Consider the following 72,089-nt stretch of genomic DNA (forward strand, 5'->3'; position numbering starts at 1 on the left):
CGGAATTTGACTTAAGGCTTGAGACAGAAAGCCTAGCAATACACAATCCTGCAAAGGCCGCACACACTCCCTCTGGATTTAGCTTCTGTCTTAAAAATTGGGAAATTCCACGTACATCTTTAAATTTCCCTCTAACAATTCACACATCAAAACAAAATCTCAGCTTCTAAATATGGGGGACAGATGAAAGATCACAGTTGGGACAAGTGTCCCCCAAAGACCCAAGCACCAAAGCCTTGTGCTCGTGTTATTGGGAGACAGTGGGACACGGAAGACGTAAAAGCTAGTGAAAGATTAGCCTGTTGTGAGTGTGCTCTTGCAGGGTGTGTCTGGACCCGTGTGCCTTCTCTCTCTTATACTTCATGGCCGCCAATAGCGGAGCAGCTAGCCCCTCTACCGGGTGCTCCACCATGACTTCCTGTTTGGCTTTCACTAGGATCAGACTTGCATGCCACTTCTCAGATGCGTCCAGAACAATGTTTTTCTGGGAATACTAGTAAGTCTTACCATTTCTGTGAGCAAAAACACCAGAGATAGCAATAGAAAGGAGAAAAGCTTGGTGATAGCTCAGAGTTTCAGAGCACCCCACCCCTCGTGGCAGGAAGGGTATGGTGGAGAATGGTGGACAGGAAGAAGAGAGACAGCTATAAGAAGAGACCTAAGTAAGGTCTCCTCGAATGACCCCTGGCCCAGGAACCTACTTCCCATAAGTAGACCCTCCTACTGACTTTCATCTTCATTAGTACCATCATATTACAAACCATCAAAGAATGAAATCCATCCATGAGATCAGAAACCTTGGAATCCAATCACTTTCCAAAAATTAACCATCTGGTGATCAAGCCTCCACTTCAAATGTAAACTATAGCACCCGTTTTCTAGATATTCCTTAGTCCAGTCGGGTTGACCCTAAAATAAAGCATCATAATTGTCAGCAACAAGAGCAAGTGCTGCAATGATGTTCAAACAGAAGTCAGTGCCACAGGACTGCATCCTACCTCCTACTTCTCTGACAAAGACCAAATGACAAGCCAAGGGACACCAGGAACTAGAGTGGGGAAAAGCCGACATGATGTGAGCATAGATCAGTTTGAGTGGTGGCAAAGCTGATCTGGGTCCTGATATTTGTAGTGGTCACATGACTACTACAAATTTGTCCAAAACTGACAAAATGCAAACCAAAATATGAATGTGCTCTAAATAAATTGCATTTCAGTAAACTTGGTCCTGCTTCCCCTGCCACACACAGCCACCCAAACAACAGCACTGCCATCATCTTTTTACAGATCCTAGATTGGCTGATCAGGATAACCATCAAAGAATGGGCCCTCAAACAAGGAAATTTGTCCTAAAATCTTGGGATCTCCTAAAGAAAGCTGATGTGGGGGTTTCCTTCTGTATGCTGTGAATACCACTGGTGAATAAATAAATTGCTTTGAGCCTACAGCAGAGTAGGACCAGGTCCAGTCCTTACACAGATAAAAGAGTTATCTAGGTGACAGTTTCAGAAACTCAGAACCCGTGATAGGGCAGGTCATGATATTTGCCACGTGAAGTAGAAAGGCCAGATAAGGTGATCCACCCCAGTGACCTAAAGGCATCTCCCTAAATCCCATCTCCCAGGACTGCACCACCTCCATGGTGCCACTTTGAGGAACAAGTCCCTACCATGGCATTCTTTGGGAATGCTATCCATATTCAAACCACAATGCTTTCCACATCTTCATTCCCCTTTCTGTGCACACAGGCAGCTGGAATAATTCCTGAGGCTGTCTCAGTCCCCGTATACTTGCATGCTTCAACTTGTCTTGCACAATGGCACTCCATGGCCCAGGAAAACTTCAGGATGTCATTGTCACAGAAGAAAAGGAAGTAGAGGCAACCTAAGCTATTGCTGCATTGCCTGAGTCAAAAGCCAGGAAAACTGGTTAAGTAAAAAAGAGAAGGAACTCACCTTATTATTTAGCTTCTCTAGGATCACGAACTATAGGCTCAATGTCCTTTTATATGACTAGAATCCACTAATGAGTGAGTACATACCATATTCATATTTTTGGGTCTGGATTATCTCACTCAGTATAGTGTTTTCTATTTCCATCCATTTGCATGCAAAATTCAAGATGTCATTGTTTTTTACCGCTGAGTAGAACTCTAATGTGTATATGTGCCACACTTTCTTTATCCATTCTTCCATTGAGGGGCACCTAGGTTGTTTCCGGGTTCTGGCTATTACAAATAGTGCTGCTATGAACATAGTTGAACATGGTTGTAGTATGATTGGGCATCTCTTGGGTATATTCTCAAGAGTGGAGTTGCTGGATCCTGAGGTAAGTTGACTCCCAGTTTCCTGAGAAACCGCCACACTGATTTCCAAAGTGATTGCACAAGTTTGCATTCCCACCAGCAATGGACCTAAAGAAAAACATATATAGATCCTCCTGGAAATTGGAAGCAGACAAGATCACCAGACAAAAGTTGGGAGCATGGGGGTGGGGTGGGCCCGAGGGAAGGGGAGAGGGGAAGAGAGAAGGGAGAAGGGGAGGATTGAGGAGAGCTTGGGGGAGCGGCACAGTTGAGATGGAGGAAGGGCAGATATGGGAGCAGGGAAGAAGATATCTTAATTAAGGGAGCAATTTTAGGGTTGGCAAGAGACTTGGTTCTAGAGGGGTTCCCAAGTGTCCAAAGGGATGTGCCCAGCTAGGTCGTTGGGCCATAGAGGAGAGGATGCCTGAACTGGCCTTGTCCCATAGGCACACTGATGAATATCTTGAATATCACCATAGAACCTTCATCTGGCGGTAGATGGAGAGAGAGACAGAGACCCACATTGGAGCACTGGACTGAGCCCCCAAGGTCCAGATGAAGAGCAGAAGGAGGGAGAAGATGAGCAAGGAAGACAGGACCACAAGGGGTTCGTCCACCCACTGAGACAGTGTGCCTGTTCTAATGGGAGCTCACCAAGGCCAGCTGGAGTGGGACTGAATGAGCATGTGATCAAACCGGACTCTCTGAATATGGCTGACAATGGGGGCTGACTGAGAAGCTAATGATAATGGCACTGGGGTTTGTCTCTACTGCATGTACTGTTTTTTTGGGATCCTAGTCTGTATGGATGCAAACCTTCCTAGGCCTGGATGGAGCAGGGAGGGCCTTGGACTTCCCACAGGGCAGGGTACCCTGCCCTCTCTTAGGACTGGAGGGGGAGGGGAAGGGGGAGTGGGAGAAAAATGGGAGGAGGGGAGAAGGTGGAAATTTTGAATGGTATTATTTATAAAGCAATAAAAAATTAAGAATGAAAAAAAAAGAGAAGGAAGAGTGAACAGGGTGTAGCAGTGCACCCTGTAACCTAGCACTCAAGAGGTAGAGGCAGCAGAATCAGGAGTTCAAGGCCAGCTTCTACTATGTAGAGAGTTTAAGGTCAGCCTAGACTACGTAAGAATTGATGGGAAGGGAGGTGAGGAAGGAGAGGGTGATGGTGCTGGCAACAGGAATAGGGTAGGGGAGATGGCTCAGTCAGCAAAGTGCCTGCAGCACTGCATAGGGTCCTGAGTTTGAATCCCCCATTCATCTAAAAGTCGCATACAAATGCGTTTCTGGAACTCTAGTGTTGGGGGAATGGAGATAGGGAGGACCCAGAACTTGCTGACTAGCTAGCTAATCTAGCCCTGATTAGTAGGTGAACCTGGAGTTCAATGAGTAATCCTGCCACCCAAACAAGATAGAGAGTGTCAGAGGCAGCTGCTAGATCAACCTGTGGCATCTGTGCTCACATACACATGCTCACATACACATGCTCACATACACATGCTCACATACACATGCTCACATACACATGCTCACACACACATGCTCACATACACATGCTCACATACACATGCTCACACACACATGCTCACACACACATGCTCACACACACATGCTCACATACACATGCTCACATACACATGCTCACACACACATGCTCACACACACATGCTCACACACACATGCTCACACACACATGCTCACACACACATGCTCACATACACATGCTCACATACACATGCTCACATACACACACATCCAGGAAGGTTGTGGTAGTATAGGAAATCTAACTGAATGTCATTAGATACATGGAGTCTTCCAGAAAATTCCATTCTTTGAAGCAGATACAGGTCTGTTTTGTGTCTCTGTGTACTGCGCCTAATGCTAAAAGCCATTCGAATGTGTCAGTTCCGGGCTGGTAGATTGCGGTGAGCTATCCACAATGGTGGTTGGTAGGGTGTCTGTAACCTGGTTTATTCTCAACTGGCAGGCACTGCCAAAGACACCAAGAAAAAGACACGACCCGGGCTCACACAAGCTTAAGTGTACCTTCTTTTTGTCTCTGTCTCCCGACTCAACTCCTGTCCCCACAGGGAGAGCCACCCATTCCACACGCCCTTCCAGGGAGCCATCATGCCAACCATGGCAACGCCTGGCCAAGAGCCCTTCTGAGTCCCATAAGCTCCTCCATTAAGAACAGGAGACCCCAAGGAGACAGAAAATGCTGCAATCCTCCCCTCCAAGTACAGGAAGGCTTCCGGCCCACATGCCCTGGTGGTTGACCAATCTTGGCTCCTAACAAGAAGTAAGCATGGATGCTCACCTGCCTGGGCTGGACCAACACCAGAGTGACGAGCAAGTCCTACCTTGAAGAAAAGCCTCCTCGCACAGGTACCAACATACCTCCCTCGGACCCCACAGCCTCTTCCTGGAAAAACGCTGGGCGTTTTCACTAAGCACATGGACCCGAGAGGCCGGGAAACACACGTTATTTTATTTTATCCTACATTTCTAGTGTTTAAGAAGCCAGGAGTGCTAGGAAAAAGAAGAAGCACTACTGCAGGCAGCTTAAACTTTAAAGACTGTATTATCCAAGCAGCGCCGTTCATGGGGAAGAAAACAGGGGCAAAACCACAGCAGATGAAACTCACGCGGGTGAGGTGCTTTCACAGACTTGCCGACGTGGGCATTGTTCAGTCTAAATTGCCCGTGTTTTCGCATTCATCGCAGACAATGAGTTCCTGTGACATCCTGACATACATTATAGAGGGGGGGAAATTCAGCCCGCTTTATTTGTTCCATTTTCTGCTTTTAGACGTAATGGAAACGTTAGCGTGCTTAACACCGGTGGCCTCTCCCAGAGCCTCGCTTCACTTTTCGTAGTTATCCTGAGTCCAGGGGAGGGGAGACTGTGCTTTCCAGACAAGAGGCAGTGCACAGCGGCAAAGCCGGCCTGTGGCGGGTCCTCTGCGGGCTCACTCCCTCCTCCGCCGTGCTTTTCAAGACTTCCACAGCATATAGCCTCATTATGGTTACAACGATCTCAACTGTCCTTCAGAAAAGAATGCGAGGCTGTTGATGACGGGAACCAGTTCAAGGAAAACCTCCCAGGAGTCCAGGACATAAAGATCACCTTGTTGAACCCCTTTTATGTGCATTCGGTTACACGTGGTTTTAGAACCCACTCACTCGCCTCCCTGGATGGTTTCTCGTGCATTAACTGATACCACGGTAAGTGTTTAATTTAGAGTTCATACCTAAGGTGAGAGCCACATAAATAAACTATTTCAACCTCGCGGAAAGAGAAAGAGGAGGTAAAAACACGTCTGCTTTTAAAGCAGTGTGCAGGTCTAGAATGGGCAACACGATGTCTGTTTATTCTGCCTCTCTTGCTTGCTCTTCCCAAGAGAGATGTGGGGGTTTTACTGAGTTTTTAATGGGAATTTTCCATGGTGTGTGTCAGGCACTTCTGTCTCACCTTGACTGCTGAGCTGAGGGGAACTGTTTAGAGAAAGTCCAGGTGTATTTGGCTCACAGTTTTGGACAATTCCATCCATGACTGACTGGTTACATTGTTTCAGAATCTGCCGATGAGACAGAATCATGGCCTAGTGTAAGTAGTGAAGCAAAGCTGTCTGCCCTGTGGTAACTAGTAACCAGGAAGGAGGGAAGGAGAAAGGAAGGGAAAGAAGAAGGGAGGGAGGGAGGGAGGGAGGGAGGAGGGAGGGAGGGAGGGAGGGAGGGAGGGAGGGAGGGAGGGAGGGAGGGAGGGAGGGAGGGAGAGAAGAGGCATCTCTATCAATAGCCTCCCCTTGACAAGGCCTTTCTTCTTAAAGATCCTCCAGCTCCCCAAAGCACCACTGTCTGCAAACCAAACTTCAACACATAAGCTGTTGGGGACGTGAGATACAAACCATAATGCCTGCTAACAGGTATTTCTCTGTTTGGTTACCCATTTGCCAATTTTGACCATTTTTCATAGAACAAATCCAACTATTACCCCACAAAGGAAGAGAGCCATGGGAACCTTGAGACGTGGACTTGGCTTCTGATACAGCTTAGAGGAAATGCATCAATGCCTTCTCACCCACCAAGAAGATTTAGCAGCCCTCCTGATCCCCTGTGGAGCCCAGAGATCCACGGGTGTAGACATGTTGGAGGTCCACAGAACCACAGGCTACCATGTGCAAGGCCATGTAGCTGAGTTCCTGAAAACCTAAAGTTGGTCCCCAGAACGGTACAGGTACTTCCGTGAACTCAGAATCACCCCCAAAGGGACCAGAAAAATAAACGGGAATGGTCCGTCCTGACAAGGAGAGGGAATCCTGACAAGTTACAACTTGGACTAAGTCCGGCACACTGCTAAATGAAACAAGCCAATCCCAGAGGATGGATGTCACCTGACCCCACTTAAGTCTGCTGCCTGAAGGCATCAACCCCACATGACAAGAAGCTTAGTGGGGAGTGCCAGGAGCTAAGTGGGTGGGGGACTAGGAAGTTGGTGTTGCATGGGGACAGAATGCCAGTGGGAAAACGGAGGCTTTAGGGATGAATGGTGATGGCTGTGTGACATGAATGTGCCTGATGTTACTCAAGTGCACACTTGAGTAAAGGCAAGGGTTAAGGCATCAAATTTCAGACTGTATATATCCTGCCATATACACCTACTGTGGTGTGGCAGAACACTGATGAGAGCGTGCAGGTCAAAGTGCAGGGCAGACGTATCACGCCTGCCTGGCATGTGTAAGATCTGGGATCCCATTCCCAGTATTGTAACCAAAAGAAAGATAGCTAGATTTGGACACACACATACACACACACACACACACACACACACACACACACACACACACACACATAGATATACTCACATAGACATGTATGTACACATGCCTAAATAAATTTTTATATTAAAAATAAATAAAATTTGTATACTCAGATGGCACAAAAATGTTGAGTGACTCCCTGCCTTCTGAAAAGAACAGAATATACAACATTCCCTGCAAACAGTGGTGAGATAGACCTTCCAGGGGAGCTGTTTGGAACTGTGTCTTTAAAAGCCTTGGAAAAATGCCGGGTGGTGGTGGCTCACGCCTTTAATCCCAGCACTCGGGAGGCAGAGGCAGGCAGATCTCTGGGAGTTCGAGCCTGGTCTACAAGAGCTAGTTCCGGGATGGGCACCAAAGCTACAGAGAAACCCTGTCTCGAAAAACCAAAAAATAAAAAATAAAAGCCTTGGAAAGTCTTTAAAAGTCTTGGAAATGTGCCTAGACAAACTTTAACCCACTAGCCCAGTGGTTCCCCACCTTCCTAATGCTGCAGTCCTTCAATAAATACAGTTACTCATGTTGTGGTGACTGCCAATCATAAAATTATTTCATTGCTATTTCATAACTGTAATTTTGCTACTGTTATGGATCATAATATAAGTATCTGGTATACTGTGTGACCCCTAAAAGGGTCAGGACCCACGGGTTGAGAAACACTGCTCTAGTCTCATTGAAATCACATACAGGATTTTAAAATGAGTAAACTATCACTTGTTTTATATCTCTACCACCAAGCACAGCACCTGGAACACAGTAAATGCTCAATAATGTTTATAGAATTTTATTTACACATTATATATGTGTGTGTGTGTGTAACAGTTGTGACGGAAATTAAAAATGGCTTAGTACGCCACCTTCACTGTTGTAGCGGAATATTTTTCAGACTAAGTCTCACTCTACAGCTGTAGGTTGGCCTCAATCTCATAATCCTCCCGCCTCAGCTTTTAAGTCAGAGTGTATAGGCAGCACCATCACACAAATAGCTGTGTGGCAGATACTAATGCTCCAAAGAAAAGCAGGTACCCTATGATCATAATTTCCAGGCAGTTTCCTGGACTCCCACTCCTGGGCCCCTCTCTAGGATAATCTTTCCAGCTCAGTTTTTAGATTGGAAACAGGAGTTCAGAGGGGTTTCTGTGACTCGTGAAGAACAATCGAATTCTAAGAATATTTATTTATTCAGGGTTCTTAAGAGAGTCTTGAGTAGCCTAGACAGCATCAAACTCCCTGTGTAGCCAAGAATGACCTTGAACTCCTGACCCTCCTGACTCCACCTCCCAAGTGCTAGAATCGCAGGAGGGTACCACACCCAGCCCCTCTCAGATGTCTTGTTCATTCATCCCAAATGTGGGGTTAGCTTCATTTTTACTGTAACAAAATACTGGGGATAACCAAGAGAGAAAGCTTGTTTGGGCTCATGATTGCCAGGGTTTTATGTCATGGTTGGTTAGTCCATTGCCATGGCAAGGAAACACATCACTATAGAGGCTCGTGGTAGAGGGCTGGGGTGGTTTGAAAGAAAACGGGCCCCTTAGGGAGTGTCACTATGAAGAAATGAGACTTTGTTGGAGTAGGTACGGCCTTCTAGGAGGAAGTGTTCCACTGGGGATGGGTTTTGAGGTCTCATATGCTCAAGCTATGCCCTGTGTCACAGACTCCTTGTGCTGCATGCAGATCAAGACAGAACTTGGAGCTGGAGAGGTGGCTCAGAGGTTAAGAGCACTGGCTGCTCTTCCAGAGGTCCTGAGTTCAATTCCCAGCAATCACATGGTGACTCACAGCCATCTATAATGAGTTCTGATACCCTCTTCTGACATGCAGGCAGAACACTATATATATATATATATATATATATATATATATATATATATATATATTTTTTTTTTTAAAAAGACATAGAACTCTGAGTTCCTTCTCCAGTTCCAGCACCATGTCTGACTGCATGCTATCCTGTCCAACCATGACTAAACCTCTGAAACTGTAAGCCAGCCCCAATTAAATGTTTTCCTCTATAAGAGTTTCTGTGGTCCTGATGTCTCTTCACAGAAATAGAAACCCACACTAAGTCAAGGGCCATTCATCTATTTCACTGCCAAGTGCAAAAGACAAGGGAGAAGGCTAGCCTCCCACGGTCCCCTTCAAGACACACTTGCAAGGACCTAAGACCTCCCATTAATCCCTACCCTTTTCAGGTTCCACTGCTTTCCATAGCACAGTGCTGAGAACCAAGCCTTTCCCACAGGGACATTGGGCATTCAAAATCTAAAGTGCAGCAGCTCAGTCTCCCACCAGCCTGGCACTGGTTTCCACCACCTCTCCCTGCATCAGCCGCAATCCTCAAGATGCAAATAGTGCATCCAAGGGCCCACGGGGTTCCTCTGGTGCATATTGCTTTCCTAAGGACATAATAGGTGCTTGCCTCCCCTGAGTGCTGAGGTGGCTGTGTCTCCATTCCTCCTGGTTCTCTCCCTCTTTCTGCAGCATGAGCTACTTGGCCTTGCCATCCTCTGCACTTAATTTGAGAATATTTGTTCAATTTGAGTGTGTTTTTGACCTGCCAGGTATCTGTGAAACAAAATAACTCCTACTGATAGCTTCTTATCAAGAGTAATTTAAAAACATCCATCATCGAGCGCCGAATGTCAGAAGAAAGGTTGAGAGAAATTCCTGTTTCCCTAAATATGTTTTCTTTTTCACTCCTGTCAGCACCATCGTCAATCCTGAAATTATAGTGTGTGCTATGGAAGACCTCAGAAATTGAGGCTTCAGAAATTGTAACAATGAGAACATACAAATCAGGCTGGGGCTCCCAGAAGCCCAGGACAAAATCAGCCTGGTAGACCGCCGGATCCCACCTTGTGTGGGCAGCACTGCAGGCTTTGAGGGGTTCATTAGCATTGGAGCACAAAATGAGCACCCTGGGGGGGCAAGTACCCCCTCCCTGCCATCCTGGCTTGAAGTTTAGCTGTAAATTAGTGACTCTGGGGCTCTGTTGACATGCGAGCTTTTCTACCTCCCTCCTGACAATGATTAAGCAGGATGAGGGAGAAAAGGACAAATAGGCATTAATAACACCTGCTATTTAAACAACCCAGTGATTTTCATTAGGGGGAAGTTGAAGGCTGAGTATTTTTAGTTCTTTCTATCACCAAGCTAACAACTGGAGTCGCTAGTACACCTGTCAACAGAAGGCCAACGAGAAATGGAGATTGAAGGAAGTGGCGTGAGCATAAAGCATCCAGCCCTAAAGGGAGACCTGCATGGTGCTGATGGACACTCTGTGCCAGCTGGAAGAAGAGTGAAGCATTTCTCTGTTGCAGAAAAAGCTCTCCTGTTCTTCATCCCCCACTCCATCTGTCGCATAATCTAGGATTATTTTAAGATGAGAAGAAAAGGATCACGCGTTAGTCTACCTGTAGTTCCTACAACATGATATCTGGGGCAGGATAAAGTGTAAGGAAAAGAGGTTTAGCTCACAATTTTGGGAACTGAAAGTTCAAATGGCATTTACCAGTTCTGGTGATGGGCACTGTGACTGTGTCACACTAAAGAAAATGGCATCAGAATTGTGGGAGCACATGCAGAAAGGGGGGCGGGTCACATAGCAGACAGATGAAGGAGGGCACCGAGAGCTCCGTGTTCCTCTTTCATAGCAACCCTCTCTTGAGAACTAACCTGGGTGGCAAAAAAAAAAAAAAAAAAAAAAAAAAAAAAAAAAAAAAAAAAAAAATCAAAAATCACATCACTCCCTCAATAGCCTAATTACCTTGCTCTTGGCTTTCCACCAGCTCAATGCTGACATCCTGGGATCAAGCCTCCACCATCTTCCAATGACAGCAGAACCAACTAATTCTGAAATCTGGGAAGTAGATGACAGGCATGGGCTGGCAACTCTGAGCTGTCCATACTCCTTGTTGCAAGTTCCATTTGGAGAGTGAGAAGTGCCCACGAGCTCTCCCCTGCCATGTAATGGTACACATTTCCAGCTCATAGGGGGACAATGGAGTGTGAGTTGCCATGTGCTTGTGCACCCCAGTACGAAGGTTCTAAGACAAAGTCCCATCAAAGAAGAGGAAGAAGGAGAAAGTGAGGATGAAGAAAAGGAAGAGGAGGAAGAGGAAAGAAGCAGGAGGAGGGGGCAAGAAGTAAAGGGCAGAACTCTAAGTCCATTTCCTTTACCCAGTCTCACAACCACCATTCTGCCTTCTGTTCCTATGAATCTGACTCCTCTGGGACCCTCAGGTAAGTGGCCTGCTTGTTCCACATGGCTTAATGTCCTCACGGTTTATCTGCCTTAGAGAACAGCAGATTTCCTTCTTGGTTTATAAGACAGAATAATGCTACATTGCATTTATGACATCTCTCTCTTTTTTGAAGCCCAGTCTTGCTACGTATTCCCACTGGTCTCAAACTGACTGTTCTTCTAACTCAGTCGCCCAGGTGAAATATCACAGACAAGCGCTCTCTGTACCTGGCCATATGCCGTATTTCCTCTAAGTCCATTACTTTGTACAGTAGTAAGAACACTGTGATTGACAGCTATGAGCATTCTACACAAACCACCAGCGATCTCAAGGAAATCAACGAGCATTTCAAGGCCGTATATGAGATCACTAAGACCAATACCGTTTTCTGTCTTCTCCCATCGGGTTAAATGGACGCTGACAAGGAAGATGGGTTAAAGAACATGGCTATAATGTCTAGAGGCCTCCCAGGGGAAGGTGAGTCTGCTCCCCCATCCCTTAAAACAGTCTGTTTATTGTTTCCGTTTGTGTGTGTGTGTGTGTGTGTGTGTGTGTGCTTCTCTTACTCGTGTGGGGTGGGGGTGCAGGCGTATCTGCGTATGTGTACGTGTACATGTGGGGGGCCTAAGGGGTTTGATGGCTCTTCTGCCATATTTGCTGAGACTCAGTGTCTCTATCAAATCCAGAGTGAGAAATACATCTAGCCTAAGCAGTCAGCTTGCTCTGGGGATCCCCTGTCCTGCCTTCTGTGGCTGTAACGGCAGATGAGCCACCACATCTTCCTTGCATTTGCATGGGTTCTGGGGATCCAAACCAAGCCCCCATGATGTTCTGTAAGCACTTTAACCACAGAGTTACTGCTGAAGCCTCAGGCTGGTTTTCATATGGACTGTTGCATGTTCCAGGGCCTAGGTCACAGGAGACATTTGCACTCATGCCCACTCTGGAAGCACTCAATATGTGGGCAGAATTTGCCATGGAGAGAAATGCCTGTGGGGAGGGACTTTCCGCAGGTTGAAATCTAGGTGGAGGAAGATACCCCAACTAAAGAAAGTGCCAAGAATAGTCATGAGGATGAGGTCATCTTGGGCCTCACAGCCCAGCTGACTCAGAGCTGAAGGTAGTGTTAGTGCAGAAGCTATGTTAGTGCTCAGAAGAAAACAGTCAAGAAGGTGCCCAGACAACCAAGAAATGACAAATCCCTGTGGTCTTTAGTCACCATGCTTTTGAGTGGCTTATTCCTCAGCTTCAGTTTAATTAACAGTGTCAACACTGAGTCAACTCCGTACAGCTGTTAACATTTTTAAGATTTATTTTGTCTTTAATTGTGTGAATCTGTGTTTAGGTACGGGCATATGAATATGAGTGTAGTTAAAGTTACAGACAGTTGTAAGCTCCCCAACACAGACGCTGGGACCTGAGCGTGGGTCCTCTCCAAGAGCAGTCCATCCTCTTAACCACGGATCCAGCTCTCTGTGTTACATTGCATATCAAATTGGTTTGGTTCAGAAAATAAAAATATATGGTGTGGTAATTTCTCTGTCAGGGAATAAAGATACAAAAAACAAAACAAAACAAAACAAAAAACAACTGACCTTACCAGGAAATGTGGTGAGCATCTTGTCTTTAATTTTTCTTTCTTCTACACATGATTTTACTTTGGCTGTAATATATCATCCACACAAGAAAGCTCTTTTCCCAAAACGAATGCTAGCATTTTGCCATAGATAGTTGTTCCTTTTATACACAATACATTTTTATCCTTTTGTTGAGGCACACAAAACACAGAGGGGAAGTACCTGTTTTCCAGAAACTAACATACTTGCTTGGTTTGATTTGCTCAGCCAGTCAGTACTTACTTACTGGGCATGTGCTAGTTTAAAGAGAAAACTAAGAGACAGGTGCAGCCGGGTGGAGAAAGCACCTGCATTACATACACTGAGGCCTGCGTACAACTTCTACCATCACAAAACTAATTAGTCAAGGAGGAAAAAGTGCCACTTAGCCTCCCATTTAGAATCAGATCAAACTAGACCCATGAAGGGAGAGGCCTCCATGGTCCCATCCCTTCCTCAGGAGCTGTTAGCAGTTAAAGCTTGTCAAAGCAGGTAGAAAGGTTTCCTTTCTCGGTGTGACCACTGGTAAGTTGCTCTCCCTCCAGTGAATGGCCCCCAGTGATGTGAGCAACCCTAGTAGAGCTCACTGAGTCATCAAAGCAAAAAAGATAAGAAAGGAGAAGGAGGCAGGCCAGTGGGAGCTGGAGAAACAGGAGAAGGTGGTGGAGGGGGATGAATGTGATCAAAACACATTTTATATAGATATATATGAAAATGTCATAAAGAAACCATTATTATATGTAATTAAAATATGCTAGCAGGAACCAGTGAGAAGGTTCAACAGGTAAAGGTATTTAATATCAAAGCTGACGGATGGCCTGATTTTCTTACCCCTGACCCACATGGTAGAAGGAGAGGGCTGTGGCTCCTGCAAGTTGTCTTCTGACCTCTACACACACAGACCATGACAGTTCAGTTACAGCCCATAACACACACACACACACACACACACACACACACACACCAGGATAAATAAATGAATGTAAAATATATTAGCAAAAGAAATGTCTAAAAAATTAATAAGTAATGAAATTTGCATATATAACATTTGTGAATGAGGACACCTATATCCCAGACACTTGTGGGGAGGGGAGGTGGCTTGGATTCCTCTGCATTAAAACATTTCCTGGCTACTCCAGAGGCTTTGTTTTCCAAAGCATTAGTCTCCCTTACTCTTCCTGGTTCTTACTCATCACTGTTTCTCCGGCACCTTTCTTTTTCCAGATTCTTCTTCACATTGTAACCAGCATGCTTTGCCTCGTGCCCCTTTCTTCCCTGAAGTGCACATTTCATTTTCCCTCACAAAGATGGGCCCTGCTGATCTCAGGAAGAACACGCCATCCTCCTTTCTCTTTCTTCTTTGTGTGGTAAGTGTAGCCCTTCTTTACATCTGTAACTGACGGACCAGGTGATGGATAGAGTGTCCAGACTGCCTCTGTTATGAGCAACTTTCACCTGTCATAAGCATTTACACACTCTGGACTTTGGATTAATGCTCAATCCATTAAAAATTGAGAAAAATTAAAGAAATGGAATAAATAATTCTATCTAAAGGAGAATCCAAGTGTTGTTATATGCCCTTGTTCTTGTTTGTTAATGCTTTTGTTTGTAAAATAAAATAAGTGCTGACTCTTCAAAAAAAACAGACCCGTCAATCCATCGTACTTACCAGAAATTACGTAACTGACCCTGAAAACTCTCAGTGTCCTTACGCTATCAAAAGGGGTCAATGTCATGAGATGGGAGACAGTTGAAGTGGCAGCTGTGATAGGGTGGAGGGTGGGCAAAGCCAAGTCCCTGGAATGGAACACGCTTTGGGCAGAATTCCTCTCTCGGTATAGAGACCCCTTTAAGGGAGAAGACAGCCAACAGCACAGGCAGTCAAGTAACAGTCAAGTGGCCTGCAGCCAAGTGGCCTCAATAACAAGGCTCTCTCCTACTGATGCATCTGTATAAAGCTATTTCCGTTTACAACTCTTCCTTAATGCAAAGCCAGCATCTATTCTGTTCAACTTTTCCATGATTTGGTGCTAGGCAAGGTGACATCTGCCTCTAATCTCTGCATCCGTGGAGCAGAAGCAGAAGGATTGCTGTAAGTTAAAGATTGGCCAGGCCTTCATAGTTCAAGGCTAGCCATACCTGCATAGAAAGTTCCAGGCTAGGCAGTGCTACATAATAATATCACTTAAAAAAAAAAAACTGAAATTAAAAAGTCGATTCCACTATGTATTACATGTGTTGCTGTATTATATTACTATGATGCGTTATTTCAACCTTCAAATCTAAACAAGGCATAGATAGCATATGTCACCTTCCTCATGGAAGCCATTCTAACACTTTCTGATGAAAAATCTTGTGATGAGGGAAGTTCTGGGCACCTGACATGCACTGGGTGCAGAGATGGCTCCACTGTGAAGAACCGTGCTGCCTTCCAGAGGGTGGAGTTCAGTCGGGCAACTCACATCCCACCATAACCCCAGCTCCAGGGGATCCAACAGCGACTTCTGGAACCTGCATGGTGCTGAATGGGCACCTGCACCCATGTGGCTTACATACATACACATAAATATCTTTCATCTTATGAAATAGATCTTGGACCCAAGTGGCTACTGGCCCTTTGATATATAGCCATTGCAAATATTTAGTTTTTATTCATTATAGCCTTCTTATTATTCACTTATTTATTGAGATACAGTCTCACTCTGTTACCTGGGTTCAAACTAGCACACTTTAGAGATTCTCCTGCCAGAACGTCCAAGCACTGGGGTATCGCCATGTGCGAGTGCACCACCTCTGGGGCTAGTGACTCTGCACCTGTCAGCACCAAACACTTTTCTTCACCAGGCTCACTACCCTCCATTTCTTTAATCATTGTGTATACGTGATGGTTGTCGAAACTGAGGACGTCATGTGCTGAATAAACAGAGAAATCAAAGCATCCAGAGCTTTCAGAATGTCATTTGTCTTGCATCTAGTCCAGGAGGGTCCGTGTCCATAACTGATAGGCAGATGCACTTTCTCAGCAGGATGGAGCATAGGGGGACTTTCAGCTCTTCTGTTCTAGACACCAGAAACAAGTTTCCATGAATGGAAGGGAGAAAGACATTCTATGCCCCCCTCCTTCTCCCTGTCCCTTCCTCCCCACTCCCTGTCCTTTCCTCTCTTTCTCTCCCTTTCTCCCTCACTTTCCTCACCCCTCCCTCCTTCCTTTCCTCCCCACCTCTTTCTCCTTTTCCTCCTTCTCTCCCACTCCTTTCCACCCTCTCTCTCTACCTTACCCTCCCTCTTTCTTCCTCTCCCCACCTCTCTCTATGCCTCTGTCTCTGTGTGTGTGTGTCTTTCTGTCTCTCCCTCCCTGTCTCTCTGTGTGTGGCTCTCTGTCTCTCTCTCTGTGTCTCTGTCTCTCTCCCTCCTGTGGTAGAGGCCCATGCTGGCTACCACTGACTGTTCTGTCTCTCTCTGTCTCTCTCTGTCTCTGTCTCTCTCTCTCCCCCCTGTGATAGAGGCCCATGCTGACTACCACTGACTGTTCTCTCTCTCTCTCTCTCTCTCTCTCTCTCTCTCTCTCTCTCTCTCTCTCTCTCTCTCTCTCCCTCTCCCTCCCTCCTGTGGTAGAGGCCCATGCTGACCACTACTGACCGTACTGTCTCTCTTCCCTGCACACAATCCCTCTCTTGTGAACATGCTGTATTTTTGTGACTACCCAAATGCAGGCCCTGCAGGTTAGCTTTCAAAAGAAAACTCTTTCCTCTGAATGGATGCCCATGTTTCAGAAAGCTCAGCTTGGTAATGCAACCAGGCCTTGAACCAGATCCCTAGCCAGCACCTTGTTGCTTCAGCTCATCTGAGAGCCCACATGGTGTGAAAATGATAATAGTTCTATGACAATACTTGGAAAACTACCAACGGTGAAGGGATTGGGCTCTTCAACTTTCCACTATGCCCTGTAAGATAGAATAAAAATATATTATCATAAAAGCATAATGAAAATGACAATATTTTCTATTTGTCTTTTATGTGTATGAGTGTGGGGGGAATTTAGGAAGCCTTGAGTAATGTGTAAGGAGTAGAAGTCTGTAGAGAGCCGTGTGGAGTCACACCTGATGGCTATCCTGAAAGCGAGTGCTCTCTGTGATAATCAACTCCTAATTTCAACTAGGCCTGACTTACCACGCAATGATTGTCAGCTGCTTGCATATGCGTGGACCTATGGGCAGTGCCCACCTGGAAATCTGGGATTGGTAGCCCATGCCTACTTAAGGGCTGGGAGAGGTTTGCCCAGAGAGAGGAAAAGAGAAAGGAAAGGAGAGAGAGGAGAGAGAAGAGAGAGAGGAAAAGAGAGAGAGGGAGAGAGAGGGAGTGAGTGAGTGAGAGAGAGAGAGAGAGAGATTTTACAATTGTCAAAGGTCCTGAATAAACTGATTGCAAGAAGAGCTCCGGTGTTGCGCGTCCTCCTTGCTGGCCGAGGGGGACCGTGACAGAAGTCCTGAGTGGATGTGTACTATTTGATACAGGTGGGACCATGTCAATAACCCAACATCTCAGGCCCATGGGAATGGCAAAACCTTGCCCTGGGGTAAGGCTCCAAGGTTGGCAAAGCCTTCCTCTGGTCTGAGTGCAAATACTGACAGTGTGTGCAAGTGTAAGTTTTTACGAATGATTGACCTGTGTGTTCAAAACCTAGCAACCGCGGCTTCCTCCCTACACATCCTTGCAGCCGTGTTTCCTACAGGCTTCCTACTCTGGCTAGCTAACTGCTCTGCCCTGTAGGAGGCGAGCAGATGCTCTCTCTGGGTATTTATATAATAAACAGATTGAGGTAACAGGGCGTTGTGTAATGGGTGGTCCACGGAAAGAGCTTTGCTTAGCTCACATGCATGATCCCTAGTTTCAAACCCCACTACTGCAAAAATAAATAAATAATAATTAAGTACAAATCAATACATTAACTATGGGAATGGCTTTGGAGCCAGGTAGTGAGGGAACAAATCAGAAGCCAGAGAGAAAGAGCTCACACAACTGAACAGTAGAAATCTTGATCTTGACTTGAGCACTATGCCAGTGAGAGCTGGGACAAAGGAAGGAAGGAGGTGCTTCCAGCAGTTGGAAGGTGCTCCCAGCAGTTTCGAGGTGCTCCCAGCAGTTTGAGAGATGCTCCCCAGCAGTTTTGGGAGGTCCTTTCAGCAGTTTGAGAGGTGCTCCTAGCAATTTGGGGAGGTGCTCCCAGCAGTTTGGAAGATGCTCCCAGCAGTTTTGGAGGTGCTCCAGCAGTTTGAGAGGTGCTTCCAGCAGTTTGGGGAGAGGTTCCCAGCAGTTTGGGAGGTGCTCCCAGCAGTTTGGGGGAGGTTCTCTAGAAGCTAGAACAGGGCATTCTTAGATGGTGACAGAAAGCTCAATGAAGTTGTCAGCTGGTGCAGTTGTGTAGAAAGTATAATATGTGCTTAGGATGAATATGGACACCATTGGGAGACTTCCCAACATAACGGAAGGTACCACTTGGTCTCTCTTGTTTGTACACATGTATGGATTATGTGGATATTTGCATATTAATGTGAGTATATGATGGATGTGTATTGTGTATGTGCCATTCATGTGTGCATTTGAGTGACCATGTACGTGGATGCTGCATGCATGAATGTGTTCATAATGTGAGAATATTATTTCAAGGAAGATATCAATATAATGACCCTTTACCCCCTAGGTTCTCTACTGTGTGTCCCTGAAGCTCAAGAACTATGACAGTAAACCAGGAAGCAAATATTTAACTCAGAAAATTGAATACTGGTGAAATAGTGTTGCATTTAACAACATTAAATATGTCTAATATTATCTTCACCTCCATCAGTTGTCCCAATGCCTTCTTCAAAGTAATATTTTCTCGAATCAGGATTGTGTTTTTGTCCATGTTAATTTAATCTGGACAACTACGGTATCAGAACTCCTTGTGTGGGGCTGCACCACTGCATGCCCCTTTGGACTTCCCTTGTGCCTTGTTCTATGCTTTGCCGCACCACCAGCGCACTGCCCTAAATCTCCTATCCTAAAGGGAACATCCTCTCTGATTCCAGTTCCAAGGAGCAGCCAGACTAGAAAGTCTGCTCTATTCCAGCTGAGCTCATGTCTCCCTTAGTGGATTCCAAGAAGATCCCAGAGCCTCAAGCTCAGATTCTAGAGAAAAACAAAACAAAACAAAACAAAAAACACAACAACAACAAAAAATTCTGGGGATAAACTCTTAGTAAGCTATTTCCTGCTCAATAAGGATAAAAAAGATCCTGTTTAAAGGATTAAAGAGCAAATTAAAACAAGATAAACCAAACAGAAACAAATGAACCTAATTGGATTTCAAATGAATAGCAAAATAAAACTGGAGAGAAGAAAATGCTCAAATAAAAAAATAAAAATTAAAGCCAGGCATGGGGGCATGGGGGCACATACCTGCAACCCAGCACTCAGAGGTTCAAGCAAGATGATCACGAATTTGAGGCCAGGACCTGGGAAACAGCTCACAAACTTGACAAACTGAGTTTAATCCCTGGACCAACATGGTGGTAAAAGAAACCCAACTCCTGACAGCTGTCCTCTGACCTCCACTGTGGTACACATGCACCCACATATACACGTGTCCCTGTGCGACATACAAAATGAATCAATTAATTAGTAAGGAAGTAATTTTATAAACCTTTTTTTTTTAAAAAAAAAAAAGGAATTTGAGGCAGTCTGGGATACACTATCAGACCCTACTTTTAAAACCAAGCATGCAAATGAATTAAACCAAGGAGCCAGATGGCAGTCTTCTATTCTCAGACTGAAACCAACAGGAAGGTTGAGGGTGTAACTCGGTGATTGTGTATACTGAGCCTGCATAAATAAGGCCTCGGGATTTATCCCTGACACCTACTTAAAATAGATAAATAAGACAAAAATGACTACATAAATGTTAAACTCTAACTAGACCATTTATCATGACTGTGTGCACTGCCATCCGGAGACTTTCCCACATTCCTGGGCCCAAGAGCAGGACAGAGATGGGTGCTAGGAACAGCCAGCTCAGCAGAAAGGGGAGGGGCAGTCCAGGATGGACTTCTGACTGTAACCATAGGCGGGTGGATGGAGGGAAGGCGGCAGAGTTTTCAGCTCGGAAAGATCTATAAGCTGCAGGCTTCCAGAGCCCAGGCCTGTCTAGTGCCTCTGCACAGAGAAAGCCAGAGACTCTCATACATACTGTCCTCTCCAGGGGAACTATGCAAGGCTTGGAACACACAAAGGAGTGCTCAAAAAATAGTGGGAGTGGGGCTGGAGAGATGGCTCAGTGATTAAGAGAGGAGCATATTGCTCTTTCAGAGGACCCAAGCTGGATCCCCAGCACCCACAACCTCCTGTAACTCCAATTCCAAGGAATCCAGTGCCTTGCACACACACACACACACACACACACGTGCATGCACGTGCATGCACACACATACATGCTTAAGGATAAATCTTTTATTTTAATCGAGGATCAGGGACAGGCATGAGTAGAAGTGACAATGACAGTATTAAGTTATGAAACTTTGTACAAATTAGGACTTGTGAGTTCATACACATACTACATCACTTTATGTCTTAAAAAGATGATGTCAGTAATGAAGTAACTCAAAGCTACTGGGAGGGCACAAGTGCCTGGAACAGGGACGTAAGGGAGAGGACTTCGCCCTAAGCTGTGAGGACCGGCAGCAGCTTTTATTCCCTAATATGTCCCCTGTGGACCAGGACAAAGGATCACAGTGCCTGGTGTGCTGTCAGGCAGGAGGCCTGGCCTAGAGACCAGGGCTCACACCACAGGCTGGCCCGCCTCATTTTCAGCACACAGGGTACCAGGGTCCATTGCCCGTGGACAAGAGAAAAGCAGACCCTCTGCTTAGCATGCCCACCAGTTTTCTACTGCTGGCTGATCGCTTACCACTGAGTAAATGAACAAGACAGATAATCCAGGTGTAGGTGGGACCCTCTGCTTAGGGTCAACCCAGGATGGCATTCCGCTCGGGTTCATGGTCTTCTGGGCTCGTTAGCTGTTGGCAGTATTTATTCTGTGTGGTTGTGGGACTGAGACCTCCAAACAAAGCCTTCCATGAAGTCCTCAACTCCTACAGGATGTTCTTGGTTCCTGGCCACATGGCCTTAGGCAGTTCCCCATGTGGTTCCACTGTCCCCTTCTGACCATCTTCAGAGTATTTCCAAATGTTTCACCTCTGCTACTGGGATCGGGATCATGTAACGTTATCACTCAGATACTCTCCCGATAATAGCTTCTAGGTCAGACACTGGGGAACTGAATCATAGGAATAACATCTCCAGTTCACAGTCCTCCCCACGGTCAAATGACAGCCAGGCACCTGTGTGCACTGGGAGGCCAGGACACTGGGGTGGCTGTGCGACTCTGCCCACTACCATGGGGGCGACAGGAGGAATTCGGTCCTCTAGATAAGCCCAGTACAGACAACCAGAGTGGCCTGTGCCCTAAAACTTGGGGCTCTTGCTTAAAATGTTTAAGAAAAAAAAAATGAAAACAACAACAGGATTTTCAGTCGTTTGTCTCAAGAATGTAATTAAAAACTATACACTAAGACATGCACAAAATAGTGATTAGGACCTGCAATGTCGATTATAAAATTCAAAACCAACTAAATAAGCCGGGCGATGGTGGCGCACGCCTTTAATCCCAGCACTCAGGAGGCAGAGGCAGGTGGATCTCTGTGAGTTCGAGACCAGCCTGGTCTACAGAGCTAGTTCCAGGACAGGAACCAAAAGCCACAGAGAAACCCTGTCTCGAAAAAAACCAAAAAAAAAAAAAAAAAAAAAAAAAAAAACAACTAAATGTCTGAATGTCTGTCAGTAGGGGCTGGGGAAGTAAATTACCAAGCACCACTTGCTGCAGCGCTAGATCTGTATTTGCTGACATGGAAAGACATCCTAGAGAACCAGTCAAACGGAAAGATGGCTTACAGTTACAGTCCAATGCTACAGAGCAGCCCCCGTTTATGGATTGATATTTATTTATACCTATGCATGCAAAACTACTAAAGCTGGTTGAGATGTCTCTACGCTATGGTCACAGATATGCCTTCTCCATGGTGTTTTAACTACTTTCAACAAGCATTTGACAGTCTTCTAATTAGCAGCAAAATGCTATGTTCCTTGCTTTAAGAAAGAACAGGGAACACCAAAGCACGGTCCCTTCTTACCATGTTTGAGGCTCTGGGCTCAATCCCAGCACTCCAAAAGGAAAGAGTCAGGCACCTTAGAGGAAGACATTTTCTCTTTCAGTCATTAAAATGGCAATGCAATCTTTTCTCCCTCCCTCTCCAACTTTACACAGCAAGAAAAATTTGTAAAAGAAAAAATTTTCACACTACCTTGTCTAATAATACTGAATTGAATGTCTTTTCAGAAAAGAAAATTTGAGTTGCTCATTCACGAGTGACAAGTCCTGAAATACATAAAATGCACAGAGCTTTGGGACACGTGGAATAAGGTGACCAGAGCGAGAGAACATAATATGCATTTCTAGAATAATCTGGCAATAATAGCAGGCTAAACCAGCATCCTTCATGTACTACAAATGTATTACTTGCATATCAGTTTCTGATTCATTTACTTTCAAAATTTGCTTATTCCTTCTGTTAAAACATTGCTGAAGCCATCAGCCAGTTCATCTTTAAAAAAATGCAGACCGGCTCCCGTGTCAGACCGATTCCCCCGTGTGTCATTATGGTTATGTTATTCTACACCCAACAGCTAATACTCTGAAATAATAACAGATTTCAGCCTTGCTGGAGTATTAGCTTCCAACATGTGGCTGTCTTTTCATGGTAAGAATTAATACAACCACCAGGAGCCTCTCGTTTGTTTGCCTCCCAAGTTCTCACGCACAAGCTTATGCGCCTGTCAATCAGCTGTATTTCATCCAAATAATTCCACATTGTGGTTGTATTTTAGAAATGCTAACTTGAAAAAAGAAAAGAAAAAAAAATGCATGCTCTTCATGGCTGCCGTCAGCAACAGGGAATGAAAATTCAGGCAAGCAGCAGAAATCCTTTGGGAAGCTCCTCATGGGAAACCCAGGCACGGCAGCTGAGGCCTACCCTGGTACTCGTTCACCGAAGGAAGCTCTTCTTCCTGAAAAATCTGTCCTCGCTTCCTCCTGGAAGGAAGGTTACTTCCGACTCCACCAACATGATGAAGTACTTTCTTGCAGGTGCAACAGCCCACAGGCCATCCCTGACAATGGCATGTACCATTCCGCCAGGTTGTAAAGCAGCAACAGCCGCCAACACTGTTTTGTCCCACCCAGCCCCCTGCTCTGCTCGCTGGGCTGGTATCCCAGTTTACATTTGGTTTCATGCACAATGCCTTCTGAGAGGTTGGAGAACGGTGGGACTTCCTACCTGGCGGTGTGTGGGTGTGTGTGTGTGTGTGGTGTTGTGCAGGTCAGAAAATGGCATCAAGTGTCTTAGTCTATTGCCGTCACTGAACCCGGAACTCGCCTGTTTGGCTAGGCTGGCTGGCCAGCAAGCTAACTCTGCCTCCCAGCACTAGGACTAGAGGCACAGACCACCACGCCCAACTTTTTCCATGGATGCTGGAGATCTGAATCCAGGTCCTCAGTTTTACTTATTTAACTTGTCCATAACCCCAGCCCTACTGCCTGGTACTGCTGAGGCACTTGTCCCCTTTCCATACATCCCATTGCCATAACATGGCAAGTTTTGGGTGTGTGTCCATGCCTGAAACAAGCTCTGTGTTCACCTGAAATATCTGAGTTAAGACCTGACAATGGATTTGTCTGTGCATAGATAAAAGAGCCGATTCAGAGATGATGTTCACCCCCAGAACATATGGCCTTGAGGCTTAAGTTCTCCTTGGAAAGGGCCACGCCTTCATCAAGAGGACAGTGAAGTTCCAATCAGTTTGAGAAACCACTTGAAGCCAAATGTAAGCTGGGACCCCACCTGAGCGCTGAGCAGAGCAGAGCCCAGAACACACGCACACCTGGGTGACACAGATGGTGTCTGAGGCTGTTGCTACTTGACAGTGTGACTGAATGATACACACCGTTGTCAGGGATGGCCTGTGGACTACTGTACCCACAAGAAAGTACTTCATCGTCTTGGTGGACTCGAGAGTTGCAACAAAAATTTTAAAGCAAACTTCACAGCACACGCAGCTCCCAGTGTCACTATGGCAGATGAATATGTGATGGGAAGACGGAGGAGCAAAGTGTGTTTCTTTTTTTTTTTTTTTCTTTTCTTTCTTCGGGGGTAGGCTGCAAAGGTGGAAGGCAGACATGGAAGGAGTGAGAAATGAGTGGGACTGGGGTGTGTGGTGGCCGTTCTCAAAGAATCAATAAAAAATTGTGTTAGAAAAGGAAAGTCTGAGTTCTGACGTCAGAGGGCAGCACTGAAGAGAGGATCCATGAACTCAGAGCCAACAGATGAAGTGAAGCTCAGGTCACAGGCTGTCACTCCTCTCTTCTGTGCTTTGTGTCCCACCCACTTAGTCCTCAGTATCAGCTTACAGATTCCCTGTTTTCAGAAAAGCTCCTCTCCCTCGGGTCCTTGGCTGTTTCTTATATCATGGGGACTCGTTCTCAAATCCTACATGATCCAGCCTTGCTCTTGCCTCATCTATGTGTAAATTCCCTCCTGTATCTCATGATCAAAGGATCCCTGCAGGCAGAATTTTCTATCCCACTAGCCAACTCCCAAATAAACATGCAGAGACTTTTTTTTTTTTTTTTTTTTGGTTTTTCGAGGCAGGGTTTCTCTGTAGCTTTGGAGCCTGTCCTGGCACTAGCTCTTGTAGACCAGGTTGGCCTCAAACTCTCAGAGATCCGCCTGCCTCTGCCTCAAAAAAAAAAGGGAGCGAGAAAAAGTAAGAGAAAGGAAGGTAGGAAGGGAGGGGAGAGTGAAGGAAGGGTTTCATACACTTTGCATCCTATAATTCTATCATATGTAGATAATACATTATGTATTCAATGTACATGAACATGTGCACACTATGTGTGTTAAATTATAGATCCAATGTTATCCAGGTGGGATGTTACACAAAGAAGAAAGTCATCTTTCTTTGAAACACTTCTTTTCCAACTGTTTGGGGGAAATGCCTAGATCAGCAGTTCTTAACCTGTGGGTCACAACCCCTTTGGAGGTTGAACCACCCTTCACAGGGGTCACACATCAGCTCTCCACATATCAGATATTGACATTATGACTCATAACAGTAGCAAAATTACAGTTATAAAGTAGCAACATAAGCAGTTTTGTGGTTGGGGGTCACCACAACATGAGGAACTGTATTAAAGGGTCACAGTAATAGGCAGGTTGAGACTCACTGACTTAGATGAACAAGTCTGAAAATCTCTAAACAAAAAAATTCATGTACTTCAAAGCCCATCTGGAAAGAGACATCCTAAGTATGGTTAACTGTAGCAGGACTCTGACTAGTTGGAATTAAACTAATCAGAAGTCCAGCCAATCATGGCACACCATCTCTAAGAGGGCAGCGAAGGTCCTACCATAAAGCTGCACTTCTCCTATTCCGCAGGAAAAACCCAGGCCTCTCCCTGACGTCAGGACACTGCAGTCACCATGTTTCTCTTGTCCATGGAACCTACAGTCACTGCAGAAATTACAAGATGCAGCAGCCGGCTCCATCTCTCCTACCTTCCTCTCCTTTTTCCTCTTCTTTACGTTCTCCTCTTCTGCCTCGGTCCTTCTTGTGTTATGGACAGGGCTCACTATACAGCCCAGGCAGGTCTTGAACTTGGACTCAATAGTCTCCCACCTCCTAGGATTACAGATGGGCACCATCACCCAGCTCCTACAGTACTTCTTTAAAATGTTCTATTTTTTTTTAATATGTCACTGGACAGATACATTCTAATACTTTTAATAAACTGAAACAAAATTACTATATTCAAAACTAGTATATTAACTCTAAATTAAATTTCAAACATTGTCCCCTCCCAATTTCATTTGTTTAGCACTTAGAGAAGTATTAATAAATTATATGTTATATGTTACATATATAATTTTATTACTTTTTATTACTTATTACATTTGCTTATTTTCACATGTGTGTGCTTGTGGTGCAGATGTGGAGGTCAGAGGCCAACTTTTGGGAGTCAGATCTCTCCTTCTACCTTGTGGCCTTGGAGAAGTGAACTCAGGTGGTCTGGCTCCATGGCAAGAATCTTTACTTGATCTGTCTCAAGGTCTAGAAATTCATATTTTTACCCTTAAAAAAATCAACTAGGGACTGTAAAACCTGACAGCCCAAGTTCAACAGCTAGAACCCGCATAAGAAGATAAATGAGTCCAGACAGCTGTTCTTTGACTCCCACGCATGCATCATGACATGCATGCACACATGAACACACACATGTAATAAAACTTAAAAGTTAAAATAAAGATGTCAACAAACTGGAATAAAGAACATTCAATTCAAAATTCTACTATGGCATTTATTTGTGATTTTTAAAATAGTTTTTGCTTATGTGTATGTGTCTGTGTAAGTATTTACCAAGTTCATGAGTACCCATGAAGGACAGTTAGTGTTACAGCATTTGTGAGCTACCCAATGTGGGTGCTGGGAACTCAGGTCCTCTGAAAGAACAGCAAGCTCTCTTAACAACTGAACCATTTTTTGGTCCTCTGTTTGTGGCCCTGATTGACAAAAAGAAAATATTTCCAAGATGCTAAACATTTAAAACGAATTCATACTCACGAGCTTCAGAAGATGCATGGACAGTATTTAATTTTTACTTATTTATGTTTTGGTTTTGAGATGCCTTAAATTCCCCAGGCTTGCTGTTAACTTAGCGTCCTCCCACCTCAATCTCCTAAGTAACTGGGATTCATAGTTACTGACAATTAATAGATTTTAAAAGACTCTATTCAAATTAGGCACAGATGCCTCTAACCAATCCTGAGACTTGGGATGTAGAAGCAAGAAGATCAGAAGTTCAAGGCTAGCCTTTCTTGAGGCCAGTCTGCAAAAGGAAGGGGCATAGGAGAAAGTGAGGAGGGAGGAAGGAAGAAAGAAAGGAGGGAAGGGAGGGAGGGAGGGAGGGAGGAAAGGAGAAAGGGAAGGAGGGAGGGAGGGAAGGAGGAAGGAAAGAAGGGAGGAAGGAAGGAAGGAGGGAGGGAGGGAGGAAGGAAGGGAGGAAGAAAACAAGGAAGAAGGGAAAGAGGGAAGGAAGGAAGGAAGAAAGGAAAAAGAAGATGAAGATAAAAAAAAGGTGACTGGGCAGGAAAAAAGGAAATAAAGAAAGAAAAATAGATGAGGAAAGAAAAGAAAGGGCTAGCAGAATAGCTCAGTTGGTAGCACACTTGCCTAGCATGCACAAGGTCCTGGGTTCAAACCAAGCACAGTGGCTCATGCCTATAGTCCTAGCACTTAGGAACTGGAAGCAGAAAGATTAGTATCCTTCAAGCAGCCCCCAAAGGAGTTTCCTTCCCTTCTAACCTCAGCTAAAGGAGGGGCTAAGTCCTATTCCCTTCCTGCTTGTACTTTTTAATACAAGCCCTCAAAAATCATTGTTACCCTATCCTATCCCTCCCCTCCTCACCCCTGGAAAAACACCCACCACGGAAAAGTAAAGGTGGATACATTTCAAGTATGATGGGCATTTTCAAAAGCTTAATATAGAAAGAGTCATCTTGCACCATCCTTGTTAGTAAAAGAAACTGTCTTGTTCAGTTCAGGACCAGACTACGCACAAGTCTATCAGTAGTAATGCTGCATTCACAAAACCAGTGGCTCTCTTGTCGTCTCCAGCACACCGACGTGCCGCTTCCTGGATTCTAAATACAAGAGTTCTAGATGATAGTGTCTCTCATGTCGTTATACATAGGCATCATCTGTTCTTGCCTCAAGGGCCTGTGGGAAGTCAGTGACTGTCACGAGACCTCTTTCATGTGAAAGCCACGGCCCTGCACCTACATGGCCTCTTGAGTCCCCAGACTTGGGCCAAGAGGAGAGGTGTGTTCAGCATCTGGCCGCAAACAACTCCAGGGCCCTGGCAATGAAGTGGTATTTCCCCCAGGATGGAAGCACGTGCTATGGAGAATAAACAAACCTCTGAATGCTATCTGTAACAGCTCCATCTGCTGGTTCCCAGATAATGTTACAGATCTGACAGGTGGCCATCGATCATATTGATCCAATAATAAACACTGCATTATAATGAAAGTTCTGTCGTTTTTCTTCTCAACTCAGCCAGAACTGTGCCTGGGCCAGACACAAGCCAGCATACACAAACAGTGGCTGGGGATGCCAAAATAGAAAAGAAAGGCTGATCTGGGGGGACAATCTAGATAAATATAGAACTCTCCAGAATAAACAGCACCATAAAGCAACAGTAAGGCTCCTCTGTCCCTCTTTGTGACATGTGACAATAAACCTTCCTATTCTGCCTCTCAGGTTTTCCTCCCAGGAGATGAGCGAAGTGACACTTGTTACTCAGGTCCTAGTTGTGTTAAGAGGATTACTGTAATGAGTCCTTGCTCGGTGTGCTGTGAGCGCCTGAAAGCCACGAGCCTATGAAGATGAGGACAGAAGCATTATAATTACATCTCAATATTCACTGGGAGTTATTAGTAAGCCTAAAATCTTCCATTAATTCAGTGAGAATTATATATCTATCAGAGACATGCAGTTATGTATTGAAATATCAAAGGGAGGGGTGCCAAAGAGAAGGCACACTGAAAGCAGTGTGGCAGAGCTCTAACAAACCAAGCGCACAGCCGCTTTCTCAGCGGGCGCACAGTTCCAGGGGACTTTGCTGTTTTCTCCAAACTGTTGGTATACGTATGCCCATTTTCCTAATGGAATTTGTGTGAATCGGCTGCCTGTCACTTTAAGTGATACCCAAGAAAAACTGATGTGACAGAGAGAAAAGTTTTAGAAGTATCCCAGTGTGCTCACACAGACCACTTGCTTGACAAGGTGCTGGGCGGCCACGTCAGAAATTCATGGAGGGCAACTGCTCACCTCATGACTGGGAAGGGAAAAGGAGGAAGAAGGGGCTGGGTTCCTACAATCCCCTTCCACACGCCAATGGCCTGAAGACCTTTCCATAGGCCCCACTTCTTTCCTTCTTCTCACTCTCTTTTATTTCATATGATCTTCGTGCTATTGTTATCTTGTTTAGCACATAAAAATGAGTTTTGTTATAATATTTCCATATATATCATTACACTTTGCTCTTATTTATTCCAAACTTCCTTTCCCATCCCACTCCTCCCCCCTCATAGATCCTCCTCCCCCTCCTAAGCAATCTCCCCTCCTGCTTTCATGACACATATTCTATGCCCATACCCACTCTTGTCCCCCACCTCTCCCTGTAGATTTCTTACCCAATTTTAACTTTCAGATGGGGGAAGGGAGGTAGAAGACAACATCAAGAGTTTTCACATATGAGAAAAATATGCAATTTCTTGTCTTTCTGAACTTAGCCTGTTTGCTTGACATATGATTTCTAGTTTCATTCATTTCCCTGCAACTGCCAAAACTTCATTCTTGTCTATGAATGAATGAAAATCCAGTGGGTACACCACGGTGTCTTTATCCATCCATCTTTTGTTGGGCATTTAGGTTGCTTCCATGGTTTAGCTAGTAAACTATAATCAAACTATGTAAGTATCTCTGCAGTATACTGATGTCAAATACTTTGAGTACGTACCAGGAGTAATAGTTCCGCTACTAGTGTTTTGAAGAACTGCCATACTGATTCCCATAGTGCAAGCCTCAGTTTCTAAAGGATCACTTCTCAATGGTGCCCTACAGTGGCACCTTCAACATCTGAACATTTGGGGGGTACTGACAGCTATCCAAACCAAGTTGGGCATAGTGGCACACGTCTGTAATCCCAGCACTTGGGAGACTGAAAAGGAAGATAGTGAATTCAATACCAGACTAGACTACAAAATTAGATCTTGCCTCAAAAAGACACAAACAACTAAAAAATCCACCCTAACAATAGCAAGATTACTATTCAAATTCTTTCATCTGCCTAAAAGTTCTAGCTTTCTAAATGTGTATGAAATACTGCACAGCAAAACCCAAAGTCTTTACACTCAGTGGCCAGTGCTGACATTGGACAAAAGATGACCTTACCAGGACATGACTCTGGATCTTTGGGCCCTCTGTTATTCTCCTCAACAATGTCATCCCATCCAAAGTATTTTGGGTTGAACTGTGGCCCCCTAGAAAGAGATGTGCTGGAGTCCCTATCCCTGGTCTTTTGAATGTGACCTTATTTGGATATGTGTTTACAGAGGGAAGCAAGTAGAGAGGTGGTCACTGGAATGTTACCAAATCAAGTATGATTGTTATCTTCATTCTTAAAAGCATCAGAGCTGGACTGAAGTTCCATGCTAGAGCACTTGGCTAGCGTGCGGAAGGCCATGGGTTCGATCACCAGCACCACAATTCCAGGGTCTAGGGATGGAGGCATCACAGGTATGCCCAACGGGAAGAGACAGGGAGAATGCAGTCATTGCTAACTAAGGATGGTGCCCCGAAGCAGATCCTTCCCTTCAACATTTATAAGGAGCCAACCTAGTAGCATGTAGGGTTTGGGCTTCTGGCCATCAGACTATAGATCATTGCTTAAGACATTCCATTTGTGGTTCTTGCTACCCAGTGATAGCAAACTCATACATACACCAAGTAAACACAAAGCTTAAGTAAAAGTTATTTCTGAAGCTAATATCTAGGCTACTTTATCAAGAAACAAGACCAGAGTCACCACAGCTCCTCTATGCCAGGCAAAATGGCCAGACTGTTTCTTCTTATGCAACATCTTTGCCTATAAACACTTCATTTAAGACACTAGCAATGTGACTTGGTGGTAGAGCAAGCAGGCAGTCACAGTATCAACACCCAGGACCACAATAAAGAAAAAACAGTCCAAACAATTTAAAGTCCTAAACTCAACAAGATTTACAAATTTTTCTGATGATATCTAAATTGACAAGAGACGGAGACGGTGGAAGAAACCTTTTCTTCATTGCCAAGTCTTTTATCAAATTCGCTTCCATGATGCTTCCCATTGAAATTGAAAACTGTCAAAGAATCACTGAGATTTATGATGAGGTTTCTTTCCCCAACAGCAACATCAGCACCAGCCACAATTTGACAACCATGATCTAGATGACAATTTTGTGATTGGGCCCAAATGTAATTTTTTTCTTCCTCTGATGCTGTAATTGCTCAGACCTTATCATTTCCTTTATTGTGATATCAGCCATGATACTCTCCCCCCCCCCAAAAAAAGATCACTCAAAGAGCTAAACTCACTAGGGCCAGATAAATATAACTTCACCAAGAAAACCCTAGGGGACTCAAAAACTGACTTGTAATTCAGCCAATGGATTTGCCCATCACCTACGGGAAGCTATCGGGATGAAGTACAATGAAGTCTAATTTCCTGCCTTCATCCTCACACTCCTAACACATAAAAGGATCAGGGACTGTAAATAGGCAATTATTACAGGAAATGCCAATCGCACTTGCTCTCTGTGCCTTTCTGTGTGTTATTTCCAATGAGGCAAGTGTGGTCAAATGCCTTCTAAAAAAAAATAGGCTGCTTGATCTCTCTGATTTGTAAACGCCAAGCAATAAGCCTTCCTTTGGTAAGGTCTCCCCTGGTAGAGAATAATCCCTACCCTGCTGCCAAAAGAAGGACAAAGGACAGAGGAACAGGCAGGACATTGCCTTGGACTCATGGAGTAAGGTAAGCAGTGAGCCTGGTAAGAACTCACTGTTGTATTAGACAACACCACCCAACTACCCTGAGCTTAGAACACCCAACTTTGGGATGCAGCCCCACTCCTGCCCTGTGACCTCTTGTCTGTAAGAGAACCATTTCATGCAGATCGAAACCTCTAACCAGAAACCAAAGAATAAGACTGGCCTTTAATATGCAATGTTAAATATGCAATACTTCTGGGGTCACGGGTGTAGCTCAGTGGTAGAGTTCATGTGCGTGAACTTGGCATGTACATGGTCTTGGTTGCAATACTTCTATAATCCAAGAGCACCAAAAATAATGTGACTTTTCATTTTAGAGTTCACATCTACTATATGTGGGTTTTTTCTTTTTTTAACTAGAAAACAATACAAGGTCTCATGGAACAATCCTTTCTTCAGTTCTGAATGCTGGCAGTTGAGAAGTGTCCCTCGTTGCCATTAACAGAATGAATTGAAAGAGAAGGAAAACTACAGGAGAAAACAAAAATAAAAGAAACAAGAGATGGTCAGGCATGGTGGCTCTCAGGAACTAGGGGTAGCCAGATCTCTGTGAGTTTGAGGCCAGCTGGAGCTACAAAGCAATTTCCAGGACAGGCTCCAAAGATACAGAGAAACTCTGTCAAAAAGAAGAAGAAGAAGAAGAAGAAGAAGAAGAAGAAGAAGAAGAAGAAGAAGAAGAAGAAGAAGAAGAAGAAGAAGAAGAAGAAGAAGAAGAAGAAGAAGAAGAAGAGGAAGGAAGAAGAAAGAGAGAAAGAAAGAAAGAAAGAAAGAAAGAAAGAAAGAAAGAAAGAAAGAAAGAAAGAAAGAAAGAAAGAAAGATGAGCTTGTCATGATGGCACATCCCAGCATAAAGGAAGTTGATCAGTAATAGTTCCAGGTCAACCTTGACTACATAGAAAAATTTCTTAAAGATGAATAGCAGTTGAATACTGTTCTTTCAAGATCTGTCAAGAACTTTGCTGGGATTTTGATAGGCAATTCATTGAATCGGTAGACTGCTTTTGATAAGATTGCCATTTTTACTATGTTCATTCAAGAGCATGGGAGATCATTCCACTTTCTGGTGTCTTCTTCAGTTTCTTTCTGCAAATATTTTTAAGTTTTTGTCGTACAAGTCTTCCACTTGTTTGGTTGGAGTTACTCCGAGATATTTTATGCCATCTGTGGCTATTGTGAAGGATGATGTTTCTCTGATTTCTTTCTTGGCCCATTTATCATCTGTGTAAAGGAGGGCTACTGATTTTTTTTTTTTTTAGTTAATCTTGTATCCTGCTACATTACTAAAAGTGTTTATGAGTTGTAGAAGTTCCTTGGTAGAATTTTTTGGGGTCACTTATGTAAACTATCATATCATCAGCTGTAGTGAGGAGCGGAGGGCTGCATTTCCGGCGCCCTGCCGCCCGCATGGCTAGCTTATGCCCCGAAATAATTACACTAAAACTGTATTCTTTTAAACACTGTCTGGCCCATTAGTTCCAGCCTCTTATTGGCTAGCTCTTACATATTGATCTAACCTATTTTTAATATTTTGTGTAGCACCACGAGCTGGCTTACCAGGAAAGATCTTAACCTGCGTATGATCATGGGAGAATCATGGCGACTGACTGACTCGTCTTCTTTCTCCCAGCATTCTGTTCTGTCTACTCCACCTACATAATTTTCTGTCCTATCAAAGGCCAAGCAGTTTCTTTATTAGTTAACCAATGAAAGCAACAGATAGATACAAGACCCACCTCCATCAATCAGCAAATAGTGAGAGTTTGACTTCTTCTTTTCCAATTTGTATCCCCTTGATCTCATTTTGTTTTCTTATTGCTGTACCTAGGACCTCAAAAAACTATATTGAATAGATATGGAGAAAGTGGACAACCTTGTCTTGTTTTTGATTTCAGTGGGATTGCTGGAAGTTTCTCTCCACTTAGTTTGATGCTGACTGTTGTCTTGTTGTATATTGCCTTTATTGTATTTATGTATGTTCTTTGTATCCCTGCTCTCTCCAAGACCTTTATCATGAAGGGATGTTGTATTTTGTTTAAAGCTTTTTAAGAATCTAATGAAACAACCTAAATGCCTCTCAACAAAAGAATGGATAAGAAAAATGTGGTACAAGCCGGGCGGTGGTGGTGCACGCCTTTAATCCCAGCCCTCAGGAGGCAGAGGCAGACAGATCTCTGGGAGTTCGAGGCCAGCCTGGTCTACAAGAACTAGTTCCGGGACAGGCACCAAAGCTACAGAGAAACCCTGTCTTGAAAAACCAAAAGAAAAAAAGGAAAAAAAGAAAGAAAAATGTGGTACATTTACACAATGGAGTACTACACAGCAGAAAAAAAATGACATCTTGAAATTTACAGGCAAATGGGTGGAGCTAGAAAACATCATATTGAGTGAGGTAACCCAGACCCAGAAAGACAATTATCAAATTACTCACTCATAGGTAGTTTTTAAACATAAAGCAAAGAAAACCAGCCTACAAATCACAATCCCAGAGAAGTTAGACAACAATGAGGACCTTAAGAGAGACATGCATGGGTCTAATCTACATGGGAAATAGAAAAAGACAAGATCTCCTGAGTAAATTGGGAGCATGGGGATCTTGGGGGGTGGTTGAAGGGGAGGGAAGAGACAGGGAGGGAGCAGAGAAAAACATAGAGCTCAATAAAATCAATTTTAAAAAAAGAAAAAAAGGAAAGGAAAAAAGAGGTATGGAGGAAAAGGCAAGTGAGCGGTAGAGGGTGAGGGGGAGTAAAGAACCAGGGAAATAGGAATGAAGGCAGAAAAGCAGACAATGGAAAAAAGGAACAATCCAACTTAGATTATGAAAACTACAGCAAGAAAGCAGGTGGTGAATGTAGGAAGCACCAACACTGAAGCAAAGAACACTGAACCAACACCAGGGACATACTCAGGCATCCACATCACTAAGCAATCGCTAATTCACCTGAGTTGACCCAGCAGCCAGTCACAGGCAGAACTGATTTGCCTCCTGACGAGACACTAAGGTGTACTTACTTCACACATGGGGCACGCTTGTGCTCCTGCCCTGGGATCTGACACTCGTAGCTGTCCAGAGGTAGATAGCCAGGAAACTCGAACAGGAAAAGTGGTCTGACAAGGCCAGAATGTAGAGCGCTCTACCAAATGCTCTGGATTCTCCAAGAGGAAGGCTGGGAGAAGAATGAGTGGCAAAGGTATAGTGTGATGCATTCAAAAAGAGTAAAGACATTAGCAAAGCTTTCCGGGCTGGGATGTAGTTCAGTGGCAGAGTGACTGCCTCATATCACCAAGTTCTATGTTCAATATACAACACAATTTAAAACAAAACCTCAAATCCAAGGACTAAAGCTGTAGCCTGCAGTAGATGATGTGCTTAGCGTGTGTGAGGCCCTGGGTTCAATGCCCAGTACCAACAAAATCTCCAATATGGTACATGATCCTGGGATAAGTCCTACATCTAAAAAAGCTAAACTGTTATAAAAATACATTGTGTTTTCCTTAAAACTTAATAACTGTAAAAAATGAATTTCACACACTATTAGGGCATTGATACTGTTGACGTTCTGAAATGTGGTAATACTCTCGTGGTTCTCCTGAAGATCTATTCTTGGGAAGTATCTGCTGATACAACCAGTGGTGGGTGGGGGTTATCAGACGCCTGCAACTTTAATGCTTAATAGTTTAGCAAAGATAAGGTTGATTTAGGCTAGTATGTGTATATGGCAAAACATTAACAAAAGCACACTCCAGAGGGTAGGTAGACAGTTGTGCATCAACTTCCAGTGTGCTTGAAAGCATTTTGAATACATGAGCTAGGGAGGCTGAGACAGGAGGATTATAAAATTGGTGCTACCCTGGGCCACACTGTAAAACGTTGTCTCAAAAATAGTCAGAACAAAGGTGGGAAGATGAAAAACTATGCTCAGGCTCACTTGTGTGCTCCCCATTTCTTTTCCACTCTTCCCATCTTCCAGCCCAGATAAAGAGGAGAAATTGGTCTTCTAAGCAGCTTTGGTTGAAATAAAGCTCATGCATCATCCAATCCATCTGTGTTGTGTGTACAATTTCAGTGGTCTGTGGTATATTTGCAGCATGGCATACATATTACCAAAATCCGTTTTAGGGATTACTTTTGTCTCCACCACAATTCTCCATACCCTTCCATCTCTGCTCTGATTCCTGCTGACCACTAACTCAGCCCTGTGTCTAAATGCACTCGATTTTGACTTTTTGAAGACTTGGCACATGCTGCCAACTCTTTCATCAAACAACCTGGGCTGGGCTGCTTTTTCTCCCTCTGGTTCTCTGTAGGAAATAAGGGGGAGCGGGGACCCTGCTTGGCCGCTAGGGCCTAGGAGTCTCCGAAGAAGGACTTCTGCTTTCTGACTCTACTAAGAGATATGCCCTCAAAGAAAGGGCTTCTGGGCTTCTTGTTGGAAGTGCACAACCTATGCTTTTGCTAGCTAAGGGTCCTTCCAGGGGTGTCTTCAACTTATGCTCCCGTTGTGCATTCTTAATATTTGCAGGTGCGTCCCATCCTGACTCCTGGTGTAAGCAGCTGCATACTGACCTTTGTCTGTTTGTCTGTCTTAGATCTCACCTCCATGAAAGCCTCACTGGACAGTCTTCATGATGCTCGCACGAGGGATGCTTTTTTGAAGAGACTGACAGGGTATTGACCCAAACGCCTGAGAAATTCTCAGCGAACAGTGGTGTAACTTTTTGGCTGGATGGTTTTGTTCTGTGTCTTGCTACGTCGCCCAGGGTGGACTTGAAGCAGCGAACCTTCTGGAGCTGCAAGCATGCTCCACCACACTTAGTTGCACAGTTGTCTATTTATTTTTGAAATCCAAAGGTATTTTGGCACAGCTCAAAACACACAATATTCTGGCTGGGGTCAAAATGTACTGGAGTACTTTATTCAGGTGACTGTTTACTTGCAAATTCTGAGAACCGCTCCCAGAGTTCCCAGAGAAAAACCATGTGAGGCCTCAGTGCTAATGATGCTTTGGGGAGATTTGTGGGAAAAGAATTTTCCAGAAATTCTGTAGAGTTCTAGTCCTTGGTTCAGACGGGAATCATTACAGAATAATTAATTTCCAGAATAATGACAGCACTAAAAAGTTTGTGAGTTAGTGCATGCCTTTAATCCCAGCCCTCAGGAGGCAGAGACAGGCAGATCTCTGAGTTCCAGGTCAGTCTGGTCTACAAAGTGAGTTCCAGGACAGCCAGAGCTGCACAGAGAAATGCTGTCTCAAAAAAAAAAAAAGAAAGAAAGAAAGAAAGAAAGAAAGAAAGAAAGAAAGAAAGAAAGAAAGAAAGAAAAGAAAAGCCAACAACAAAAAAGTCTGGCACTTAGAATTCGGTGACTCCTGTGTAGGCCCAAGGTGCTTGGCCAAGCCAGATTTTGCAATGGGTTTCTGAAGAAGCACAGAGAACCCTTGGGAGGATGCAGCTAAGCAGATGGATTTCATCTGCAGCTTGCCCTGCAAAGAGCTGCATCCTCTTTGTAGCAAATTTGTAGTAACAATTACTTGGGAGAAGCTTTTGTACATTTGCTGTTTCTAGCTGGGTTTTCCAGCCACTGGGATGAGATGGAGCCTGACTGGTGAGCTCTGCGTGTCTCTCAGTCTGACATTGCTGAGTCCAACAAATACTAACCTTCTAAGTTCCCGTGTACATCCCCGAACAGCCTCATAGCTGTCTGAAACCACTGAATCCTTTGAAACCCACAAGAGTCCTATCATAGTGCACATTCATCCCCACAAGGCAACTAATGTAAAGGCCTGCCATCAACTCCCCTTGTCTAGCACTGGATATGCTCAGTCAAAGAAGCAATTCACCTCAAACTCCAGCGTCTAGATGCATGAAGGTGATGTAAAACCAAAGATTCAGTATTTCAGTTTTTAAACATAAGTAGTGACTAAAATCCAAGAAAACATTATATCTCAGTATCAGAGTACTGGCCTAGCTTGCATAAGACCTGGGTTTGAGCCTCAAAAATGACTTTTTTTGTTAATAAGGCACAGCAGTGATTTTCTAACATCAGCCATCCCTGAAGTCCTGAGGGTAGATTTAGATTTTTCTACAGTCACTAGAGATTTCTGGATACTCGTGCTAAGGCCCAAGGGTGCTAACCCAGAGAGGTATTGCCCAGGTTCTGATCCAGGTGGGTTTTCCAACTACTTTGTGACCTGTTGAATGGGTTCTACACACAAACACACTCACACACACACACACACACTCATACTCATTCTCTCCTTCCCTCCCACCCCCCTCAATAGCATCATTTTCCACCCTTAACAGCCTCCTAAGGACAGTTATCCAGGGAACACAATGCTGGGGTAACTTGTAATAGTGAAGTTGGATGCTTATGTTTTTCCCTGCGGTAGGGTAACATTTCTCATCTCTTATTTTCTGCGGCCAGAAGGAAGATGCCATTCAGGGAACCCCAGGTGTTTTGAAGATGAAAAGGAAGGTAGGAGGCCTGGCTCGGTGCTTATTAACCACAGAGAGAGCCGGGTTCACTTCCAGAAAGAATCAAATAATGGCCAGGAGAGACGATGACTCTTAATGAATTCACGTGAGGGAAGTGTGCGGTGACCAGTTTGGGGACATGCAGTCTGCAGACTGCCTTCTGAAGGAGGGAAGCAAGACAATTGTTTTCTATTAAGGTCCAATATATCCTTGCCTTTCCCGAAGCACACGGGGCTGGCTGGGTTTCACATCCAGCTGCCAGCTCGGCTTGTCTAGGAGGGCCTTGACCGCCTTTACTTTAAATACAGCCTGGACTTGAAACACTGAAGTACATGAGAAAGGAATAATCTCAGTGCTCCCTCCAGGTGAGCTTCCTGGCTTCCTGCCCTGACTCCCACCACACAAATCAATCTCTCCCTCGGGGGTCAGAGACCCTCCGTCCTTATTCTGCCTGGGTGGGAGAATGAGCAAGTTCAGCCTTCAAATATCAGTTTTTGTGGGCCAGACTTAATTGCCAAGGATTTTCTGTAGAAAAAAATAAAAGCAAAAAACAAAACCTGCTTCCCAGACGTGAGAGATGCGGGGGATGGGGGGGTGGGAGCAAGAACAAGGAAACAGAAGGGGGTCAAAAGGGAGGAGTGAAATCGACTAATCCTGGACAGGTGGTATCTTGGCACAAATACCCTGAAATCACTTTCTTCCTGGGCTGCAGAGAGCTGGATACCTTCCCCAGGAAGACTTACACTCTTCAATCTGGGCTAGGGAGTGCACCAGGGGAGGAGCCTGGGGTGGCGGGCCTGAGGTCTGTGACCTCCTACCAAGTGCTATCTGCTTTGGACCCGCATATCTAGTGTAAACGCGGTTTCACACATAAATAACGTGCCACATCTGGCCCCTTGGTTTTATGGCGTCTTAGCGACCAAGCAATTTATAGATGGCGACCTTGTTAACCAGCAGCCAGGGCTCCTCGGGAGCTACACCGCGCCAGGCACTGATGGGCCCAGAGGAGGGGCGAGTGCAAGAAGAAACTGTGGGCCGGGGTCTTCAGCTCAGAAGGAGGCCGCCACCAAAAAATCCCACCTCGGATTAGGGAGATGGGGGCTACAGCAGATAGGAAGGTGGAAGGCTCCTCCCTCCCAAGCAGGCCATGTGGCCGCTGAAAGAGCCATCGAAGCCCAAGTGTGTTTGCGCTCATACCCAATTTATTACAGCTGAACATATGGCCAATATTTTGACTCACGTCAGTCGGGCTAGGAAAACAAACAGAGCGCTGCGCGGGGGAGCGGCCCCTCCGCTGAGGCTGCGACGGCCGCGGGCCCGGAGCGGGCGGGTGAGCACTGCTGGAGCCCTAGCTCAGAGGCGGGAGGAGGGCGCTCGCTACAGCCGGCGATTCCAGGCTCCCCTGCCGCAGGCCGGGAGTTCCCGAGACCGTGATCCGCTCGCTAGTCGGGACCGCACCGCAGCCGCGCCCCAGGTGAGCCTCCTGCTCGCGCGTGGCCCACATGCATGCTCCTGGGGGCTCCGGGAGTAGCGGTCCAGCGGTGACCGGGCGACCGACGAGGCCTGGCGCCCTCTCCCGCTGCTAGGACCGACTGTCTGTTCTTCTGTGCTGACTGGTGCAGAAGTCTCAGCTCGAAACGCGACAACGTCCCGAGCAGGGACCTCGCTGCGCCTCCTGGACCAAGCTTGTCTGTGTTCGGTTTGGGGCTCCCCTAACAGGCCGGTGACCCACTCGCCCATCTCTGGACTCGCGGCGTGGCTCTGTCCCAGGGTCACAAGGTCGGGAAGCAGCAGGTGGGCAGGCCCACGCATCTTACGTCCTCCCAGGACTTGGCTGGTCACCGGGTAAAGGAGGCTTTCTGGAAGGGACAGCCTCCTCCTCCGGTCCATCTGTCGTTGGGAAAAGTTTTACCTGCCACAGAAGCCAGGTGTTCCTGCGACCGCACCTGATAGCACGTGGGGTTGCCCTGAGAGGTGGGAATAGCTGGGCTGGCACAGAGGACCCCCCAGAGTCGTGGGCAGGAGCAGCGCCCACAACCAACCACCCCTCCCATGCCGAGCCTGGCAGATCCTCGGGCCCCGCCCGGGAAGCCTGCGGTGGGGGAAGGGCGCAGCGGGAGGGGGCGTCCCGGTAGGTGGAGGACTAGATAAAGGCGCGCGTTGAAACGCCACGGTGCTGTCCCCACAGCGCGGGGAGTGGGAGGCGGAGCGGGCGCGTTTAGCGCCTCGCCAGCCTCCTCCCCACCCCTGGGGCTCTCCGACTCTGCAGGCTGCTGTAAGGAAGGACGCGCCGCGGGCCCCCACCTTTGCGGGGTGAGTCTTTCCCGTCGGCGCCGCTGGTGACTCGCGATTGAAGGTGGTAAGCAGAGGCCAGAATCCCAAGGAATTTGGAGATGGCGCCTAGTGAGAAAGGCGGGTTCCTTCTGGGGCGGAACCGGCATACGAGTGGGGCCAGGAGCCGCCAGGAGATAGAGGATGAGAGGCGAAATCGGAGTCCAGAACCCGCAGGGCTGGGGCTTGGAGCTGTGGAGATGGTGGTCGCTGGGGAGAGGAAGAAAACCTGCAGTTTGAGACATTAGTGTCTCCTGGGCCTCACCGGGCGCTGGACAGTTCTCGTTTGTGACAGTAGAGATCGCCAGAGGATCAGAAATGAACCTTGGTGGGGCCTATTAAAGTCAGGGTCTCTGCTGGGAGACCCCTCCAACTCATTCTGCCCTGCTCTTTCCTCCCCAGCACGCAGACGCACAAACAGGCCTTGCTAAGCCTCTCGCGCCATCTCCACTTTGGTGGCACTTGGGATGGAGAGGGGATGTTGCTTCCTGGGAAACCTCTGGTGCCCAGATTGGAGGGATGAGACACAGAGTCCCAGTCGCCCCTTTCTGTTTCAGTGCTGGAGGCCCCCGCGGGTGCGTGTCTATCTTTCCGTGCACTTAGCTCCGACTGAGAGCGTGCATTCCTCTCGCATGGGTGACTACGTTGCCCATCAGCCCGCCTGGTCTGGCTTGAAGTGCTGAATGCTAACGGGTTCTGAGAAGCAGCTTGGTTCCCAAAGTCTGTGGTAATGATTCTGTCACGTGTTAAGGAGTAAATTCAGATAAGGAACTGCTTTCAGCGCCTTGCTTCCCTGAGAAACCCGAATCTCCCGCACTGGAATCGCCTTTATCAAGGGAAGGTCGGGCTTGGCTGGAAGAACGTTCCTGAAGGCAACAGTGATGACGCGTAATCTCATTGTACCATATTTAATCACTAGAGCTGTGCTAACGAATAAAGCAAAGGAGTTCGCCCGCGGGGACGTATCGTTTGGTTCCCCAATAAGCGATGATAATGGATTCGCTGGAACAAGGCTCCTTTGGCCCGAGGGGGGGCTTAAAGCTACATTTTAAATTTTGTAGTCTGCCCAGAGCGACATTTCGTGTTCAATTTAACATCCATGAAAGTTAAACGGCTTTTCTCGCCTCTTAGTTTATTGGATGCATTTTCAAAGATCTCATTAAAGTGCATTTATCAAAGTCCTAACATATACCCTCGAGGTCTTATGCCCACACAATGAGGCCGATTAATAAGAGAAATCCCAATTTCTATGACAATTTACATACTAGGGAGTTACTCTCTCTTTGGTGGGGGTAGATAATTGGTAGAATGTTGTATATTTTGCCTCGAAAAAGAAAAAAAGGGCCTGCCTCTCTTAGCTATCTTTCTCCTGCAACCACATTTACCTTCTTGGACCCCAGGCTGTAGGTCTCGTGATTAGTTTTCACCATTTTCCTCTGGTTGTCCGCCACTGGGGGGAGGGGGTTGGGAGGAGCTCAGCTTTTCCTACAGCGTAATTGGACCTCAGTGCCGGGGCTTGGAAAACTTACTGAGCCCACCTTCTTGTTGACTTAGGGGAACTCTGGATGGCTCCCTTCATCCTTCCTTTCCTGCTGTTAAGGGGTTAATGCCAAGATGTGTGCCAAAGAAAAGAAGAAAGGAGAAACACTCACCTTAGCTTGAACCCAAAGTAGACTCTTTCTTTCAGCTAACCCCCAGGTTCTGGCCCACCTGCTTAGTGAGGACAGGTTCTTCCCCGCTAGAGGTCTAGCCTCCCTTCAGAGCTCCAGTCAGCGCTCTCTACTGACCCCCCAGGAGGCACACGAACCCAGTGACCTCAACGGTTTCCTTGCCCCAGGGGCAAAGGTGGAGGTTAACCAACAGAAACTGGAACTTACTTTCCTTAAGCACCCGCCCCGTTTTCCGGGTTGGGAAAAGGAGCGGAGTGGTACTACTGGACCACAAGGCCAGGATTTCTTTCACGTGGGATAGCGGAGCTGACACCCGACTTCCTCTAACCCCCAGCTCTCCCCAAACTGCCCAGGGGCCTGTTTTGATCCAAAGTGTTTTTTTGTAAAAGATGATCTTTATCACCGCTCAGAATCAGAATGGGACCCATTTTCCACTCGTGGCAATTTCAAGTGCGTACCAGTCTCTGCCTCCAACCCGAGATAAATAAACCTTGTTCCTCCGACAAAACCTTTGTGTGGGCGCCGTTAATCCTCACTGGAGCAGGAAGGTGCGCTGCTTTGTTTCAGGAGTGAAAGAAGACAAACGCTTGCACCTTGGCACTAACCAGACAATAAACTAATCCACTTGAAGGCTGTTATCTGAGATGGGATGTGCAGGGCCTGAGAGCTCAGCTACACACTCTACCAGCAAGGGAGAGTCTTCAAAGAAGAAAATTTAAAATAATAATAATAATAAAAGAAATGAAGTCAAACAACTCAGTGTTTCCAAATAAAGGGAAAAGACCTTGTAATTCTACTGATTGAAAGTGCTTTGTAGGTGGAGAGGTCGAGGGGTGTTCTAGGATCGCTGAAGCTTTGGGTCCTCAAGGTCACCTGCCCCCTTTGGGTCCAAACGCCCAAGATTCCCGTCCCAGCCCCCAGCCCCGACCCTAGGACTTCATCCACACCTATTTCTCCCCGGAGAACTCACCAACCCAACAAGCTTTCACCAGCTGAAAGGGGGAGACGAGTACTCAGAAGTCCCAGGAGGCCCTTCAAGCCCAGCCCAGATGGGGTCGGGGTGGGCTTGGTAGAATGTCGTGCAAGGATGTCTACCTCGTTCATAGATACACGGAAGAGGCTCCCGGCCAAGCTCCGAAGCCTCTCTTCAGACTTTCCTAAACAGTCTTTCCTCTTTGACGGGTTTGCTGGAGTTTAGAACCCACCCCCTCCCCAACAGGGGGCGTAAAGCTACCGCGTGGAAGTGAGAAAGGTGCAGAAAGCAGGTCGCAGGTGGGCGGCCCCTTCTCCAGAGCGCAGAAAAAGGCAGAAGTGTTTGAGCTACCTGGAAAGTAAACAGGTAAACACCGGGCGACTTAGAGGGCCACTTGTCCTGGAGTGGGGCCACTTAGCCTGTGTACATTCTCCTCCCCTGCTGGGCCTCCAGTGATTGTTCAGTTCGGTGGCCGTGCTCTCCAGCCGCCTGAGCCGGTGCTTCGTCCCACACCCCGCTCGCCAGCATCCCAAGAAGATTCTCTTCTAGCTTTCTTGGAGAGCGGGCCTTCCTCCCGTCACTCGCTGGTAACTCACCGAGAGCTTCTTCTAAGGGTTAGAAGATAAAGACCAGGGACTACTGGAGGAGGCCTCCAACTGTCTGGTTAACCTCAGGAGGTGTATGTGTTGTTCTACCAAAAAGATGCCAAGCGCCAAACAGGCCTCTAGCCCAGGGCACTCTCGGTGTAGAAGATTTCAGTGCCCACTTCAACTTCCCTAAGTTTACAACAGCAGAAGGCCCATTACAGAGACTCCAGGGCTGCCATACTACTGCAGCTGAGCCCAAACACAACTTGATGACCCCAAATAATAGTCCTCTCCTGGACTCAAGACAGAGTCTAAAAAGAGTTTACTAAAGAATTCCTCGTGAGCAGGTCCTTGCGAGTAGAAACCGATACCAGCACAAGCAGGCACTACTAGGACTTGAACTGACAGGGTCCGGGTGGCCCGGACTCTTTTGAGGGGTAGGAGGCATGCAACTGGATCCTCTTAACCTGCTGGATGTGTGGGATTTCGCCAGGAAGATGGTTCCCTGGGGGGCCTTTGGGGGTGTCCTTAGAATACAGTTGCTTGTTTAATTTGGTTAGAAGAAATGCCTTTGCTTCTGACCCGTCCATTCTTTTGACCCCAAGCCCAGCCGACCAAAGTCTAAACGGTGCTGGAGCTTGATCTAGGCGGGAGACCTGTCCTCGACCTCCAGCTGCGCTGGTGTGGGCCTCCCCAAGTCCACCGGCTGCTCCTGGGGGACTTGCATTTTATGATCTTCTTCTAACAAGCCCAGTTTCTCCCCCTCAATTAAGAGCATCCCAGCGGGCTTCCTTCGTCTTTTCAATTGCAAATGTTAACGCTTTGGAAGCAGATGAGGAAACCCCAGGGGCCAAGAAGGGGTGAGGAACCGTACTCCCGAGGTCCGCTAGGAAAGAACTGAACCCGCAGTCTTTCTGCTCTGAGTCACCGCGAAGGAAAGGCTTGAGCTTCTTTGGCCTTCTTAGTCTAGCTGTCAGGTACTCCCAGACCTGCAAAAACCGGTTTAAGGAGTAAGAGCGGAGCTGGGGGAAAGCCCTGAATTGTCAGGGCAAGGACAGGCCCTCAAGATACTTCTGAAAAGGAGCCTGTGGGCCGAGCTGCCTTCTGGTTGCCTTTAGTTGAGAACCAAGAGTAGGTCTTGATGAACCTACTGGCAGCCAAGGCCTCTGAGAGCTTGAGTGAATTGGGACTATGGGGTGTCAAAGCATCCAGGCCAGCACTCCCTCCCCACCATTAATTCCCAGGATGCTCTTAGAAAAACAGTTCTCTAGTGCATTTTGCAGGGAAGGGGGCATAGTCAATAGCACTGATTACTTCCCAGAAGAAAGAAAGGCCCACTATGCCTAGGGAAAGCGAGAGAGCAAAGTTAGGAACTGTAGAGAACCATGTGACTCTAAGACCCAGAGAATGGGTAGACTCTGGGTGGCTCCCAGGGGAACACCCACACTAAAGACTTAAAGTGACTCTGAGATTGGTGTCAAGGAACATTTTTGCTAAAGGACCCCATTTCCACCCAGTCCAAGCATTGGCCTAGTCCAACCAAGCTGTACTCTGGCACCACCTCCCAAGCCTGTAGAGGTTCCCTGATCTCCAAGAAAGTCCCCTGTTCTAAGACAGAAAAGTAAGAGGAGGAACAAAGGAAGAGGTATTTTTTTTCCCTGCAATGTTTGAGTTGAGAAACTATTTCTCCCAGTATTTATTTAGCCACTGAGTAACAACAGTGTAGCAAGCCCGCCCTGCCCCTGGATCCAAATTGGGTTCTTCCTCATTTCTGGAAATCTGACTTTTCTCCTCCCACACCGCCAGGCAGTGACTAGCCCCAGTCTGAAAGGGGGGGGGGGGGAGGCATCAGGCAGGAAAGCTGAGAAAGAAGCTGGAAAAGGAGAAGGGAGGGGGGAGAGAGAGACAGAAAGTAATAAGTTTGAGGAACACGTTTCAGACCAGATACTAATTCTTGCAAGGGGAAAAAAAGAGGAAGAAAGGAGAAAAGAAAAACTAAGCGAAAGAGGAATGGGGACCGTCGACATGAAGGGGTTTCCTTAATATTGTGGACGGATTCAGAAATGAATGAAGAGATAGTCCATTGAAAAGGGTTGAATGCCATGACAACTAGGGACAACCTTAGATTTATTCCAAACAGTTAGGACACATTGAAAGAGAGCGTCAATCATGTATTATTTCGCCACTGAAATAAATGCAAAAACCGGGCCTGGACAAAGGCTTCCAACGGGAGCGGGACATTTGTCTACATTTCGCTCATTGTCCGCAGCTTAGCAATCGGTTTGTATTTGTGTTTGCCCGGGTCCGACCACCCAGGACGCGCCGACGTGGGGCTCGCTCCAACCTGGGCCATTGTCACCCACGTCACATACTGGGGGCGAGGCAACAAGAGCTGCAGAAAGCCTCTGAGCAGCTAGGAAGAGGCGCTGTCGCAAGGGTCTGGAAATCCGGGGGGGGAGGGGGCGCCGCCGCGGTCCAAGCAGCTGTGCGCTTGGAGGATTCGGCTCCTGAGCACCCCGCTTTCCCTGGGTTAAGGCATTCCAAGCAGCGACAGTTGGAAAGAAAAGACCCAAGACCCAAGCCTGCTCTTCTCTGGCTCCCCACCCCCAACTGCAGGCCTAACCCACTCCCCGAGGCTAGGTGGGGTGGACAAACAGCAGGTAGCAAACTTTCTCCCCAGTCTCACGTCTCCTAAACTTAAATTGGATGCAGGGTGCGTGAGATATAGCCTTTTCCTTCCCGGCTCAGAGAAATTCAATTCCCAGGTTTGAAAAAGGTTGTTGGAAAGTTCACACTAACCTCATGCCAGCTGGGAGCCTGGAGTGTGCCCTATCAGCACACACCCCGAGGACAGCAAAAACTGGAGAAAGTAAAGGATTTGCAAGGAAGAGAGAAACTCAAGTGAAAACACAGTAATAACCACTAGCCCTTCAACCTCCTATCGGTAGCTTTCTGGGTCCTCACCCGAATTGGAGGCGCGCGCGCACGCACACACACACACAAGCACATATACCACACACACACAAACACACACACTCCCGCCTCTCTTCCCGCCGCTCCACCTTTAGCTGAAGACTGGCGTAGTAGAGGGCCAGAGAGGCAAGGATTATAAAAGGTAGAAAGGGACAGAGGCCCTCAGCTCTCCCCTCCACCGGGTGAAAATAAGCCAGAGGCTCTGGGGCGCAGGTCCGAATCCGGCCACAGACCGAGCCGCAGGCCCCCGCCCCTCTCTTCCTTGGACCGCCCGCGGAGCAGAAAGTGAGCGGCCGGCCCTCCTCTGCCGCAAGGAAATGGAGGGGGGGGGGTGAGAGGCAGTAAATGGGTCTTTAGCAAATAAAGGGCCATCGGAGGGGGGTGGGTTCTTCAGTGATGACTCTGGCAGGTCCAAGCCTAGTCCTCTCCTGGGTGTCCAGCTCTTTCGCGGTTAACTAGAATCAATTACTTGACTTGTCATTTCTAGTACTCATCCTTAAGCTTCAACCAAAATATTGACCTAGGAGGCTTACAGAAGTTGGGCTCTTGCCATTTGAACCGGATCTTGTTTAGGGAACCACCAGCGATGGGAAGGAGAGATTTCAGTGGCTCAGCCTTCACCCCTCCCCCTTTTCCAAAGGCGCCACAAATCGCCAATTTTCTGGCTAGCTGGGGCCGGAGTGGGGGTTGCTCGCGGGGCGTGGGGAGGTAGAAACCGGTGAATGTTAAAGAGGATTCTTTTTTCCCTCCTCCTTCTTTCTGTTTTGTTTTCTTTCACACCCCAGCGGCCCCTTCCCCCCCCCCTCCCCGCCTTAAGATGCAATTTGTTAAAACGGCCCTTTCAAGTGTGCGGACTCGCGAACGACTAGGTGGCCCTTTGTATGTAAATACTGAGGGAGGAAAAAAGCTCTCCCCATCTTTGCAATTAATTGACACGTTACACCTCTCATCTTGCTCTAGAGGGCCGTTGGCTGGGAGCGCAGAGCTCCCCAAAACCCACAATTTCACATCTGCAAATACTGTCTTCATCCACTTGACTCCCAAGACCCGCCCACACGTGGCCAACCTTTGCGTTTTTAATGTCTCTTCCCCCCCACCCTTTTTTTTCACCCCTCTCTCATTCCCTCGATCCCCCTCCCTCCCACCCTTCCTCTTTCTCCCCCTCCCCCCTCCCCAGGTTCGTGAGTGGAGCCCAGCCTTATATGGACTGATCGCTCGGGCAATGGCCCATTTTTTCCTCGCCACCAGCCGCCACCGCGCGCGGAGCGGCCGCCGGAGCCCGAGCTGACGGCACCTTGGCACCTCTCCTGGAGTTACAAACTGAGGCCGCGCGGCGCTGGGCGCGCAGGCCGCCAGTCACTGCGTACATTTCCGCGAGCTTTCTGAGAAGAGAGGAGGCGCCGGGTGGGCTTTATTATTTTCCCCTTTTCCCACAGTGTCCTCCTCTCATTTTAAATAATAATTATCCCAATAATTAAAACCCATCCCCCATCCCTCCCCCCTTTCCTTCCCTTAACCCCCCTCCCCCGCCCGCCCGGGCTGGGGAGCGCCAGGAATTGACCAAGTGAAGCTACAACTTTGCTGCATAAATTGCGGGGTCCAGAACCATGTCGCTGACCAACACAAAGACGGGGTTTTCAGTCAAGGACATCTTGGACCTTCCGGACACCAACGATGAGGAAGGCTCTGTGGCCGAAGGGCCAGAGGAGGAAAGCGAAGGGCCGGAGCCCGCCAAGAGGGCCGGGCCGCTGGGGCAGGGCGCCCTGGACGCTGTGCAGAGCCTTCCTCTAAAGAGCCCTTTCTACGACAGCAACGACAACCCCTACACTCGCTGGCTGGCCAGCACCGAGGGCCTCCAGTACTCCCGTAAGTAGCGAAACTTGGCCGCAAGGGCTGTGGCTGCCTCCATTGCTGAGGCAGCAGGCCGGGTGGACGCTGGGAGTTAAGGGGAAGAAGCCATTTAAGATCCAAGTTCCCATCCCGGATCCTAAAGATTCTGAAAGATTTGTTTAGTATACCCTTTTACCTCCTCAGTAGTCATCCTTCCCAGTCCCTGCAGAATATTTGATGTCATATTTTTTTTCCACGTGAGAAATTAAAGCAGAGGACAGAGATGCTTCCTAAGGGCTGGTTAGAGATGTCAACCGGACTGATGGTCTGGCAGGAGTCCCCTGGACTCAGCTGACCCAGAGGGTTTGACTTAGCTCCCTAGAACTAGCCAGCGGTCAGGGTCCGGCTAGCGGTAGAGGATGGAGGAGGCTTCTGGTTTAAGTAGCTCGTCCTGCCCCTGCATGATTGTAAAGAAACTGTGTGGTGCACGGGGCGGCAAGTGTGTGTGTGTGTGTGTGTGGTGTGTGTGTCCAGAAAGCCGGAAAGCAAAAGCCCCCCAAACCTACTTTATCCCGCCAAGCCATCAATGCCGGGATTGTGAGGTTTTCCTTTTAAAAATCTGCCCACGTCTCTCCAGAGAGGAAACGGTTTAAGGGGGCCGGAGCCCTTAACCCTCAACGATCGTCCACACTAAATTCTCCTCATAGGGTGTGAACCCCTAGAAACTTGAACCTCAGAGCCCCCACTGCGCAGACTCTCCTTTAGCGGACTCCGACGGCTTCCTCAGGCGCTGAGCCGGGCGGGGATTTCCGCAAAAGCAGTGGGTCTGGGCTGTCCAGGGCCACCGGCCCACAGAAGATCTCTGGGGCTAGGGGTGGCCCAGGTGGCACTCGGCCTCCAGGCGCCTGATGCGCTTTTCTCCCCCCATCCCACCCAGTGCACGGGCTGGCGGCCAGCGCTCCCCCCCAAGACTCCAGCTCCAAGTCCCCAGAGCCCTCGGCTGACGAGTCACCGGACAATGACAAGGAGACCCCGGGCGGCGGGGGGGACGCAGGCAAGAAGCGGAAGCGCCGAGTTCTCTTCTCCAAAGCACAGACCTACGAGCTGGAGCGGCGCTTCCGGCAGCAGCGGTACCTGTCGGCGCCCGAGCGCGAGCACCTGGCCAGCCTCATCCGCCTCACGCCCACGCAGGTTAAGATCTGGTTCCAGAACCATCGCTACAAGATGAAGCGTGCCCGGGCCGAGAAAGGTATGGAGGTGACACCCCTGCCCTCGCCGCGCCGCGTGGCCGTGCCCGTCTTGGTCAGGGACGGCAAACCGTGCCACGCGCTCAAAGCCCAGGACCTGGCAGCCGCCACCTTCCAGGCTGGCATCCCCTTTTCCGCCTACAGCGCGCAGTCGCTGCAGCACATGCAGTACAACGCCCAGTACAGCTCGGCCAGCACCCCCCAGTACCCGACAGCACACCCCCTGGTCCAGGCCCAGCAGTGGACTTGGTGAGCGCCGACCCTCCAGGACTCGAGGCCGTAGGCCCTGGCCCCACCCCTACCGCGGCGGTGGCGAGGAGGACTCGATCCTTACCACGGTTGTTGTTATTATTATTATTATAATTATTATTATAGCGTTGAGCCGACGCTCAGTTGAGGAGGCACGGGGAGGTTGCCTGTGTCTCCTCAGAGTGGCAGATTCCATCTCCTGACTCTGCCCCATCCCTCCCTCCTTTGAACCTTTGGAGAGGATAGAACTCTTAAGTCGTGTTTACAGAATGTTTGCGCAGCTTCGCTTCTTTGCCTCTCTCTCTGAGGGGACCAAACTATCCCAACGTTAACGTCGTCACTTGAAAAGAGAAAGGACAAGCCCCATCCCCCGCACTGCTTTCGTGAATTTTGTAAAATATGTTTGTGTGAGTAGCGATATTGTCAGCCTCCTTAAGCAAGAGGAGAACACTTTAAAATATAGAGGATTTCTTTTTTATATAAGAAAATGCAAAATATTTATGGCCATGTACACGTTCCGACAACTGGTGGCAGATTTCGCTCTTCGTTGTAAATATCGCTGGTGATCGTTGCCAAATGACCTTCCGGATGGGCCTGTATCCCCATCAGGTCTAACTCTCCTTGTCCTTTGTTTTGGATGGGTTATGTTTGAGTTGCCTCCGTTTTTCTTTTTTATTTTATTTTTGTTTTTAATTTGTTCAGTGCAAACATTTTTCAACTATGAAACAGGAAAACCTGTGTAGGCGAGACATCCCCCGGCCCCGTTTTCCGGATTCTGAGCCCTGGAGCTTGAAACTCAGAAGCTCCAAGTGGTTCCCCAAGAGCGCCGGGCGCTAAAAGCTTTCAATTTTTTTAAATAAGAATTTTAATAAAAATCCTGTGTTTAAAAAAAAAAGCAAGCTCAGTTCTCCGATTTGTTTGACTTTATCTCCCTGCCTGCCAGGGGCGGGTAGCATTAAGTCTGGAGCTTGGACCGGCTGTGTTCTGAGCTGGTATTGGTTTCCTCGCCCAGCCCAGGGACTGGGGGCGGATACCCAGGCGGTGGAGGATCGCCCGAGATAGGCCTCTTCCGGACAGACCGGGACAGTCAGTACAGGAACGGGTCAGCTTGGCCTTCAGCCTGCTAGCCGGTGATCCAAAGTCCTTGCTGGCCCTAGCGCTTGAGGGCCTCTGTGCGCTCTCTGAATCCCTAACAGTGGGAGGAAAAGTGACTTTGGGTAACGACAAACGAGGAGAGCGAGCCCCCCTCGCTCGGCCCAAATCGACGAGTGGCTCCTTCAGCCTGAAAAGCTGTTGAAGCCACTACACTCAATGACTTTCACTTTGTTGATTTTGATTTACCCCTTGCTAAGGGGGGGGGGGAGGTGCGTCTGAGGTTGAGTCTGATGGCTTTCTCTTTACTTTTCAATATCTGTGTACCAAGTTGAGGCCTAGCTGACCTCTTCAAGGCCTCAGCGCCGGAGTGAGGGTGGGAGAGGTAAGATTGGGGCTTCTGAGGCTTTGCCTGTCAGTAACAGCTCGCTGGTCTTGGGCACACAACCAGGTGTTGCTGGTCCCTCCTCCAAACTCTTTAGTCCGAGGAGCCAGGGAAGAGAGCTAGCTTACTGGCGATCCTAGGCAACCCGGCCTTATTACTGATGCCCCATCATTTCTTGGAGTTGGGTCTCACCGCGCTAGTTCTTGGTTTTTTGGTCGTGGCTCTGGATGAATGGTCAGAGAGCACAGGTCGGAGTAGAGCGGAACTCTCGTCACCAGGGTTCGGGTAGGAGGACAGGCAAGTCACACAGTTCCGTCCTGAGAGGTTGGATCTGTCCTTCCTTCACAGAGAACTAAGCTAGTTGCTTGATCCCGGAGCACACAAGGTCCTGAGGGCGAGCATCTCCAGGGAGCCAGGCAGTCTGGCGAGTACACACCTTTCTGCTCTGTCTCACTCGCGGGCTCCGTGAGTCAGAACCCAGCAATCGCTGGAAGTCAGTTTATTTGGATATGATGTCTATCTCTCCCACTCTGAGGCCAGGGGCAGGAGGAGGTGAGCAAAAGGAGCCATCCCAGTTGATTTTTTTTCCCCTTTCCCCTTCAAGTTGGTGATCAGATTTAATTCAATATCTAAAGCAAACATGATTATCCTTGTGACCAAATCTGCACAACGTACCCAGGGACGCGATTACACTTCATTCTGCCTTGTGCACACACACACCCATCACTGAGGGCACCGGAGTCTTTCTAATAACTCACTACAGGTCCTTTCCCATCTCAGGTTCACCTCTGGGAAGGGACAGTTCCCCTAAAAGCTGAAAAGTCTCCCTTTGTTCTATGAACAAGCTTGGAAACTGTGGGGTTTTGTTTTGCTGTTTGTAAAAGCCAGGGAATTCACTGCCTATCATTTGCTGTGTGGTATGAAAGGCAGATGCCCAACCTGCTCTGGAACCAATCACTCACTATCCCATGTGCAACTTCTCCTAAGCCCCAGGTCTCTGGGGTTGTCGGGAGCCCTACTGGGCAGCCCTGGAGGGATGAGGGATGAGTGTTCTGGGTCCAGGCTTTTAGCCACAATCCTAAGTGCCTCTTCGACCTCCAAGGGAGTGTAAAGGACCAAACTCATGCAGGTTTCCACTGCCCGGTAGGTTAAGGCCCACAAGCCTGCGCTCTCAAGTAAGTGCACTTGCGAGTCCCCGGAGGTGGACCGTGCACCCGCCCCCTCTCTGTCCTCAGGTCCCCAAGGAGTCAATAAAAGCTCCTGTGGAGCCCTGTGTGGCCCTAACCCTAGCGCCCTGGGAGCGCACCCCACGCGGGGTCCGCTTCGGCAGTCTATCTTCGCCCAATCTACAGAGGGCCGCACAAAACCGCACAATGGGAAAGCTGGGAGCTGGAGATGTTAGAGGCGTGCATATTAAAAAGGGACAGAGAAAGGATCGCAGAGGACAGAGAGGGGAAGAGAGAGAAGCCCCCCCCCAACCCCCCACCCGCACCATTCAGCGCGCTTATCGCGGGCAGTGAATCCCGGAGTCAGGCAGAAGTCTCCTTGGGGTTTTGTTGGGCCTGTCACTGGGTCCCTTTGTCATCCGCGGACTCCATGCTGGATTCCATATGGCCAGCTGGGCCGAGGGAGCGCGAGGAGGGACCCGCACAAAACCCAAATTGTGTCCGGCTTTCAAACCCTGTATTGTTGTCTGTGAAAGGAAGACGCATTAAAAATTCGTGCTATATCTATTGGGGAGGAGGATGGAGGAGGGGAAAAAAGCCACCCTGTCTTTGATGGCTTCAGAGGGCGCTTACCCCGCCTAGGCCCCATGACACACAGTCTCTCTCTCTCTCTCTCTCTCTCTCTCTCTCTCTCTCTCTCTCTCTCACACACACACACACACACACACACACACGTACACACACGGTTTGGGCCCCTGGTGTGCACTGTGTCAGATGACAGCTAGGCTCCCACTGTCAGAGTATCCCATGCTGAAACCATTGGGCAGGCCTGGGGGACCAAGGGCCTAGTTATTCTCTGACTTCCCTAGGGCTTCTGGGCTTTGGAGTATATGCAAACCCAGTCCCATGTGTCCATGCACTGCTGGCCTGATGGTGAGAGGGCCTCTTACATAGTTCTGGCAAGACCCAAGAAGCAGAGGGTCCCAAGGGGCTGCTCAGCCCAGTTAGACTGCACCACAGCCAGTCCCAAGACCGCTTGCATGACTTGATTTCCAAAGCCAGCCAAGGCTTGAACCACAAGAGGCATAACCCGCTGGCGTCTTAGTGCCCAGGAAAGCCAATTTAGAAACTTACTCCTCAGACTTCACCTGAAGAGACTCTCCTTAATTCTCAGTGTCTCCTGAACAGAGCCGTGTTTAGAAGGAACACACCCCATGTGGCCTTCCCTAAGCAGACAGGTTAGGTTCCGAGAACACCCCCTACAAACATCACCCAAATATGCGGCATGTTTTCTAATCAAAACGGCTTCAGATTGGGTCGTGGGAATAAAACAGAAGGCAGACGCCTTTCTCTGAAGAAAACCGGACCCGAATGAGCACCACTAAGTTGACGAAAATGTCAAATTACCTTAAGTTCATTTCCCTTCTCCTCTCGCGTGTTTAGAACCGCTGCAGTCACAGTAGATAATGCCACAGAGCTGGCACCACCTTCTTAATGCCCTCCGCTCCCGCCAGGGAAATAACTTATTTTCCTTACCTATTGACTGTTGGGCTTAGTTGAGACCTGGCGTGTATTTCTCCAGCCTTTTCAAGAGCCTGCCCATTGAAAAGCTAATCCAATATTTGCGGAGCATAAGGACATTTCTCAAACGTATTTATTAAGGCCCATCGTTTAGTGATCACTTGGATGGAAGACAAGGGCCAGGGAAGGAGTGTTGAGGTGCCCCACACCCCACCAGGGAGGGCTGGTCTCTCTCCACCTCTAACTTACAAGCTGGGTGCAAACTTGTGGGATGCTGGCGTTCCCCTCCCAGTGCTTAAGTGGCATTGGATTAGATATTGTGTTGGGTGGTATTTCAGGAAATATGTACTTGTGGCTTCCCGAGAGGCCAGGCGCACTGACACTCTAAACCTCATCGATATATCATCTTTTATCCAGGATCTGCAAATAAACCCTGATCCCCTCGGAGCGTTATAGCTGCCGCTATCTCGCAAGGAAGCGATCTGAGTTTTATTGCTTTCGCCAACGCCCCGAGAGACACACACACACACACACACACACACACACACACACACGGAGAGGGGGGATTTTAAAAGCTTCTATTTTTCACTCCCAGGGCATCGTTATTAAAAGAGGCGAATAGGTCTCAGCGCCGCCATCAGAGCAAGTGCGGAAAAGCGGTCTTGCAAGTGAATTTTTCCTCTGCTTAGCGAACCACGTGGGGTGGGAAAAGCTAGGATTTTTCGCTCGTCACCGCTAGGAGGCGCCCGAGCACTTTTCTCCCCGCAAATCGCTAAGGGACCCATGGAGTCCCTCTGTCCCTGGAACGCAGCCGCAGCCAGGCGTAGTTCCACTATCGAAGACCCCCCGCTGCCCTCGACCAAAGCGCAGTCTCAGGTCCAACCCCCTTAGCTGACTGACAAGGAGTCAGTCTCGGAACTAGAGTTAGAGTCTGACCATGGAAACAGCTGCTCCATCTTCACTTGTCTGGGTGGCCTGGCAAGTGAGCGTCCTCCTGGGACATCTCCATTTGTTCACACTACTTTTTCTGGGTTGCAGCCCTCCCTTTCCTCCATTTCCGTGCTCTCTGAAGTCCCCAATTCACAAACCTCAGCAAACTGGTCCCATGAGTCAGGAATGTGCTGAGCTCTTGGGAATTCCCTCTTGTGGCACCCAGGCGCGGTCCCCATGATCCTGAGCTGTCCCAGACCACTGTAGATGACTGCGGAGCAGGTAGCTCTGTAAGAATGTAATGGAGGCTGTCCAGGTTTTTTGAAAGTCCAGATAATTCTGACTTTGGTCCAATTCTTTCCCGCTTTAGAGAGAGGTACTAGGAAGAAGAAACATTCACCTTTCGGCCACTAATAATTTTTCCTCCAGGTGATCCTGTTCATCTCTCAAATCCAGTTAGGCTGCAGTGCATATTACAGACCAGAAAGGCATGGAGAGAAGCTTTGCCTTCACACAGCAAGCCGCGCAGTAGCATGGTCTTACCACCAGGGGCTGGGACGCCGCACCGATACTTCGGAGGCTTATAGAGGCAGGAACACCCCATCCCGTAGAAGTATACCAACTCTGTGCCAAGGCCTAAACTACGACGCAGAGGATGAGGCGAGGGGTGGGGAATCCGGAAAGAAAAAGACACAAGAGTAGGGATACCTTCCACCGTCACCCATACCCGGGTGCCTTTCCAAGAAATTGGAGGTAGACTAGTAGACTGGGAGCCAAGAAGATTATATTCTAGACATCTCCCCCAAAATTGACACAGCCTCCTCCCCCCCCACACACACACAAAAACAATATGCAACCCCCGGTAGCTCCAGAAACTGATCTCTTAAGCCAGTGTTTCAAAACCTTCCGGGTGGATGCCAGGACTGAGGCTGCAGAGCCCGTAGTGTCCGCAGGGTGGCGAGATTGGATAAGAAAAGATTTTCAGGTCGGAGGACGACACAGGCCTGGGAGTGCCTTTTGGACATCTGTGGATTTGAGGGATGTCCGGGTAGGGTCCCTTTACAGTAGGACTGCAATTTCGAAGAAAGAACTACAATTCTTTGTCTTTGTGTTTGTTCCCCAGAGTGTGATGGAGAGATTAATGGTATCCAACCTTTTCCTTCCATTCTTCCTCCTTGCTGATGCTAAACATCTATTACTGCCACCACCAGGATCACATCTTTCTACTCCTCCAAAATGTCCCCTTGTTCCAGGAAAATGTGATTTATTCTAAAAAAAAAAAAACAAAAACAAAAACAACAACAACAAAAAACCCTGGCACTTGTCAGTAATTAATTGGAAACCATAGGAGGTACCTTTTTCTTTCTATTTTTCTTTCTTTTGCATCTATGATGTTTTGGAGCCTTTCTTCATAAATTGGTAAGAGCAAGCAGCAGGTCTCTGACATCATGGCGGCGATGTGCAAAAGCACCTCGCAGGTGCCTCCCCACATCACCTTGTCTGACAGTAACAATTCATTCTACACATGACATTGGGTTCCTGAGAGGCTACATTCTCAACACACATGGGCCAGAGGAACAGCAACAGCAATAACAACAAAGTCCTGGGAGCAGAGGACACATCCATCCCATTTCAGGTGAAGATTGGGCAAGAGTGGGAGGGAACTCCCTCCTGCGCTGCAGAATTAGCTGGGAAGCTGATGTGGGATGTCCTTCTGTGTATGTGTTGCTTTCGTTTGTTGATGAATAAATCTGTTTTGGCCAATGGCCTAGCAGAGTAAAGCCAGACAGGAAATCTGAACAGATATATATAGAGAGTAGGTGGAGTCAAGCAGACACCAGCCAACCACTGAGGAAACAAGACATGTAGAAAATGAGGCAATGCCATGGCCACGTGGCAATAATAGACTAATAGAAGTGGGTTAATTTAAGATGTAAGAGCTAGCTAGAAATATGCCTGCGTCATTGACCAGACAGTGTTGTATTGATACAGCTTCTGTGTGATTATTTGGGTTTGGGCAGCCAGGAAACAAAAGCACAGTCTCAGTTTACAGGAAATGGCTGCCAGGTCCTCGTTAGCAGCCACTCAAGGACCCAGTCCAGAAGTTCAGGGCTGTCCCAGCCTCCAGATACCATCTAAGAACATGTTCTCAAGTCCTGTTACTGAGGACCAGATGGTCACTCTGGACCAGCAAACGTCATGTGGAAATTGAGGAGGCTGGGCTTCAGTCCCCAAAGCACAAACACCAAAATTAATTAATATTAATAGAAGGTAAATGAAGGAGAGGCTTAGGGTTCTATCCGAGGGTACACCCTGAATTTTCCTGGCCCTGTGGCCTTCTACTCCTTTGCTTTTGATGACACCAGCTTTTGACCTCCACTCCCAGAATGACAGAAGTATCGTAAATACAATTATTTCAATGCCAATTGGGTCTCCTCTCTTTAGTTAAGGGCTCATCTTTTACTTTGTGTGAGGTAAAGGAGAAAAGGTAGCATGCTATTAGGTCTAATTTTGCAGACCATATCCATATACAGAGGAATGGTCCCATATGCACATGTTGAAAGCTATACCATACCTATAGAATGGACATCAAATAGGGAGCTTGGCTTAAAAAACATTTTATTATAATAGAGACACACGAGATACTTGACAGTCTGAAAGTGCCTTTCAGAAATCACTGGAGCATCAGCCGGTGAACACATCAGCTCTGCCAGGCACAGGAAATGTGCTCTGGATGAGAAAAGTGTTCATTGAGGGTGCAGCAGCACTGTACCCGTAGCCTCTCATGGGGTACATAAAAGGTAGAGGAAGGGAGTGGCTTCTTGCTGCTGGTACCTACAAGTCTGCACCTACAAGAGGAGCAAAGGAGGCTATCTCCAGGACAGGGGATAGTGGCAGGAAGTCCACAGGTTTCAGTCAATTGCAGGTACAGGTGCCCAATCAAAAGCCCAGCATCCCTGCTCCAGATGACCATGAGGCATGTTCCACAGAGCTTCCCCATGGCATGGATTCCAGTGGCCCTCGGAGGCAGGCTGCTTGTGAGACTACCTATATAGTCGTATATGCTTCCCTGCCATGGCTCCCTTCGTTGCCTCCTCTACCTTCATCGTGGGCTTGATGCTGGCATCTCAGAGGCCATTGGCTGGCTGTAACTCACTGTCATGTGCTCCTGCGGGGTGAGCATCCAGCACATTTCTCAGATGGTTGGGCAGCAGGGAAACACTAACCCCAGGCAAATGTGATACAGGAGATGGAGAAAAGGTATGGATTGGTCACTCTGGTGTCCTGCACTCAAGCAGTCTCTCTTGTGTAGATGGAAAAGCAGGGTTCTGGTCCCTCAAGACCAGTGACCTGCCTGCTTGTCACTCACCAGCTCCCACCTTTTCCAGTTCAGCTCCTACCCCTTCATCTCATGAAAGAGGCTGTGAGTCGGTCAGCAAAGCACCCTCCAGTCTGCAGAGCTCCCCTGGTCAGTTCTGAGTCCAGGACACATAGTGTGCAGGTGACTTCTCTGAAGTCTGGCTTATGTGGTCACTTTTGATAGTCACCAAAGAGCCAACTTGACTCCTCAGAGGGGCTCCAGGGGCAGAGTAATGAGCTGAGCTGCATGCTCTAAAATTGGCAGGTTAAAGAAAGAACCCATGGCGTCTGAGACTATGAGTGGCTATAAACAGACGAGAGGTTTTTCCCGTTTTTTAAGCATTTGTTTTAACTTGTATGCATTAGTATTTTGCCTGTGTGTATGTCTGTGCATCGTGGGCATGCCTGGTGCCCATGGAGATCAGAAGAGTTCTTCAAATAACCCTGGAACCGGAGTTGAGGGTGGCTATTTTCCATTATATGGGTGCTGGGAACTGAATCTGGGTCCTCTGCAAGAGCAACAAATATTCTCAACCTCTGAGCCACATCTCCATCCCCTGGAAAGAGACCACTCAATGAGGTAAGTTGACTGAGACTGGTCATCTGGTGGGCATTAGGTCACACAGGCAGGAGACATGGGAGGAGACACTCTCTGCAAGCTTGGGAAAGGCCCCAGGAGAAGCCAACCCTCCTGACACCTCAGATTTGCAGCCTCCACAGAGTAAGAAATCATTTTTGCAAAAGCACCCCTTCTTTTTGCTGCCAGCCCTCACCAGCTGTATGTGGAACACCTACAGGTACACCCTGAACTTGTCTCTGCCTTAGACATTTTTGTGTTGTATTCATTTTTAAAATAATTTTGTACTTATTCTTTTACAGCCTTGTAACCTATATAGTATGTTTTGATCATATCTATACACGTCACTTACCTCTCATTCCCCTTTCACTGCCTCCAGAACCCTCCTCAATACACCTCCCTTCTACTTTCATAACTTTTAAAAAGCATTCAGTAACCCACGAAGTTTAATTAGTGATGTGTGCATGTGTGTGAATGTTGGATTGTCTGCTGGGTCACGGGCAACTTACTGCCCTTAGACATCGTCTCTTTCCCTATGTACTGTGTGTTGAAGAGAAAGATGGTAGCCTGGTGGGAAAAACATGGAATGAGGCAAGGTTGTCTGTACCCTCTGACTGCCTCCTACAGACCCTCTCACTTCCTCCATGTCTGCTCTCCTACTTACTCTCTAGCCTCCTATAGACCTTATTTCCTGCATAATCTCTGACACTTCCTCCATATTTTCTCACCTCCTCTGTATCCTCTTGCCTCCTTTATTTCCTCTGGTCTCCCCCATATTATCATTTGTTCCCCTCTGTATCTTCTCTCCTCATACCCGATAGCCTCCTCCATATTCTCTTACTGCTGTAGGACTCTCCTCCTGCTGCTACTGCTGCTGCTGATGGTGACAATGATGATGATGATAATGGTGATGATGATGATGATGGTGATGATGATGGTAATGGTGACGATGATGGTGATGATGATGATGGTGATGATGGTGATGATGATGATGATGGTGATGATGGTGACAATGATGATGATGATGGTGATGATGACGACGATGATGGTGATGATGGTGATGATGACGATGATGGTGATGATGACGATGATGGTGATGATGACGATGATGGTGATGATGACGATGATGGTGATGATGACGATGATGGTGATGATGGTGACAATGATGATGATTATGGTGATGATGACAATGATGATGGTGATGATGACGATGATGGTGGTGATGGTGATGATGACAATGATGATGGTGGTGATGACAATGATGATGGACATCCAGAAGAAGCAAGTTAGCAGTTCTCTTCTCCAGAGCCCCCCAAAGCACTGGGAAAACCTACAGATATGGAAGCTCATCTAAGCAGTTGTGCTCAAACATACAGTTTCCACAATACCACAGTGAGGAAATCCACAGAAAGAAACTTTCTGCTATCAACATTGAGAAGCTTGCCAAGACAGAGGTGGACCACATCAGTTACCCAGGTGGCTGTGCTCGGTCCTGAGACTCATGATCTTCAGTCAGTTACCTGCAGAGATAGTTTTGGACTTTCTACTAGGTACAGTGGAATCTATGTCCTCACTGTGAAGCGTATTTCTGAGCCGTGTGGCACCAACCAGCCTCTTCTGGTGACCTTGTTCTTTCAGCCAATGAGATTACAGAAGAATGGCAAAATCAAGGTTCATCTTAAAGTTCATGTCCAATCATTGACTTTTATCTATTGTAGGAGCCCCAGCACCTCACCTTTCCCCAGCAGATTCATCACTGGACTTCAGGTGTACACAGCAATCTCTCAAACACCCCTGGGCCTAGAATCACAGTTCACGTGGGCAGCTTGATCCTGTGCCTTGGGAACAGGTGACTTAGACTTTCATATCCTGACCCTACTTCTCCTCTCTCTGACTTGAAACAGCCATTTCCCAAGCTCTAATCTGCTGTGTCTTGTTCTTCCTTCTTGTATGAGAATAAACAGGGTGTTTCTCTAGGTTGCCTGTGGACTCAAACTCGTATCCCTTTGAGTCATTCAGGAATTCGCAGCCACCCTACCCAAAGTCCATCCAACCCCCCAAATTCCCATAGAACCACTGTGTTCTGGGAATTTGGTCACAAATTCTAAATGCCCTTTGGGATTTCATGAAGAGGCTGCTGCGATCCAGAGAGCTTCAGTTGGAGAATTCACTTCCTGAGTCCCTAAGTCCATCAGCAGGTATCTGGCATACTCCTGAGCCAAGTGTTCATCTCAAATTCAGTTTTTGAAACAGGAAAGAATGACCACGGAAGTAGGTCAAACTCAAATTGGAAATGCCTGGAGGGACAGGCTTATCCCTGCCGGCTGGGGGGATGGAGCTGTGGTATCACCCACATCTGTGTCCCACCCCCCTCCAGTCAGTTTACACATAGCTGAGTTCGTATAGATTCTTACCTTCTCCATACCCCTAACCATAGTTTCTCAAATTTGGGGCATAAATGAATCACTAAGCATTTCCTCTAGTGCCGATTCCAGCTTCGTAACTCTAAAACTGCAATTATACAGCTCCTGTAGGGTGTTGGTGCTGCGGTGGTGTAGAGCAAGACTTTGGGACAAGGGCCAAGATGTAACTCCAGTTGGAAGCCTGCTCAGGTGCCTGGCTACCACTCCAACCTTTAAAATGGTCTTCAGTCATTTGGCGAGAATGTCAGAAGCCAAATAAATAAAGTACGATCTGTGAAAGCTGATGACTGGTAAAACTAGAATTGTAGTGGCCCTGTGTAACGACTCCCTTGATATCTTCAGATGAGAGAACCGAGGCCTTGAGGGAAACCATCTATCCCAGGAAGAGAAGGGAGAGTGATAGCTGGGTTGTTCTGCCATATCTCAATGCAGCACTCACAGCGATATCTACTAGAGACCCTGCATATGCTACCCTGCCACCCTTAGCACTAAGAACAGGCTGCTGCCGTGAATACTTAGAGGGCACATAGCACAAGAAACCAGTTCCAACAAGAGAGGATGGACACCGGTCATGTGTAGCTTTGGACGAGTTAGTTCCTTACACTCTGATCCAGGTCCTCACTGTTTCACAAACAAAGGCTGTGGGGGCATGCATCTGTTATCCCAACATGCAAGAGGCTGAGGCAGGAGGATTGTGAGTTCAAGGCTAACCCGGGTAGTGAGGCCCTGACTCAACAAATGGAAAAGGATAATCCTACCCTTTGTGGTCAGGATTTGGGTGAGATGAAGAAGGTGTGAATGGATCTAACATTCAGACAGGAGTTAGAGAGAAACCCAGAGAAACAGGCCCAGCCGAGACTCTGGGTGGAGAGCTCTTTATCTGTGCTTTTTAATATGGCACCAGAAGCCACATACAGTGATCAGATGCTGGAAATGTGGCTCCCATAAATGAAGAACTGATTTTTAAATTTCATTTACTTGCTGTTAATTTAAATATCTGCACGTGGCCAGTGGCTCAGGATGAGATTATAAAGTTCTAGAGCAAACTGAGCATTTGTCCAAAGCTGTAGGAGAAAAGTATGTGTTGCTCCCTATGACTGCCCTATGAGATGTTAACTCACATAGTGTCAAATGCCAACAACAGCTGGCTCTTCAGCTCCACTCTGAGCTCGTTAGCTCACTCTGAAGTGAGTAGCCACAGAGAAGGGTTAGGAGCTGGGTAGGGAGTAGGGTATGCTTACTCCTTCGCACGCACAATGACATCATTCTCAACTGCCTCTCACTGGAAGCCACTCCACAAATCATTGTTTTTGTGTTTTGAATATCGTGAGTTTTTTGCTTTTGTTTTTTGTTTTGTTTTGTTTTGAGACAGCATTTCTCTGTGTAGCCCTGGCTGTCTGTCCTGTAACTTGCTCTGTAAACCAGGCTGGCCTCAGACTCTAGATCTACCTTCCTCTGCCTCCTGAGTACTGGGATTAAAGGCCACCACTGCCTGGCTGAATATCATTAGTTTTAGTGTCTGTCTTCTTATATTATCTGGCTGGGATTGGGAAGGGGGAGAAAAGTGCTCAAAAACGTTGATTACCAGCTGGCCATGTCAGCTCCCTCCTATAATCCCAGCAACTAGGAGGTTGAGCCAGAAAGATTGTTGTTAGTGTAAGGCCAAGCCAGGCTGCAGAGTGAGAGCAAGAACAAAAGTGCAGGAAAGACAGAGAGCACTGATTATTACACAATGAGCACCTCCCAGAATTCTTAGCCTTTTATATGCAAAAGATCCCTCTGATGGGCTGAAGAGCCCTCTAGAACTCTGCTAAGAAAAAAAAAATACACCTATGTTATAAAGGAAATTAGTCTGAAATGTAATTCTCCCCCTTAGTGATGGAGGGCTGAAAGTTAAGAGCTTCCTGATCTATAAGAGTGACAGACAGAATCTCCGAGCTTAGATTGTTCTACCCTGCCCCCACCAACTGCCCCATTTGCCAACTTCGGTTTTTTTTTTTTTTTTTGGTTTTTTTTCGAGACAGGGTTTCTCTGTGGTTTTGGAGCCTGTCCTGGAACTAGCTCTTGTAGACCAGGCTGGTCTCGAACTCACAGAGATCCGCCTGCCTCTGCCTCCTGAGTGCTGGGATTAAAGGCGTGTGCCACCACCGCCCGGCTCCCATTTGCCAACTTCGGAGAAACCTAAAAAACAGACTCTATCTGGCTATGTCCCAATCCTCCATGGAGCGTGTGCTTTCGGATGGCAGGGATGCCTTCTACATTTGAAAAGCTATAGTGTCAGAAGTCCCTGCAGGCTGTTGCATGGTGAGACAGTAGAACAGTATTGCCTAAGGTAGTTTAATGGACATACAAGCCAGGGTGAGGGACAAGAGATGGGCAGCAGTATTTGTTCCTAGATTAACCCTTCCCTACTCCCTGTTCATTCCTTTCTGTGGGCAGGATGAAATCTCATTAAATCAGATATGATATCAGCAACAGAAGAAAAAAATTAACACGGTGAATTGAAACACCACTCTCGATGCAGATATGCTTTTAAAGTTTCCCACCCTGATCTCATGCAATTAGACAAAGCAATTATGAACACTGTTGTCAAGCGCCCTTCCTAGCCCTGCTGGTACAATGAAAAGCTCTAATGGAAACTCGGTCCCTCAAGCTGGAGAGGTTGCCTGTGCAGGAGGATGTTGAAACGATTACCACAGCTGGGTTAATTAATCAAATGAGAAAACACAATAAAAATCCATCTTGCAGCAGAAGCCCAGCAAGTTCAAATGCAGAGGGTGCAAAATGCAGAAGGTGATTCACATCTTTCTGTATTACCACTTTTAATGATGGCAAAGTTGGAGGCTTTTTGCTCTGAGTTCACCTATGAGGATGAAAAGTAATGAAGATGGTGCTGCTATCCTGATGATCAGAGAGGAGGTTGGAGCAATGCATCCATGGGAAAGAGCACTTGCTGTGCAGATATGAGGACCTGAGCTCCATCCCCAGCATCCACCTAGAAAGTTGAGCAAGAGCTACCTGTGGTCCCAGCATTGGGGTTGGGGCAGGTGGAGCGCTCACTAGCCAGTCAGTCTAGCATAAAAATCCAGCTTCAGGTTCAGTGAGAAATCCTGTCTTAGAAGATTAGGACAGAAACTGAAAAAGGAAGGTACCCAATGTCCTCCTCTGACTTCCGCATGTTTAAAATGGGCATGTGCGCCTGTGCAATCATGCACCACACTATAAAAGCATACAACCGTATTCTCTCTCTTTCTCTGTCTCTCTCCCTCCCTCCCTATCTCCCTCCCTCCCTCTCTTTCTCCCTCCCTCCCTCCCTCCCTCCCTCCCTCTCTCTCTCTCTCTCTCTCTCTCTCTCATACACACACACACACACACACACACACACATACACACAAAATAGTAATTAAAAATTATCCCAGGAAATAAACTGGCGCTTACAAGCCTCATCTGATAGGCAGTTTCAAAAGGGGGCGAGGAGGTTCTCTCAACACTGGTGATATCAACATTTATTCCATAATATGGCCTTCTTAAGTTTGTTTGCTTTGCAATATTTTTAAGATAGGATCTCAATATATATCCCTGACTGATCTCAGACTCACAGATCTGCCTCCCAAGAACTGGGATTAAACATGCGAGCTGCATGCCATTACACCTGGCTACAAGGTAATCTTTATGAATTTTCTCAAAGCTGGTCTAAACAGCAAATTTATTTTTTTAAATATTTTAACATCATATAAGTTTAGAAGGTTCTTTGGATTTTCAAGGCATGAAAGTCAGTCAAATAAGATTGTTGTGAATATCTGAATGGACATATATCAATGGAATGAAGCTGTCTGGTTTTGTCGTGTACCTAAAGTATACTTTTTTTTAAGTACATAAGAGACATTTTAGAGTCTGCCAAAAATTCAGCAGTCTGCTTCTAAAAGGTGGGATCAGTCAGTTTCTCCTAGTGAAAGTAATTTTCTATGCCATATACTTTTGTACACAACTCAAGATTAGGATAAGCATGAAAAATATGTGTGCTCTCTGACTGTGATGTTTAATGTTAGCCAGCTTGACTGGATGTAGAATCTCTATGAGCCGGTCACGGTGGGACAGAGGCAGGTAGATCTCTGTGAGTTTGAGGCCACTCTGTGTGTGCGTGGTGAGTTCTGGGACAGCCAGGGCTCTGTAGAGAGACCCTGTCTTTAAAAATGAAGTACTGATATGTCTATTAAACATGAAAACATTCTTCTAAGAAAAGAGACAGTCACAAAGGACTACGGATTGTCACATCCCAGTTGCATGAAATATCTGAAATACATAAGAGACAGAAAATTAGCTTGTAGTTGTGTAGGGTTATATTGGAATAGAAGGAATGTGTAGTGACTATTACTGAGTTCTCAATCCACTGCAAGGCATTAATATTCATAAGTCAGGCTATTGTGATAATTATACTGCTCAGGGGCATATGAAAAGCAGAATCATACACTTTAAGTGGGATAAATTTAGTGATACATAAATTATATTTGAGTAAATGTCAAAAACAAAAGAGGTTTAACTAAATGATCCCTAAAATCTAACGGGCTTTCAACTTTTGGAGTTGCTTGCTAAATCTAATCAATTCAATTGTATTCACTGGACTACTTTTTCTTGTCTTTTTTGTTTATGAAAGTTTCTACTGAATTCTCTTGAACCTAAATAAATGACCATTTAACTCCCCCTCCTCAAAGAATCATCATGGAACACACCTCTGTGACGGTGTTTCCAGAAAGGTTTAACTAAAGATGGAAGACACGCCCTGAATGTGAGTGACACAAGTTCTGAATGTGAACGATACAAAGGAGAAAGTCAGCTGAGCCCCAGAGCCATTGTGGATGAAGTGTGGCCAGTCACCTCATATTCCTCCCGTGTCTTCCCTGCCATAATGGACTGTAACCTCACACTGTGAGCAAGCTGGCCATGATATATGGTCTTAAAGTGCTCTTGAGTTCAGTTTACAAGTATTGTGTGGAGAACTTTTGCATCTGTGTCCATCAGGGGAATTGGTCTGTAATTTTCCTTGCTGTTTTGGTTAGTATGCTCAATCTCTCCAATCTCATTCAATATAGTACTCAAAAGTCTTAGCTAGAGGAATAAAACAAGAAAATATAAAAGAGTTAAAAAAGGAAATGAAGTCAAACTACTCCTATCTCCAGACAATACAATCATATACTTAAAAGACCCTGCATACTCCATTAGAAACTATTAGATTTGATAAACTCTTTCAATAAAGCTGCAAAATACAAATTCAACATATAAAAATAATTGCTTTTCATATATTCCAGTAAAGAACGTATTGATGAAAAATAAGAAAAACTATCCATTCACAATAGCTTCCAAAATACCCAGAAGTAATCCTAACCAAAGAAGTGAAAGATTTCTATAATGAAAATGTTAAAACATTGAAAAGAGAAATCGAAGAAGACACTAGAATATGGACAGATCTTCAATGTTCCTGTCAGAACTGATATTGTGAAAGTAGCCATACTACAAAAAAATCTGCAAATCAAACCAATTCCCATTAATTTTCAGTCACATTCTTCACATAACTGTCCTAACATTCTTATGAAAGTACAAAAGATCATGGATATCTAGCCAAGGTAGTCCCTAAATAGAAGAATCTGACCCCAAACTACTGCAGAACTACAGTGGTGTGGTGAGCAGAGAATGTTCTAGTAAAAAAAAAAAAAGACATGTGAATCAATGGATCATAATATAAGACCCATAAATAAATCTACACAGTTAAAGTCTCCCAATTTTTGACAAAGGTATCAAACATATAGTGGGTGGGGAAGGCAACTTTATTTAACAAATAGTGCTGGCAAACCTGGATATGCACCTGCAGAAGAATTAAATTAAATCCATATTTTCATCCTGCATAAAAATATATTCAAAGTAGATCAAACATCTCCATGTAAAACCTGAAATGCCAAAACTGCCAAGGGTTAAAGATAATATGTCTCAAGATAAAAGTACAGGTATGGACCTTCTGAATAGGACTTCAGTAGCAAAGGAAATAGCACCAAGAACAGATAAAGGGACTTGTATGGGATTTCAAAGCCTTTGCAAAGCAAAGTAAACTACCAGAAGAGTGAACTGACAGCCTCCAGAATGAGAGAAAAATCTTTGCCAGCTGGACTTCAGACAGGGAGTTAACATACAGAATAATAAAGAACTACCCAAATTAAACATACAAAAAGTCAAAGAGGAGAAAAGAAACAAAGGCCAATGAATATTTTTAAGTATACAGCATCCTGGGGTTGGGGGCAATGAAGTCACTCAGTGGGTAAAGTTGTACCATGCAAGCCAGACAATCTGAGTTCAATTCCTGGAGTCCATTAAAGGTGAAAGGAGAAAACTGGCTCCAGAGTTGCTTTCTGATTTCAGAGTGTATACTGTGGCACAGATATGCCTGTACTCTTACCCATCACACATGCAAATGCAAATTAATAATAATAATAATAATAATAATAATAAATAACACTTTAATGTGTTTAACATCCTTATTCATTAGAGAAATACAAACTAAACTACTTTGAGATTCCACTAACCCAGTCAGAATGACTATTATTAAAGAAACCAATTATAAAACTGGAGAGATGGTTCATCACTTAAAAACTGACTGCTCTTCCAGAGAACCCTAGTTCAATTCCCAGAACCCATAAGACAGCTCATAACCATTTGTAACTCCAAGGGATCTGATGCCTTCTTCTGGTCTCCTTGGATGTCATATACATACATGGTGCACAGACATAAATGCAGGCAAACTACCAATACACATAAAATTAAATTTAAATTTACAAAATGCTGGTGAGGAAGTGGGGAAGAGGAACCTCTGGTGGGAGTAAAAGCATATTCAGTTACCATAACATTCTGAATATGTAAGCATATTCAGAAATCAAGATGGAGGTTTCTCAAAAAGTTAAAAATAGAACCAATATGACCCAATTATACCAGTCCTGGGCACACACCCAAAGGACTCTATATCCTACCACAAAGATACTTGCACACCCATGTTTATTGCTGCACTATTCACAATACAAAGGAAATGTAATTAGCCTACTGTCTGTCAATAGATGAATGGCTAATGAAAATATGGTACATATATACAATGAAACTTTTTTTATTTTACATACCAACCACAGTTCCTCCTCCTTCCTCTCTTCCTATTCTTTCCTCCCACATCACTTCTACCACCCCACCCCATTCACTTCTCTTCCTTCTCCATTCAGATGGAGTAAGGTCTCCCTTGGGAATCAACAAATCATGGCATATCAAGTTGAGGCAGGACCAAGCTCCTCTCCCTTGTATCCCATCATAAAGATTAGGATTCAAAGACCCAGCTCATACATCAGGGACAGGAAACATGAGGGATCAGGATACAATGGAATTTTATTCATTTATTTTTTTGTTTTTCCAGATAGGGTTTCTCTATGTAACCCCGGCTGTCCTGGAACTCACTCTGTAGACCAGGCTGGTCTTGAACTCAGAGATCTGCCAGCCTCTGCCTCCCAAGTGCTGGAACTAAAGGCATGTGCCACCAATGCCTGGGTCAAGAACAGAGATTTTGATGAGATCCTGTCTAAAACCAAAAAAGGAAGAGGAGGAGAGAAGAGGAGAGAAAAGAAGAAATTATGTAAATTTGCAGGAATATGGATTGATCACCACCCCTCAGACACACACACTGAATTAACTCAAGCTCAGAAAGACAAATACCACATGTTCTCTCATATATAGTAGACTCTAACTTCTAATTTTTACATGTGTGAGCTTATTGTGGGTGTAGATGATGAAATGAGACAGAAGGAAATCGGGTTTTAGGAAGAATGTGAGGAGAGTGATAGAACACACGTCGCAAGGTAATTCCACCAGATGGGGAACCTGCCCAAATCATGCAGCTCTTCAGTCTCACCAAACCTGTTTTTTTTTTTGTTTTTTTGTTTTTTTTGTTCAAAAAGCACATCCTCGCTTATACACTTTGGTTAGCAGGAACACTTAGTGAGAAATGAAACTACAGAAGCCAAAAAGAAAAGTTAATGCATTTAGGATCTTTTCTGGATTCTGGAAATATGGGTCTTTAATGGGTTAGGTCTTTGTTTTTTTGGCAGGTATTGAGGCCTACATGCTGGATTCTAAGGCCAGAGCCTCCAACATGGCATCAGTTGTGCTAAGTCTGGAGGCCTGTTACAACATGTGACATGAAAGTGGAAAGGTCAACCAAAACAATGAAAGCATCATAAATAAACATATTACTTTTTATCCTAACTAAAAATGAAACAAAAGAAAAAACTCTAAACAAGAATTAACGCTTTCTTTCCTAAGTAGCTTTGGTCAATTATTTTGTCACAAGACAGGAAAAGTGACCCACACACTGATGCTAACAGTTAGATGCGTACAAATAGTCCCCATAATTATAATCAGACACAATAAAATATTCAGTGTTCTCTAGAGTAACACAATTTACAGAATGAATCTGTGTGTGTGTGTATGTGTGTGTGTGTATGCACATGCATGCGTGCATGTACATTCACATGCTGGACTGCAGCCTGTAGTCATTCCGACAAATCCCTTTAAATACACATACATATATAAATACATATGTACATACATCTACATATATAATCTAACAATGGCTAGCTGTGAATGAGAAGTTCAAGAATCCAGTAGTTGCTCAGTCACAAGGCTGGATGTCTCAGCTGGTCTTCAGTATGGGCTGGAGTCCCAAAGAAGTAGAAGTCCCAAAGAAGTCCCAGTGAAGGAATGGATGTCCTAGCAAGGTGAGGGCAAGCAGGCAAAGAGAAAAAGGCTTCCTTCTTCTATGGTCTTTTATAGACTTCTAGCAGAAGGTATGGCCCAGATTAAAGGTATACCTTCCTGACTCAAGATCCAGATCAAAGACATGTATCTTCCTGCCTCAAAGCTCCAGACTAGAAGTGAATTCACCCACTTCAAACCAAGCAAAATACGGCTAACAAGTGTGCCTTCCGTTTGTGGGTTGTATTCATTCTAGATGTAGTCACACTGACAACCAAAAATAGTCATCACAGATACCTAAGGAGTAGCATAAGATGATTTTAACTGTTGGAGTTCTCGACTGTTGAATATATATTTCTATATGTATAAAAACTTTACCAATAACAAACAAGATCACTACAAGTTTGTTTCAAAATAGAAGATCACTCACAGTGATTTGATTATTATTGTTATTATTATTATTACTTGTGTGTGCATGTGTATGTGTGTGTGTGTGTGTGTGTGTGTGTGCATGTGTTTGCTGGGAATTATATCCAGGGCCTCATGTGTATTAGGCAAATGCTCTATCATAAATCTACCTCCCCAGCTTGGAATTATTTTTTATGTGAAACAAAATTTCTCTTTGATGTCAGACTTCAGGAAATTAAAGAAATTGATACCAAAAACTGAAACATCTTTGAAATTTTTTCCTGGGTATTAATTTCACTCTCACTCAAGATCACTGCAGAACTGAGTGTACCCTTTAAAAATTACAGCTAATTCTGTTTCCTTCCTTTCTCTCCCCCTCTCCCATTCTTTCCCTTCCTTTCTCTTTTGAGACAGTCTTGCTGTGTAGCTTGGGCTCTGCTCCAACTCCCCATCTTCCTTCCTCAGCCTCCTGAATCCTGGCATTCCAGGTGTACCCTGTCACATCCAGCAGTTAATACTAGAGGAAGTTTTAAGGAGAGTCTCCATTTTTCTCCTTTTAATGGTACCAGGATTTTTTTCACCCCCAAGGTTAGAAAGTAATCCCCAACTTAAAGCAATCCAATGTCCTCCCTTCCTAACAAGGCACCCTTGATCTTCCATGTTAGCGACTGCTTTCCCTCAGGCTAACATGGAGGACTCTCCTCCCTTCCCAAAGACTCCTTCAGTCAGGGTGCTGATTCACCTCCTTCTAGACAGTTCACACCAGTCTAGAACCATCAGGCCTGCACTACAGTAGATAAGAAGATACTCCCATGGCCTCATATGTGACTGGAGGTTTCTGTCCTGCCTACCAGTTCCCAAATAACCACTCAGAGGCTTACTATTAATTATAAATTGGCTGATGACTCAGGCTTCTTACTGACTAGCTCTACATATAAATAAAACCACTTCTATTAATCTATGTATTGCCACGTGGCTGTGGCATTACCTCATTTTCTACATGTCTTGCTCCCTTGGCAGCTGCTGGCTCTGCCAGTCTTTCAGACTCTGCCTTCCATTTGCCTTTATTTTTGCTTGGGTTTCCCACCTGGTTCTATTCTGTTTGACTACTGACCAAATCAACTTCTTTATTAACCAGTGGTAATAAAACATATTCACAGCGTACAGAGGGGAATCCCACATCTTCTGCCCTTTTCTGTCTAATTAAAAAGGAAGGTTTCAACTTTAACAGTAAAATTACATATAACAAAATGGTTATTAAGCAAGAATTGCAGTTATAATATTTAGTCTATTTGTATTTGGCAAAATTAAAGAAAATACTCTATCATCT

General features: G+C 46.3%; 1 protein-coding gene across 2 annotated transcripts; it reads left to right on the forward strand.

Moving 5' to 3' along the window:
- Positions 1 to 40,448: 40,448 nt before the first annotated feature.
- Nkx2-2 (NK2 homeobox 2) lies at positions 40,449 to 50,924 on the forward strand. Of its 2 annotated transcripts, XM_057781520.1 has the most exons (4): positions 40,449 to 40,575; positions 47,974 to 48,662; positions 49,564 to 49,875; positions 50,018 to 50,924. In XM_057781520.1, the coding sequence occupies exons 2-4, from the start codon at positions 48,404 to 48,406 to the stop codon at positions 50,323 to 50,325; spliced, it is 879 nt and encodes a 292-aa protein (XP_057637503.1). In that variant the 5' UTR covers positions 40,449 to 40,575; positions 47,974 to 48,403; the 3' UTR covers positions 50,326 to 50,924. The 2 variants fall into 2 exon arrangements, with proteins under 2 accessions (XP_057637503.1, XP_057637504.1); XM_057781521.1 differs by having other exon boundaries at positions 49,564 to 50,253.
- The last annotated feature ends 21,165 nt before the right edge of the window (positions 50,925 to 72,089 follow it).

The sequence above is a fragment of the Chionomys nivalis genome, chromosome 9, assembly GCF_950005125.1.
Source record: "Chionomys nivalis chromosome 9, mChiNiv1.1, whole genome shotgun sequence".
Taxonomy (NCBI): Eukaryota; Metazoa; Chordata; class Mammalia; order Rodentia; family Cricetidae; genus Chionomys; species Chionomys nivalis.

Excerpts from the sequence above, each read along its gene's own strand:
- Nkx2-2 (XM_057781520.1), top strand. The coding sequence starts at position 48,404 with ATGTCGCTGACCAACACAAAGACGGGGTTTTCAGTCAAGGACATCTTG. Across the intron at positions 48,663-49,563 it reads CGAGGGCCTCCAGTACTCCC|TGCACGGGCTGGCGGCCAGC; the intron begins GTAAGTAGCGAA and ends CATCCCACCCAG. Across the intron at positions 49,876-50,017 it reads GCGTGCCCGGGCCGAGAAAG|CGCGCAGTCGCTGCAGCACA; the intron begins GTATGGAGGTGA and ends TTCCGCCTACAG.